General features: G+C 38.0%; 4 protein-coding genes, 3 long non-coding RNA genes and 1 other non-coding gene across 13 annotated transcripts; 6 read left to right on the forward strand and 2 right to left on the reverse strand.

Annotated features, from left to right (window-relative positions):
- The first annotated feature begins 23,442 nt into the window (after positions 1–23,442).
- On the forward strand, positions 23,443–26,317 carry LOC124312573. 2 transcript variants are annotated; one of them, XR_006910566.1, is made up of 5 exons: positions 23,443–24,101; positions 24,162–24,326; positions 24,393–25,270; positions 25,542–26,012; positions 26,084–26,317. It is a non-coding gene; the product is annotated as an uncharacterized LOC124312573 (long non-coding RNA). The 2 variants fall into 2 exon arrangements; XR_006910567.1 differs by having other exon boundaries at positions 26,087–26,317.
- Positions 26,318–28,265: 1,948 nt separating this feature from the next.
- Positions 28,266–30,075, forward strand: LOC124311874. Its single transcript, XM_046776244.1, has 3 exons — positions 28,266–28,341; positions 28,461–29,774; positions 29,834–30,075. The coding sequence occupies exons 1-3, from the start codon at positions 28,266–28,268 to the stop codon at positions 30,073–30,075; spliced, it is 1,632 nt and encodes a 543-aa protein (XP_046632200.1).
- Positions 30,076–35,480: 5,405 nt separating this feature from the next.
- LOC124312353 (prolyl 4-hydroxylase subunit alpha-1-like) lies at positions 35,481–39,905 on the reverse strand. Its single transcript, XM_046776848.1, has 12 exons — positions 39,649–39,905; positions 39,108–39,289; positions 38,879–39,027; positions 38,568–38,795; positions 38,340–38,504; positions 38,081–38,249; positions 37,664–37,859; positions 37,489–37,599; positions 36,291–36,398; positions 36,140–36,193; positions 35,865–36,033; positions 35,481–35,793 (listed from the first exon to the last, which is right to left on the reverse strand). Exons 1-12 carry the CDS (start codon positions 39,679–39,681, stop codon positions 35,750–35,752), a joined length of 1,608 nt encoding a protein of 535 aa, XP_046632804.1. The 5' UTR covers positions 39,682–39,905; the 3' UTR covers positions 35,481–35,749.
- A 2,079-nt stretch (positions 39,906–41,984) lies between these two features.
- On the forward strand, positions 41,985–42,563 carry LOC124312518. Its single transcript, XM_046777051.1, has 2 exons — positions 41,985–42,096; positions 42,185–42,563. The coding sequence occupies exons 1-2, from the start codon at positions 42,085–42,087 to the stop codon at positions 42,476–42,478; spliced, it is 306 nt and encodes a 101-aa protein (XP_046633007.1). The 5' UTR covers positions 41,985–42,084; the 3' UTR covers positions 42,479–42,563.
- A 1,375-nt stretch (positions 42,564–43,938) lies between these two features.
- Positions 43,939–45,455, forward strand: LOC124312544. Of its 3 annotated transcripts, none has more exons than XR_006910538.1 (3): positions 43,939–44,013; positions 44,101–44,320; positions 44,387–45,455. It is a non-coding gene; the product is annotated as an uncharacterized LOC124312544 (long non-coding RNA). The 3 variants fall into 3 exon arrangements; XR_006910537.1 differs by having other exon boundaries at positions 44,007–44,320; positions 44,387–44,644; positions 44,816–45,455; XR_006910536.1 differs by having other exon boundaries at positions 44,007–44,320.
- Positions 45,456–46,011: 556 nt separating this feature from the next.
- On the forward strand, positions 46,012–50,090 carry LOC124312415. 3 transcript variants are annotated; one of them, XM_046776923.1, is made up of 3 exons: positions 46,012–48,891; positions 48,970–49,536; positions 49,602–50,090. In XM_046776923.1, exon 1 carries the CDS (start codon positions 46,395–46,397, stop codon positions 47,433–47,435), a length of 1,041 nt encoding a protein of 346 aa, XP_046632879.1. In that variant the 5' UTR covers positions 46,012–46,394; the 3' UTR covers positions 47,436–48,891; positions 48,970–49,536; positions 49,602–50,090. The 3 variants fall into 3 exon arrangements, with proteins under 3 accessions (XP_046632879.1, XP_046632878.1, XP_046632877.1); XM_046776922.1 differs by having other exon boundaries at positions 46,012–48,729; positions 48,798–49,536; XM_046776921.1 differs by having other exon boundaries at positions 46,012–49,536.
- Positions 50,091–50,640: 550 nt separating this feature from the next.
- Trnaq-cug lies at positions 50,641–50,712 on the reverse strand. Its single transcript has one exon. It is a non-coding gene; the product is annotated as a tRNA-Gln (tRNA).
- Positions 50,713–70,009: 19,297 nt separating this feature from the next.
- On the forward strand, positions 70,010–70,900 carry LOC124312525. Its single transcript, XR_006910510.1, has 2 exons — positions 70,010–70,355; positions 70,421–70,900. It is a non-coding gene; the product is annotated as an uncharacterized LOC124312525 (long non-coding RNA).
- Positions 70,901–72,089: the final 1,189 nt, after the last annotated feature.

Genomic DNA, 72,089 nt, shown 5'->3' on the forward strand with positions numbered 1-72,089 from the left:
ACCTATATTAGAGGAAAGGGGGGCTAGTTGGCAGGTGGGGTAAGTTGGCATTTTGCTAGTTAGACCCCTTACAGACCAAAACAAATCAAGCCTTTTACACCAAATATGAAAGACAACTCCCAGATTGCTCATACAAAATTTCAAAAGTATACGACTTCCCCAACAGGAGTTATAGCAAAAAGAAAAAAAAAGGCAAAAAGTTTTTTTGGGCCTCTCAGCACTTTTCATTTTTCTCATAGTATAAAACTCTAAGAGTGTCAGAAAACCCAGGCAAAAAAGAATTAATGTTTGTCTTATTTTTAAAAGAAACCCGACATTTCTACATTAAAAAGTTATTTAGTTATCAATTTATTTGCTCGAAAAGCACCCTGTGGGGTTAGTTGGCAGAAATTTTGAGGAGCATGTTGGCATACAGATTTCTCGCAAGATGCTCAGTTGCAAATTTTCAAAATTCGACCTAGAAATTTTGGAGCAATGGAGAATCGTCAGGTGCCAACTTACCCCGTAGGTGGGGCAAGTTGGCAGTCTTTTTTTTGCAGTTTTTTCTCAATTTCACAATTTCGTGTAAATGAAAATTGCAAACAAATACGATCAATTCATAGAGAATTGAAATCTGAATCTGATTCATTCATTCAATTTGCAAAACGTGTGGTCAAAAAATTCAAATAAATTCACAAAAAGTGACCCTGCCAACTAGCCCCCCTCTCCCCTACTGATTGCTTTAGAGACATGGGTGATTTTATTAATTCTAAAATAATTCCATCAAACAAATCTATTGTCACTAAAGTAGGCATAATTCCCCAAAAGGCACAAAACTGAAAATACCATGGAACTCCTTGTGCAATGTTCTTGGAAGCAACACCAGCAAAATGTAATGTCTTGAGCGCCATTTGCGTACCCGCTACCCGGTTCTCCAATACTTTTTGCGCAGAGTGCTCCAACGGCGGAACCTCGACAAATGATTTTTAGTTGTTTTTCTAAGGGGAAAAAATAAATACAAATTTCACCTAGCTCAATTTTAGCCTTGTTGTACTTTTCCTTCGAAAAGTCACCGAATTCCACCAACTGGCCAACGGTTATCCCGGGGGGTTGGCAACTCAAAATTTGGGTGTAGGCTACGAGGATTCGGAATCTCAAAGATTCTAAAGATTCTACAGTTTCTGAGAGATTCTGAGAGATTCTACGAGGTTTCTATGAGATTCTTAATCAAGTTTCCCCCAAAATTCCGCTAGGGGCGCTACTAGCACGATACCCTTCGGGATCGTTACACGGTCCCTCCGGTAATTTAAAATTGTACAGCGAAATCAATTTCGCTAGACCCTATAAGACTCTATGGGTGACTTTAAAGCCGATTTTATTTTGAATTTGTTGTCCGAAGACTACTGAGTCAACCGTCGATGTCCGGCTGTAAAATTTTTTGAATGTTGACTCTCTCAGTTTCCGGCCCTTAAAATCGCATCAACCGACAACCCGCTCTTGAACCCGCTAGCGCCCGATAGCTGTCGCTTTCAAAGCGGCCGCGCTTCTCGTGGAGTGCGCCCCAAATGTATCCGTGTCGACTCCGGCGCATCTCAAAGAGGTTTTTATCCAGCGACTCACGGAATTGGGTGCCACCGGCTTATGCGGCGCGATAACGGCTATGATTAGTCTTTCGCTGTTAGTTGCCGAACGAAACTTCTGCGTTCGCTTTACGTAGTTTTGAACTACTAAAACTGGGCAAAGCAATGCACTCGGGCACATTGAAATTGAAAAAGACTGTAGTAGTCCGCTGTGTTGCGCATTCCTTGGTGCTATTCATGTAAGGATTCTGAGATGCGCCTTTCTATTTTGATCTGGGTCAAAGTTGATCCAAGTGCCTTTCTCTTTTGTGACCTGTTGTGACTTACCTATTTTCCTTTCTCTTGACCTATTATTACTCAATTTCCCTAACTTGTTTTGACCTTGTTTTTCAGTATAAAACCCGACGCAGAGTCTCATTCTATAGTTCAGTCTTTTTGACTCACCCGTCGCAGAATGTCACTGTGTAGCTCAGTGTCTCACTACTGGCTCACTCGTCACATCTCTCGGGTTTATTCTTCATTTCATTATTGTTTCGTATTCATGTATTCGCCCGTCTCATGCTAGAGAAGCTTTGCGCTTCGCATGTAGTCACGTAAAGCCAATGTGAACAATACAATTCTTTTCACCTTTAAATTATTCTATAAAAACCTAGGTAGAGGGGAACCGGAAGGCAACATAACACAGAACATAGGCCCGTATGGACCTTCTTCTTACTTAGTCGGCGGGTTTCTTCCGAAGAGTAGACGCCAACAGTACCGCAACTGGGAGAATGCTTAATCAGTTCACTAAGTCAAACTCCCGGTGCTAGTCCCGTGGGTGAACGCTCACACGACGCACCTATTCACCCACGAGCCCTTAATAGGGAAGTATTTAATCAGCAATGGTTTTTCACAATCAAAGATTCACACATGTAAATAAGGTTTAAGATGAGCGAGTCACGAATGGGGTTCACAATAAGAATCTTCTTTTCAATCAGGAAGGAACAGTCGAACTGAACTGAGTTGTCCTTTTCACATCTTTATAAGAGAGAGAAAACGTCATACCTCTTTCCGCTTCGCAACGTCCAAATGGCGTTCGGGTTAAGGACGGCCCGACCTTCCCTACTTTCTCTCTTGGTTGTACGGCCGTCGTCGGCTTTAGAGTTGGGACTTTCAATTGCCCTTGGTGCTGTCGACTTTTCTTTACATATTCTTTAAGTTGACGATTGAGCGGAAACAGCCACACGGCCTATCCATTCAATTCGTTACACTATAATGGAGAATTTGACGCCACTTTCTGAAAAAAACGGATTCATAGCCGATCGATGCTATTTCTGAGACCCTCATTAGTGATGAGAGCCAACGCCACTAATGTCACCATTTTGCTGGCCAACTGGGCCAACGATAGGGTACGATTTTCTCCTAGCGAAACGAAGTAGTTTAGTACTGGATTGTGGTCCCACACAATGTTATATTTGGGTCTTGGGGGGTTAATATTGTAACGTACTAAATAGAGGGTGTATAAAAGGGGGTGTATTACTAAGGCTACATTCAAGTACAATCACTGTAAGGCAGCCGCGGACAGCCAGGGAACAGCCCCGATCAGTCTGACACTCAACGCTTAAATACCCGGCAAGGCCGGCACAGTCATGCAATACGTCCGGTTGAACTACATACCAGTCGTCTCATATAGCGTGGTCATTGACCACGCGATAATATTGTAACACCCTTTTAACAGTCTTGTGACCAACTTTTTTCGTTCCACAACTTTAACTTGTTCCCCAACCGGCATGTCTTCTATCATCCCTAACGCCTTCGATAGCATAGATCTGTGCACATTCACCGTGCTATATGATTTCACACCAATTTGTGAGCTCCGCCGAAACCGAAGTAAGCTCATTAGATCTAGTTCCCCCGCAATGATTTATGTACGCCGAAGCCGAGGCATTGTCCAGATAAATCCGGATTGAAATGCTTGACGACTTAGCCGCAAACGCCTGCACAGAAATTAGCGCTCCCATTAGCTCCAACTCATAATGTATTTTCGTGTAAGCTATTGTCCAAGACCCCCTGATTTTGACCCCAATACAACAAGCTCCACAGCCAGAGAGCGAAGCATCCGTATAAATCTCTAGATCCGGAACATCGGGGAAAAATAACTTGTCGCGATCTACTTTTAAACTAGAAATCCTTTTAAATTGAAAATCTAGCCACGCTCCCTCCGAGAGTACACATTTATTTTTTAAGTCATAGTCAGCCCGTCGCGCTCGACTAATATAAAACCTCTGCATGCTTCTGAAATGCGATTGGGCAAAGGGAATTGCCGGAATGGCCGACGTAAAATTTCCCATAATGCTGGCTAACTCAACGAAATAGAGTCCATCGCGAGCGCTGATTTGCATATGGATTTAACTGCCAATGCTTTAGCAGACGGAGGGGCAAAAGAATATCGACAGGAATCCAACATCAGCCCTAAATATTCTAACTTTTGGGTGGGATCTTTTGGGTTTTCTCCCAGTTGTTGTGTTATCGTGCCCTTCTTTCCGTGACCACTAGATGTCGTGCGGCTCGCAAGCGTTGGGACTTGTAGGCAGCGAGTGGAAAGAAGGGCAGTCTCTTTTCAGCTCGCGGTCGTAAGCCTTGTTTCTCGTCTCTCTATTCCAATACAATTACTTAACCGGAGATCGTTTTCGTAGACTCACTAATCTAACAAAAATTAGTTGGATACCTTTTGTTTGTTTTATTTTTGAAAACGTTTCCTTTCTACACTTTGCCTTTACTACCTTGCTTCTTCTTCCTTGGCTTAATGTTAATCTTCTCGATTCCTTTCTGGATAGATATTAAACGGGCTTTGTACATCTCCCAACTACCAACTCGAAGAGGGGGTTCCTATAATTTAAATCCAGTCAATTAAGAACTTTTTTATAGACCAATTCACTCACACTTTTGAAGGGGATCGGGTTGTGAATCACTGCACAGAAAAATGTGTATGTTGGGGAGCTCTTTTTCTGGTAACTAGATTACTTCCAATCAAGCTCGTTTATGATTTCTCGACAGTAAGTTATCTGTTATCTGAATCATAATGTTGTCAGTGGTTTCTTTCTCTCTCAGATATTTTTGGACAAATTGGTCTTTTAAAGTCGAACCTTTCATTTGTCGTGCTAGAGAAATTTCCTCTGGCGTAAGATAGATCTGAAAGTGAAATACTTAAATATGAGGACGAGTGAATTATCAGCAATAAACTCACATTGCTTTGGAGATAGTTGTTCGTAAGTTGTTGTATAAACCGAATTCGTTGTGACCGTAAGACTTAAGCAAAGAAGTATTGAAGTCAAATTACCGTTGGATAATGATATGTAAATGAGGGTTTTCAACACAGTTGCCAAATTTGCAAAAAGTCTTAAAAAACCATTTTTCCCAGATTCCATGTCTGGTGACCATCCTTTGAAATTTTAAAACATTTCCCTTTTCAATTATTATTAGAGGAAAGTGGGTGAATTGAATAAAGCGTTATTTAGAAATAGGTGCATCTAGAAACTAGGGTTTGAACCCCCTAGTGAGCAATGTTGGTTGCTCATACACCAGCTCTGGCGCCAAATTGGCGTCATATGTAAGATGATCTATAATGTTCATATAATGTGGGGAGCGATTATGTAGCATCAACTGTTTCAACAAATTGCCACAACCAGAGCAAATCATCGCCGGCGCTGTTTGCAGGCTGTTGCGTACGGGTAAACTTGGGCAGCTTAAACTATAGGTCCCTAGCAGGAGTTAAGGGATTGTTACACGTAAAAGAGACTCTTGTTGAGATATCATTACGTGTACCGTTATCGTCTAACACATAGTTGGCTGTTAAAAAATGTGGCAAGTAACATCACGTTGATTTATAAAGTCATCTTCCACCGGGTCTGTCCACAGGATCTATATATCAGAGCTATTTACTTTTAGCAATTGGTAACGGGCAAGCCTGGATTTGCTTTTGAAGACGACTTTCTTTGGGGAAAACTGTACCGCAGATGAGTGTTTTTAAATAATGCAATGCAAGATATCAGACTTACAAATTTTTGTGTGCTGTATTTCACAACCCGATACCATTCAAGAATGTAAGTGAATTGGTCAGTAAAAAAGTTCTTCATGATGACTGGATTTAAATTATAGGAAGCACCTCTTAAAGTTGGTGAATGGGAGTTGCCAAGGAGTTGCACAAAGTCCGTTTACTTGCTATCCAAAAATAAATAAGTGGGTAAAAGCCAAGAAAGAATCCAGGGGGGAACAACGAAAAGTGACGAAAAACAACCAAACAAAAGGTATAACTAACTAATTATTTCATCAATATTGTTAACACTTACCACTAATTAATATCATTGTTACACTTGCACTTAATAGTGAAAAGAAAAAGTAGTTGCAGCAACATCTGGAACATCTGGAAGAATTTTCCATGGAATTTTAAATATTTCTAGATCTCATTGCGAAAAAAATTCTGTCAGACTGGACTACTCGTTGAAATTATAGTACCTATACTTGTAAATTTGAAGTTCAAAATTCAATTGCTTTAACCAAAAGGTTGTCAACTCTAATACCCTTCAGATTTTCTGATATTTTTGAGGGATGTTTCCAACGCTGGAAACCAAGGAAAACTTGAGAAAAGGTCAAAAAGGGTAGGGCCATTATTTGACTTGGGAGAAAGGGTAGGAAAATTAGGAAAGGTAAAAAAGGAAAGGGGCTAGATATTTGGAAAACCCACGGAACATTTCAAATTTTTCTATTCGAAAAGTTGAAAAAAGGGGTGGATCAGGGGTAAAAACCAAAAAAGAGTCAGTAGCAAAACTAGCGCAAGGAGATAGACAAATTGGTATTTTTCTTTAATGACTGAAATATCCAACGATGAGACTGAAGACGTCTATAAACTTCTGCGACATAAAAACATCTGCTTTAAAAGTCACGTTGAAGTGTTTTTGACAAAAAAACTTTAAAAAGGGTTTATGTGCATTACTACCATGTCAATGATAACGGATGTGAGCGTATTAGAAAAGACTGTACAGTCCTATTTCGCGAGTGAGGAACGCTTGAAATTGATGTCCGCTGACGAAAAATTACGCTTGTTTGGTGAATTATGTTGTTTTGATCCATAAAAGTTTTCTTTCATGACCGGCGAGGTATTTTCAATAATTGCGGCCGCTGACAAATGTAAGAAGATTTTGAGTGAAAGAGAGATTACGCTTTCGAAAGCGGCCAGTGGTCGAAAGCGACCTGCGCATCTTCAACAATAACACACGCTGTGGCAGAAATTCAGCAACCAACTATTCAGCCAAGTAGACGTAAAGGTCCAAATAAAATGATTTTGCATTATGTAGACAAGTGGCTGCTGAATACTAGGTACAAACTAAATTACAACCTAGAAGACTGTGAAGTTTGGGAAGATCCCCGCAACATTGTTTGCAAGTTATGCCCATTGGCAAAATCTTTTACAGTCTACACTGGCTCCATGGGCTGTTGGAAGATGACGTCGTTTATTAACCATTTGAAAAAAGCTCATGCGCGTGGTAACGATGGCGCTTCTGCCTTAAGTTCTCTTCAGCCGTTGACATCACATTGTTCAACACCTATCAACGAAAATAAAAAGGCAAGGGAAAGTGCGTATGACTCTGAATCACACGAATCAGACGAGAAAATCCCAACAGAAAAACGGCAGTGAATAGAGAATAGTTTGCTTTAGGACCCGTGTGAATTACCTTTAGAGCCTTTGTAGTCATTACACTGCACGGATTTTCAGACACCGGGGATAGGAGTTCCGAGCCTCTTACCATCTCCGGTAATTCTGACACGGCTTTGGTTAACCTGCCTAAGAATATCTTGACGAGAATAGCAAGACAAATCCGCAAGCAAAGAAATCGAAATCCAAAAGGCTTTCGACACAAAGATGAAGTTATAGAGAATTATGCCCTGATCGCTTATATTATCGGTGGCCGGAGACATTTCAAAATTTTGTACGAAAACTTCAAGCCAGCTTTCCCTTCGCCAAGCTCTTTACACACCAAGTTGCAAAAGTATTATACATTATTTCACGAAGGAAAATGTAATTTGGAAGTATTAAAAAATCATTTGTTGGACAACAATTTGCCGCTTATCGTTTCAATCGCGGAAGACGCTACAAGCGTTGTTGGGAAGCGCGAGTACAGCAAATTATTAAATTCAATTGTGGGATGTAGCGTTCCCATTGAAAGTAATGGGCTGTCAGATTTTCACATGTCTATCGCAAAAACTGCAGCACAAATTAATTCAATATTCAAAAAATTTGAACGTGTGATTTCGGTAATGGTTATTATGGCTCAAACAATCGCCCCGAATGCTACTCCAGTGCTAATTTGTTATTCGGAAAAGACAATAAGTTTACGAGTGACGATGTCAACAACAGACTGATAACTCTTCGGACGGAACTCGAGTCCACGGGGATTAAAGTGCTGGCTTATTCTGCAGACGGGGACACTAGAGAAATGAAAATAATGCGCCAGTCCCTCAAGCTTGGATTTCCTAAAGGCGCTTCAACGCAAAAAAGAGAAGGTAAAAATTCTGAAATGCTAGATCTATCTCCCAAACTTATATTTTATTATCGTTGATTTGCATGTAGATGATCTAAGCTTGGGTCTAAGAATCAGATGGAAATGGTATGCTGCTGGTGTTGTTACATACGCGATACCAGTGCAGGAGGCGATACATATGGGAGCAAAATTACGGACACGTCTTCAGAAAAGAGAACAATTTTTGGTTATAGGGGATAAAGTAGCCTCCTGCACCCATCTTGATCATGCGCAGTTCAGTTTTAAAGAGAAGCCACTTATTAAGAGACTCAGATTTAAATGTTCAAGACAAGTTGAACTATGGCGCTGTGGAGAGGCTTTGCAAGCCTCATATAAATAAGCTTCTTTCCCAATATGTTGCAGGTATGACTTCATAAAAAATTTCATATGATGCATCTATATGATGTGGTATGCGACATTTGGTCTTCGTAAATGGCGCTACTCTTTATCGTCCAGTGCAACTTATAATGTCAACGTAAACTTCATTTAGGCGAACTTCTACCTATGTGCTGAAATTTGTGCATTCTCTTTTATTAATAATTGTACAGCTGGACAAAATGAAGAAACCAGACCTGTTTTTGCCTTGGCTTTTCAGCAGCCAATGCTGCGAGGAATTTTTCCGAGCCGCTCGATCTTGCAACCTTCCAGTCAAGTCAATGCAACTTCACATGGAAGGATTTTTTGAACAGCAATTGCCGAAAACTAGATGCTTTATTGCCTGTGAATACTGACGCACAGAAACGAGGATTGAAATTGCCACGGCAATCCAGGCCGTCTGAATATAATAAAGAATATATATTTTTTATTTTTTAACTGGGCTCAACTCCTAAACGAGTACCGCCCGAATGTATTGACCGAGTCTAAAACAATATTTACAGTATATACAATGTAACATTTTTACTGAACAATCTGTTAAGAATCAAGCAACAGAAGATAACGGGTTGCCGAAACCCGTTGACGCAAGGATACTGACGGATTCTGTTTAGACTTACCTTATGTCTTCTCTACCCTCTATATATGGTGTCCTACTCCTCGTTTTAGTGGTCCTACTCTATCTTGAATTATTGTTCTCCAAACCACTGCAGCCTATGGTTGGTATGTTCTAACAAATTATCGTAATGTATTCTAATTTGTTACAATGTAGTACATTAAATGAAACCCAATACCGTCGTAAGTTTATGTGTCAACACATTATCGCCTCAACAGGTTATGGGCCCAGTGTTACGTATTAAGCTGAATCTGTGAGAACAAATTAAAAAATTTTTTCTTCTTTCCCTTGAATCGTAGTACTAATCATGGGGAACAACGCCCCAGTGAGAAACTGTCTCAAAGACATGGCCCACATTGTGAAACTTGATGGCACCAACCACTTCGACTGGAAATACGAGTTCCTAGGCATTCTAGAACAGCATGGTCTCAAATACTTGATTGAACCAACTGCTGGCGGTGACATCATAGCCCGACCCAATGTGGTAAACTTTTTTTTCTTCTCCTCTCCTATGCATGTACCTATACAGTTACTACAGCAAATTTCACTCTAAAATGCATAGTGACTTATTGATTTAAACACGAAATATGTTGCATTGGTGACCACCTAAAGTTACACCCAAAGCGATATACCACATGTACAGACAATTCTGTCTAGTCAAAGGTCCCACACACACACATTTAACTCATTTTTTTTCTTCCCCTTTGGTACTTTTTCCTCTCTTCCTAAGTAATAACTTCACTTGAGTAAAACTAAATTTAATTTATTCCTCTTTCTCTCTCGCTTTGAAACTCAGTCGTACACCATGCAACATACCTAGTGGCTTAACTCAAATTAGACAAAAATCAAATATCAATCAAATCGACACGTAAACATTGTCGATCAAGACATTTGTCTGCACATTATTCTAATTCCATTCAAGGAACTAAAACAACTATATTATCCTATTCAGGCCAGAAACGTAGACAATGCAATCACCAATCAGGCAGCCATCGACCTGTGGAATCAAAAAGACATCATCATTCGAAATTCAATTTTGATTTCCATCAATTCAAGTCAGAAGCAAAACCTTTACGGGCTGCCAACAGCCAGAGAAATGTGGGTAAAAATCAGCACCCTATTCGCTGCCCAAGCTGATGAGATTGAACAACAACTCATCACTAGAATCTTCAATTAACACAATCCAGGTCTATCCTTATCAAACGCATTAATCGATATAATTCAAACAACTTTCGCTCTATCAAAATCAAATGCAGGAAAGGATATTAGATATCACATCAACTGTATCATGAACGATGCTAACAAACTAAGAGAGATGGGCAGTCCCCTGCAAGACAAATACATCATCAATAGGATGTTGCAAACACTACCTGAGAGTAACCAACATGTCCGTTCAGCATGGACCAATGTCCCTAGGGACGAGAAAACCATCGATAATTTAGCTCAACGACTGATAGCTGAAGAGGGAGTCGTGGCATCCTATGCAGTACAGACCCCAGCACCACCTACCAACTCAGTCGCATTCCAAGCCACAGTTCCCGGTATGATTTTAATTTTGCCCTTTTTCTAAGTCGTTCGACGGCGTCTCTCGAACCGAAGTCAAGTATCCACTCATACTAAAATCAACTCCCTTCTTAACTAATAGAATCCAGGGTTGATAACGCCCATTATGCAACGAATAGAGGAGGCCAAAGAGGCCGAGGACGTGGCGGCTTTAGAGGACGCGGTGGTCGTGGCAATTATGGAGGGCCTAGAGGTGGTGGTGTTAATCAACATGCCCCAAAACAAGAAGGCGCCAATCTAGACTCCCCAGAAAATCTGGAACTGCATTTATTGCGAAATAGATTATTCCCACCACACGGTTGACTGTAGGAAATTGATTTCCGCCCGCACACTCGCAAAAGAACATTTCACTAAGAAAGACTCTGGCTACCCCGCCTCTGCATGTTACTTAGCCAGAAGTGTCTTTGACTGGTTTGTAGACTCAGGGGCGACCTCCCATATGACAGACCAACTGTCACTACTAATGGATTACCAGCCTATTGAACTCGGTTGCTGGATGGTCACGGGAATTGGAGGCACATCTCTCCCTGTACACGGACAGGGAAGTGTAAGAGTCATTACTGAGGTACAACCACACCTATATACTAAGGTCCAGATGATCCATTACTGAATCCTAATTTCTCCTACTTTATTTAGAATGAACTGGAACGAGTTATCTCACCAGTGTTGCATGTACCTGAGTTAGGTACCAATCTATTCTCTATTGGTTCTGCCACAGAAGCGGGCATGAAAGCTGTCTTCACTGGCACTAGTGTAAAAATTTTGAGCCCTGACGGCAACATCTTCGTGAAGGGTGAACGTGCAGCTCGTACTAAGTACCACCTCAAGATCAGATCGAAAGTGAACATTGGCCACGCTGCAGCGGCAACACCAACGGGCGAAAGAGTCTCCCCTGAAATACTACACCAGCGACTAGGCCACGTGAATTTCAAGAATTTAAAACGGATGGCGACACAAGTACTGGTTGACGGGCTCAACATTTTTCAATTTACAAAAGAAGAATGGAAGACATTTACAGAAATAATCTACAAGTGTTTCGGGTGTGCCCAAGGGAAAATGCACAAGACATCCTACAACCATTCCAGCACACATGCGGCCCAGGCCTGTGGGGACCGAGTACACACCAACTACTGTGGTCCGATGTCCAACGCTTCGTTGGGGGGGAGCCCGATGTTTCGCATTATTCAAAGATGAATGGACGGAATGGTTCGACGTCTATTTTATGAAGAATAAGTCAGAAATCCCGGATCATTTCGAATCATTCAGGGTAAAGAAATATGGAGACTCAAACTGGATACAAGATTAAAGTCTTACGATCGGACAATGCTGCAGAATACGTAAGTGCGAGGCAAAGTAACAGATTGACTGAACTAGGAATCATCCATGAAACGAGCGCCCCATACACACCACAACAGAATGGAGTGGCCGAACGGGAGAATAGGACTGTAGTGGAGATGGCAAGATCAATGCTGTATGCGAGCAAAAGCAAGTTACCACCTAGCCTTTGGGCAGAGGCCGTTGCATACGCGACCTACATTTTAAAAAGGATCCCGTCAAGCAAGTCAACTTCATCCCCGTTTGAAAAATGGAATGGAACAAAACCGAATTTATCACACCTTCGAATCTTTGGATCAAGAACCTTCGTCCACGTCCCGGATGATAAAACGAACCAAATTTCAACCCAAATGCATTGAAGGAGTTCTAGTGGGCTTTTGCGAGTCTTTCAAGGCCCACCGTGTATATATCCCAACACAACGAAAGGTAGTAGTTAGTCTGGACGTCATCATTGACGAATTGAGAGGATACGAGGGAGAAATTCCTTATCCGAATGCAATTGACTTACTAATAGACTCTCAAATTCAGATTGACCCTTTCATTGACCAGACAATTGAACCGGCTCGCGCAAATATTAGAACGACAGAGAATGAAGATGAAATCATGACTGAAGGGGACGACCAAGAGAATCCACATGCAGCTGAAGAACCTCCTATTCCTGATGCCCAAACCGATTACATTCCCCCTGGCGGAGCTATTACAACAATGGAGTTAGATGAACAACGTACACCTACCAACGAAGGAAATGATGATGCAACGACTGGAAGAGAACGCATGGAGATTGATGGGCCAGCACAGCAGATTGAAGTACCAACCAACCAACTACAACAGACCCAAACTGATTCAGAAGTAGGACTTCGACGATCGAATCGTATGCTTAACCCTAAATACATCAAGGTAAAAAGTTTCAAAGGGATGTCTGCTGTGGTCGACGACGAAACTGTTGACACAGTCACTGAAGAGGCATTCAAAGAACTTACGCTGGACTACGACATCAACAGAGAATCATTCCAACCAACTAGCGCCTTACTTCTAGAACCATACGTCCCTATTAATTATAATGATGCCTTGACTTGCCCAGAATCTGAGAAGTGGAAAGCTGCGATCCAAGACGAATACGACTCCATCATGGACAAAAAGACGTGGCAGATCGTTCCACTTCCGAAGAACCGGAAGGCCATCAAGGGAAAATGGGTCCTTGATTTCAAACCAGCCCACAAGGGAGCAGCAGCGAGGTACAAATCCCGATTTGTTGCTTGTGGCTACGCACAACTTTACGGATTCGACTACTTTGCAACATATTCTCCGGTCGTAAAACAGTATTCAATTCGTCTCGTCCTGTCCATAGCAGCAGCCAAAGACCTTGAAATGGTCCAGCTGGATATCAAGACCGCATTTCTCTACGGGGACCTCAAAGAAGAGATCTACATGCTACAGCCAGAGGGGTATGCACTGCCGGGCAGAGAAGATGAAGTCTGCAAATTACTCAAGTGCCTCTATGGGTTAAAGCAGTCTTCAAGATGTTGGTTTGAAAAATTCGACGACTTCATCACGAAATATGGCTTCATCCGCTGCAAATCCGACCCTTGTGTCTACTACCGTTTCGGGTTAGATGGAGAATACACAATCCTTATCATCTATTTAGATGATGGCCTCCTGTGCAGCAACAGAACCAGTGCTATCGACGCCATCTTACAGTATCTCCGCACTCACTTTCAAGTTAGAGATCTACCGGCAAGCCGATTCATCGGCCTCGATATCACCCACGATAGGCCGAATCGCTTCCTGTATATTAATCAAAGTGATTTTATTGCAAAGATGCTTAGACGATACAACATGGCAGATTGCCACCCCTCGCCAATTCCCGCCAACAAAGACAACAGATCATCTCCAATGATGACACCGAAATCAGAAGACGACCGCAACAAAATGGCTGCCACCCCAGTAAGAGAAGCCCTTGGATCTTTAATGTATCTGATGGCCATGAGCCGTCCTGATATAGCGCTGGCAGTTAACCAAGTCGCACCTTATGTCTCCAACCCTGGACCAGGACATTGGGAAGCGGTAAAACTAATTTTTTCCTATCTTGCTGGGACCGACAACTTCGGCATCCGTTACGGAGGCAAGATGGCGAACAGAGAGCAGTCACCCCTACAAGGTTTTACCGACGCAAACTTTGCTATGGACCTCATTGCACGGAAATCAACCACCGGGATCTTATTCCAGCTTTTTGGTGGGCCAATCTCATGGGGAAGCAAGAGACAACGCGCTACGGCATTATCGACAACTGATGCTGAGATCTATGCTACCTCAGAGGGATCCAGAGAAGCCATCTGGCTGAAGACAATTTTGGGCGAACTCAAAATCGATGTCGGCCAAATTCCAATCTACTGTGACAGCCTATGTGCGATCAGCATTATAGAAAATCCAGAAAACCATCAACGGGTAAAACATATTCACACCAAATATTTTTTTATCCGTGAGCAGCAGGAGCAGGGAACCCTTATCCTACGCAATGTACCAACTGAAAATCAGTTGGCTGATATGTTCACAAAACCCCTTGGAAAAAAGGACTTTGAAAAATTTCGCAACCTGATCGGAGTGAAAGAAGTAATAGAGTAAGTAAACAAATGGCTTTGAAGGGACAAGACTTGAGAAGAATATATAAAATGTTTTATGTTTAAAAATTATATGCATGCCTGGAAAAGAGACTACTATAATTTTAGACCAGGCCCAATCCTCAAATACCTACATCACTCATTGTTCCTAGCCTCTTTGTTTTCTCCCCTCTTTATGTTTTTTTTTCTCTCCTAAACTTATTAAATCAACCCAGGCACAGACTACAAAGTCAGACCAGGTATAGAATAGACAACTCTCCACCGAACATTTACTAATTATTTTGAACTTATGTCATGTCACTCAAGTACAGTTGTGAAGGAAACTTACCTATTTTCCGTATTAAATAATTTTGTTTTCTTTCTCTCATTGTCAACGGGGCTTAAGACCTCAACTCCTTAATCTTCCGTTAGAACAGGTGTTAAGAATCAAGCAACAGAAGATAACGGGTTGCCGAAACCCGTTGACGCAAGGATACTGACGGATTCTGTTTAGACTTACCTTATGTCTTCTCTACCCTCTATATATGGTGTCCTACTCCTCGTTTTAGTGGTCCTACTCTATCTTGAATTATTGTTCTCCAAACTACTGCAGCCTATGGTTGGTATGTTCTAACAAATTATCCTACTGTATTCTAATTTGTTACAATGTAGTACACTAAAGTGAAACCCAATACCGTCGTAAGTTTATGTGTCAACACATTATCGCCTCAACACAAACACATCGTAAAATGGGGAAATTGGGCCTATTAGCCACCATGGGTCGGGCACGGCCCCTGCCTCCAGTCGGACCTTTATGTGCCTGCCCGGCTTGGTTGGGCCTTCAAGACTGTACTGGACAGTCGCCGGTATAGCCACAGGCCGACGGAAGCCTGAGCGGCAGTCACCGTGTGGTAATTACGTGTAGCTGAAAGCGTATGGATGGGAAACTGGGGCCGTAAGAGAGTGTCGTGACGCTAGTGGCCTATGGTACATCAAGATGTTGTGTAGGCCAAACGCCCACAAGATAAGAGACGCCGCAAGTTGGGGGAAAAGAAGAGAGAGAAGAATAAACTGAAGCTGTTACGAGGTTAAAGCTGCGACGCGCCATTTGCTGCGAGACGACAGCCGACCGGTTGAATGTATAAATGAATGGCTTGCCAGATGGCAGGATTTTTGGGAATTGCCGCCAACTCCGGGGGGCAGGCTACCGAGGCAGTTGAGCACGCTACGCGGAAGATGGTGCGTTGCCGAAAAAAGATAGGACAATGAAATAAAAAGTGGTAGCCACATTCACAAGCGGGAGAGTCGGAAAATTTTAATCGAAATTGGTGTGACTTTAGAGCACAGTGACCTGTGAGAATTTGGGTAAGCTGGAACGATAGGGTACGTCTGAGTAGGGTCCAGGCGGACGACACGTCCGGAAAAAACAGCCTAGTAATTTTGCCGGTGCCTGATTGGGCCCATTCCAGGTTCCAGAGTTTTAGAATTACAGCAAAGGTTTCCCTTTTTGAAATGAGCTTGGATGGGAGCAAGGGCGCGAGTTCCGTAGGCGGGATGTCATTGGGACCCACTGCTAGCAGGCCGTAAGCCATGGTCGGCATCAGGCCAGAGGACGAGCGACTGTCGTGACACACAAAAACTGTAGACGACTCTTTGATGGAAGTAAGCAACTCCAAGTTTAAGGCTTGAAGGCCGGTCAGTTTTGCCATCGGAAAAGCGAACGAGAAAGCAGAAAATTGTGAGACGATCTCCGCTCTGTGGTATAAAAGCTTTGAGCTGGATATCCGTTGCATCGCCTGGTTTACGGCGTACAAAGCTGCTTGGGTCTCGGTGGCCCAAGCTGGAAGAATGCCGCTGTACACTTCTTTGATACCAGCATGATTGATGGTAAGGACGCAAAAACTAAAAGCTTTGGCCCTACGGGTGTGACACGCATACAGGCGCAAGGTCTTGGCGTCAGTGGGGTATAGAGGGAGGTCCTCCTCTTTACTTACAACGTGGCAATAACAGGCCAGCGACCAAGAGGGTTCCTTATAAGAGGAAGAGCGAAGCGACGGTTCGAATTTTGACTGAAGTGAGCCATAAGGGAAATGTTTTAGTAGCCACCTGAACGAGGAGTCTACGAACGGTATCATGGAGTTTGAACGGAACCTCAACGTCGATAATTGCAAGATACGTAGATCAATTATATTTGCGATAACCAGTAAAGCGTCGGTGGGGGCTGATTTGAACGACTTGGTGATGGAAATTGAAATTGACCGCTGAATAGCTCTCAGCTTTCTCACACCGCACTTGGTGTTGAGGAATGATGCCCATACCGAGCACCCATATAAGACAATGGGGTCAACTGTAGCAGCAATAAGGAAGCGCAGACCATGTGCTTCAGCCCCCAAAGTTGCTCGAAGACATTTTTTAAGTGTAAAAAGGGATTTTTTGCTTTTAATACTTTATGCGCGATGAGAGATGTCCACTTCAGTCGATAGTCAAGAATGAAGCCGAGGAATTGGGTTTCAATTGAGGGGAAAATGTTGACATCATAGATCGACAAGCCTAGGCTTAAAGTAGCAAACTCCAACGCTTTGCGAGAAAATAGCATAAAAATTGTTTTGATGGCATTGAGATTCAGTTTGGATTTGACGCACCAGTTAACAATGGCGTTACAGACGAGCTGGAGGTTAGATAATAAAGAATATCAAATCCCAACTCAGCTGCCATCGCTAGATGACATCGAAAAATGTGTCGCGAAGGCAAAATTGGATATTCAGGACGAACTTTCTTCACTCGGTACAAACTTTATTATCGATTTCTTTTTTTCTTGATGTGCGTCTAAATTTCGTTTGGGGTTTTTATTTCAGGCATGATTTCTGAAGAAAGCGATCAATTTTTGTTTTTGACGAGAGGCTGTCCGACAGGCTATTCTCAGGTAGTTTAGAATCGAAGTTGCATGTCGACGCCACAAAAGATAACGATGAAGACATCGATGAAGACAGTAACAACATTTTTCGCACCTCGAAGAATCGAATTTCACTGAATATTCGCACTGGTCGTCGCAAAAAATTTATGACGGACCGTATGGATACACACCTAATAACAATGGGATCCAAGACTCGTAAAAAAGTGTGATTTTTTGGTTTGCTGAATCCGGTGTTCGTCGGCTCAGCAACGACGGGGTGTCTAGAGTGATGCAAACTGCCAACATAGCAGAGCGACAAAAATTGCTCGTTACATTTGTCGGGAAACAATCCGTGCGTCTGGGTGATTATTGCATTTTTAAAAATAATGACAATGATTTTTTTGGGTAATATTCTGTCTTTTGGCGTCGATTGAAGAAAATTCAACCCGAAGAAAAGTAGCTTGGGAGTGGGACGGAAAAGATGAAAAATCGTAGCTTTATGTTTGTGGTGGCATTTTGAACGCTTGGAGGGAGGTGAGTCGGAAGATTGACAGCATGTAACGATTTCTCCCACGGATTTCATTTTTGTAAAAAATAAAATTTACAGCTGCCCTCCACTCGAAATTTTAAAGTCCTCCAAATCTTCTGATATGAGATTATTCTTTCCATCGTCGGTTGTAATTTTCATCTCTCCTTTATTTGAGCACATGCCTGCCCAGAAAGCTTAACTTCAATAATTCAAATAAATTCAAATCTTCAGGCAACGCAAAAGTAGCCATATTCAAATTTCGCGCGGAGATCGATAGTGAAATCTGACAACTTTTTCGACGTAAAAAAATGAGGGAGTAAGGCAAGAAAATGTGGTAAAAAATGGGGTATTATCTTGAAATATTTCCAGTTTTCCCAATTTTTCGAATGGAAAAGGGGAGAAAGGTAAGAACAGGGATAGAATGAGAAATGGACATAGAGAAATTGGAAATTTGTGGACAAAGGTTAGGGAGGGAATAGTGCGGAATTTTAACAAGAATACCACGCTTTTTTGGTTACTTCACTGAGCGTGGTAATAACAATTTTCTAGAAGAATTAGAGTTGACAACCCCTTGGCTTTAACACAATAATATAAACTTGTACTTGAAATTGTCATATCATAATTCGCTTTTCTGTAGCTTAATCATCCATGTATAATAAAAGAACAAGCTTTTGGGGGAGGGGCTTATTCATGTCACGAACATTTTGGGGGAGGAGCTTATTCTTGTCACGGACATTTGGGGGAGGAGCTTATTCATGTCGCAATACGCACGCGCTGTGATTGGTCAGTCGCAAATAACCACCAGATGTCTATAGCGTCTCGGTGATGACGCAATCTTTGATGACGCAACAACCAGTTTTGCATCACCACCAGATGTCTATAGCATCGCCGTGATAGCGAAATCTTCAAGTAAGGTAGGGAATCTACTGACTGGGCAGATTTCCCACGATAAAATCTGATTGATGATTGATGATTTCTGATTGATGATTCTGAAATATCTGATTTTTGGGGGGGAAACAAAGAAATGGTAATCGGAAAATTTTTTTTTTTGACAATTAGTTTTCAATTTTTTTTATACTTCTATAAATATTTTTATAAGACCAAGATAGCTATTTGATAGGGTTTTATTTCTAGTTTAAGATAGTATTTTTATTTTATAAAAAATGTTTTTCTAAGTATTTGATAACTTAGTTTATTTGATCTTGTTGGGGTCCGGGTTAAATGGTACAGCCATCTGTTGCCAGGTAAATGACCAAAAAAGATCGAAAAAAATACATCTTTACTTTTTTGATTGTATCTCCATTTATACTCAATAGAATAAAAAAATTACAGTAATTCTGAAAGAGAAATGAATTTCCTTTTCATTAGTGCGTTTTTCAATAAATTTAATCCATCCGATGCAGAGAAAAAAGGTGTTCCGTTTTGCCCCTGGCTCTGTTCCGTTAAACCCTAAATTTTTTTTCCTTCATTTTTTCCTTTTTACATACCATTAAATAACTATTACATAGTTTGACGAAAAAATATGAAAAAATAAACCAATGTAGAGAAATGCATTGGAATCACTCCTATACTTTTATTTTAACTTAATTCTTCTATTTAAAAAATTGGCAGCATAAAGAAAAAAAGTTTCCCACATAGCCCCGGTCTCCCCTACTTGCCAAAAGCCACAACACGCAGGCCGTTTGCATGCATCATTTTCTCGTAGTCAACCAATCGGATATTCTATAGATAACGAAATAATGAAGCGGATGAAACAATTGCGTGGACATCAATAAGAGGGACAACTTTTTCCAACATTACGTCCAGCAAAGGCACTTCCTGACAAAAATCTTAAAAATAATCCTACGTCTAGCTCTCGCCCTATTATTAATAACAGTTTCCACGGTGACGGCTTTTACAGCCTTCAGATTAGCGAAGACGTGAAACAACGCAAAGAGAAGAAACATTAGCCATGTAAACCTATGTGGAGGAAAGAAATTTCGATAACACTTGGTTTTAAAAAAAAATAAAATAGCAGAAAAACTAATACCAATTCGAAGCATGGAATCTATGGGTTTCTATATTCAAAGCAAAAAAATGTTTAATTCAAACAGAAAAAGGGAGAGTGAGGTATAAGATGCAGCATTATTGTCTCTCCTCCATTATATAGATTATATAAGAGTGGTTCGCATTGGCCATTTATATGCAACTAATATTGATTGAGCATGCATGGAATCGACTTAAAGATCAGAACCCACGAAAGATGGAAAGCTATTTTCACCTTGTGTTAGCATAATCTCAACCACAATCTTATCGCTCGTATAGCGACGGTTGTATAAGTGAAATTTGAACTATAATTTCCATGTTTAAAACCATGCACTGCACTCAGTGACTTAATACCTAATAGCAACAAAATCACAAATTGGTTTATTCATGTTAATAAATCATGACTTTTTGTTCGTTTAGCAGATATTTTTTAGCTAAAAACTTTATGCTACGCCACAAAGTATGATATTAAAATTCTTATCCAAATAGGAAGATAAGGCTGAAGAAGGCTGGAAGATAAAATATCATTGTGGCCATTAACCGAGACAGTTATTAAACACTAACTTTGTCAGAACCGATTCGTCATTAGGGGAGAACCGGGAAATTGGGGTAGTCTGTAAGTTGGCACCAACCGTTTTTCGTCCTCTTGCGACCGAAGGATTGCATTTTAAAAATTACCTGTTATGGTCTTTACTAATACGCATCTTTAAAACAATTACTGAAAGAGTCCAAGTAGTATGGGAACAACAAATAAAATAGTTTTTTGGCCCTTAAATCGTATCGCTTTGTTTTTTTCTTTTGTGGAATTCCCTAGTTAACTTAAAATTTATTAAAAATGAGTTTCTGAAAGGAAATTATTTCCTCTTTTAGAAACCATATTTAATTTTATTGACAAAATTATTGTTTTAAAACGCAATAATAACAAAACCACCTTTTCTCGTGACAAATTGTGTTGCTGGGTTAGCGATAGGAGGGAAAATTTTTCTGAAAATTTTAGTTTATGCCGCCATCACCAGATGTTCTTTAAGCCCATAAATATAACATGGGCCGTTCTACCCCGCAAACATGAGCAAGTTGCCCTGCGAATCGTCCAATTCCCCTTCATTTTCAAAGAGCTTTTGGTATAAAACAAAGCAATTTGCCGTAAACTAAAAATATACTTTTTAAAGCTAATTTGTTCCTCTTTTTTTAAGCATAGCGGGGATAAAAAAATATTGAGATATAAAGAAGTGGGGGCTCAAAACTAAAAAACCGTCAACTAGTGCAACTCTCACCTACTACCATTAAATTACATATCGGAATCGTCGCAAAACTACATTCCAAATAAGATTGCGTAGTATCGCATCGCTATCATCGCTATCTTATTCAAACGCGCGTCAAAACGATAAAGATATGCGCTCATCAAGTGATAGCTTCTGAACAATACAAAAAAGATGTTCCTAAATGTGGATGCATTTTCAGGTTTTTCTGCAGTTCCGTTTCGGTTACCAATCACGCCAGACTGTTCTTTTTATTTAAAAATATCATTTTTTAAATAGAATAAAATAATTTTCTGACTGGACTGAAATGTCCAGAAGTGGCCAAAGTAGTTCGACGTACACGAGAAAGTTGTACTTTGATCCTAAAGCGGACGAGCCGAAGGGAGACGGCTATTGGATAACAGATGAAGAACTACGTGACAAACTTTCGAATCTGGTGGACGTGTCGGAGAACATTGACGAAGTGAGGTATTACAGCAACCCGCTTTACCCGTGGCAGGTGTCCAACAATCACCTCCATCATGCTTTTATCGTATTCCAGACGAAGAAATGGTGGTGGTCCATCGAGAAAAACAATGAAGGCGTCACAATCCAGCGCTCCCAAAACCAGGAAAGTGTTTGTGATATGTACAGGAGGGTGAACCGTACAACCGGGATAACTTCCTCGACAAACATCACATTGGTGAAGAAATCCAGTGGAGGCATGAAATTAAACGAGCTCATCAATTACCTCTGGAGGAAAGATTACTTGAATCAAGAATACGGCGTTCTTTCCTACAACTGTCAACACTTTGCTGATTTAATTTTCAAGCGGATAGCGGAGTCAAAAACTTTACAAGAGCTGGATGTTTATTTTGATTCGGCAGCTGATCAACCGTTGGGAAAAAGTGGGACGGGATTCATCACTGTCGACGAACTTCTCAGCCGTGTTCATGATTTGAGCTCTTCTGATGAGATTCTAGTTAAAATTGAAATTTACAAGGCACCGATTAACTCTTGGCAGGTCATGGATGCATTAATGTATCACCTTTTCGTGATTTTCCAAACGAATAAGGACACATACTGGTCCATCGAGCGATGGCCGACTCGTTTCACGATGCAGCGAGCTAAAAATAAAGGCATTCTATTGACCGAGTGTGAACGAAACCCTCGGCCAGCAAACTGGTTCACTCCGGTCAAGGTTTATCAATCAGCAAATGCCAAAAGGATGCCTTTGAGTGCAGTCATGGACTTTATTTGGAAGAAGGACAAATTAAACGAGTCATATGACTCCTTAAGTAATAACAGCAAACATTTTGCCAGAAGTGTTTATAATCAGTTTCAAGACGGTTGCCAAGTTAAGTGAAACATATACATTTTTTATTTAACCGTAAAAGTGCAACCATGTATAGAGCGTATTGGAATGTTGAAAACAATAAACTAAGTAACCCCATCGCTCGTAATGATTCAACATTATTGGAATCCTAAATTGAATTTACAAATTTTTAAGAGAATGATTTCATCAATTTCATCTTTGTTCTTTGAAGGTAATTTTTTATCCCTCTTCTGCACGACACAGAATTATTTCGAGCGTAACATATACTAATAAATTATTAATGCACCATTAGGCTACGGCTACACATCTGTGCAAATTTCTACTGTATTATAAAACATTACATAGGGCAATTCATACGATTTAAAATGGCGAAAAAACTATAATCGCTTTAGAGAGGGTAAATATAGTTACACTAACAGCGATAGCAATCGCTAACAAACAGGCGATACATTTAGCTAATGGTTCGGTTTATTCACTAATTTAGCTAATAAAGGCGACCCGTTATCGAGGGGTCGGCAACTGATTTGAATCTCGTACCCTGTCTTAAATCACTTTGAATCTAAGCCTAAATCTATGAATCTAAGCAAAATAAAATGTAAAATGTGTTTTTTTTTCAAAATATGTCCTTTTTTTGTGTTTTTGATAATTTTAATTATTATTGTGAATTCAAATATCAATTGATGCATGCGTAAAATTATTTCGAGTTATTTATCGGCAACGCTGTCTGTCCTGTCGATCCAGTTGTTGAAAAATTTGTTTGCTATTTCTAATCAAAGGTTTATGAATGAAAACTAAAGAAAAATGACTGATGCAGAGGATGTTAATGCAATATTCGAAAAATGTGGGTTACAAATGCCTAAACACATAAAAATATTCTTCGAAAATTGGGATATAGAAGCCTCAGGTCTTTTACCCAAGAGCACCCTGTTGGTGAAGAAAAACTTCAAGACTTAGAAGACAATGTGCGATTACAGCCAGATCATAGATTTTCCAGTCCATCTATGATAGACAAATTAAACAAACATGAAGATATCAGCTGCAAAAATAGATTTATTTGGGGAAATTTTTTCTGATGATCCAACACACTACTCTTTTTACCTGGAGAGAAATCATCAATCACATCGGTAGCAGAGCTTTCTGCAACCATACATAAAGAGAACAAAATTCCTAATGTTCAATTCGCTCCAGTCTTCAGAAAACATCCAGCCTTATTAAGACCTCAGCTTGCGCTTACCCAGGGAATGCAAGACAACAACCAAGACATCATAATTCCTTCGAACACCAAAAGAAACAATCTGCTTGGAATGACAACAGACTGGGTGAAAAGATCCAAGTTCAGTTATGCTGTGACAGACTTTACTGTGAGTGAAGAAAAAAATAAATTACGTGCCATCACAAAGATCATGTAAAGGCAGTTAACCAAGATTGTATTGAGCAAAGACGGATATTGGAAGATTTCCAATTTTACAAGACACGTCATGGTAAGTATAAAAACTCCATAAATTGTATTTGAGGTGTATTATACTATTTAAATGTTACAGGATTTCCATAAAGAGCGGAAGCCTGTTGCAGAAAAAACACGAGAAAACATTTCCAACACAGTAGCTATAGTCAGCAGCAGCAGTGATGAGGACAATGACCGAGACAATGACATAGTCAAAAGCAATGGAAATCAGGATGGGGACATTTCAAATAGTGATGCTAAGGTATGGAATGTTAAACAAATTTAACAAATAGTGATTGTCATATCCCATATAATCATGTATTTTCAGGACTGCTTCTCACCAGGAAACCACAGCACTGGCTCACGAAGCTCGAAGTACTTGCAGCACTATTGATTCGTTCATCATCCCCAGCACTTCAACCCTCGATAAGACCACCACTGGGAAGACTGGAAGCGAGGCAAGAAGTAAGGACTCGACTGGAAGTAAGTAAAAAAAAACTACTCCCCGAGCTGTCAAACGAACTGCTACACCAGAAAAGGCTACGGAGACCAGCAACATCATGTCGTCGAACACTGCTGCCACATCAACCTCAGCTATTCCTCCAGAAAAGAAAAAAAACTCGTAAACAGGCTAAACAACTCGCTAAACAGCCAAAGAAATCGAACACAGTTGCTGCCGATCCTTCGGCAGGGTCTTCGACTGAGTTGTATTTTTAAACACCGATGTTTCTATGCCGTCTAGAAGCATTGGTGTAACAAACTGGAACTCAAGAAACAAAAGACGGCAGATAGCATTACAAAAAGCAGCCTGTGTTAGTAAACCACTCAAAATAACGGAATTCTACTACCCTATTTTTCAGAAAATAAGTGAATTGGCTGAGACTCATTTTGACCTTAAAGAATCTCTAAGGATGATGACACAAAATTTACAAAAACTGAAAGAAAAGGACAACAAACGTGATGAGACCATTCTTTCCAGTGGAACTGTTCTTACAAGAATGATCAATGAGTGCCTTCAACAAGAAAGTGCGCCGTCCAGAGGCCGGAGATATAAAGATGAAGTGTTGCTGAAGAACCGGAAAAATTTGTGGTTTTTAGGTGGTAGGAAGATGTACGAAATCATATACGCCGATTTCCGTGGCATTTTCCCATGTCCAAGGACAATTCAAGTGAAACTATTGGAATACGACAACAGTGTAGCCGAAGGTATGTTTCAAATGCAAGTTTCCTTATGAATTTTATTTAGGGGAGAGTGGGGTTGGATGGGACAGGGGTTGGATGAGACAGAGGGGTTTTATGTAAGTTCCTCTAATGACAGGAAAAATTCCTTTTAGCCCCGTATTAATAAGTGTGTGATGCATATACTCACAATTTTTTTTTATTTCCAACCATTACTTCTATGGGATAACCCCTCTGTACCATCCAACCCCTGTCCCATCCAACCCCGCTCTCCCCTAACTCATGTCGTGATTAATAGGAAAGGTAAATCGCGAAGGATTAAGAGATTACCTTGATGCCGAAAATCTACCCTTCGTTGTTGCTATTTTTGAAGATGCAACAGCTTTAAAAGGATGTCGGAAATATTCAGCAAAACAGAACTCTGTCATCGGAAATAGCCTCCCTCTTGGTTCAACCGGCCTTCCAAATGCTGAAGACGCTGTTGTGAACAGCGCAATTGAAATCATAAAAATGATTTCCCAACCGAGGGCTACTGTTGTTTTCGTCGTAATGGCTTAACCATTTGCGGACTCCTTTCCGCCTATGAGAATATGCACTTATAGGGGTGATAACAGGTTTACCTTCAACGACGTCCGTAATCGAATTCACACCATACAATTGGAACTGAAGCAGTTTGGTATTGAAATCCTAACATATGGTGCAGACGGTGACTCGAGAGAATTGAAGATGATGCACGAACACTTAAAGCTAGGATTGGTCCCCAAAACAAGTAATGTACTAATTTGAAAGATACCACGTATGTATATTTATGTCCATTTGTTTCTCTGTTGCGATATTCAGCAGAGGATCTAAATGGTTTGCAGCCGAACATTACAAAGTACGATGCCTGTTCAGGATGTTGTCCATGAAGGAGTGAAATTACGCACAAGATTCCTTAAAATCACCAAAAATGCCAAATTGATAATGCCCATTGGTTCAAACTTTGTGAGTCCCAATCACATCTCCTTTTTTACTAGAAATCATGTCTAAAAAGTAGCACGGTCTCCACAAATCTGACATGAATCTTGAAGACAAGATGAAGTTCAACAGTACAAAATTTATTGAAGAAAGCACGTCCAGGATTCGAACGCTACTTGTTTTACCTGAATGTCCATCTTATCTTCCTACACTGAAAAAGATTTGTCACCAAGGGAAAGAATCTACCGCATCTGGTATGCGGTACTAGCCTTTCGATATTGGCGTTTTTTGCTCAAGTGTCCACTGATGACGTCTTTTATTTCCCTCAATTCATATATGTGTGCAGAAATTCTTGCGCATTCTATGATTCCAATCGTAGTAAAACTTAAGGCTGAAAATAAGCCAGAGTTACTTACAACATGGCTCATGAACAGCCAGAATTGTGAAATGTATTTCAAGGCTCTGAGATCATACGATCTCAGAACGTGTCGATCCACGATGACAAATTTCATTTTGGAAGTTATAGATGAACGAGGTCCAAGGGTAAAAACAATAACAACGGCCTTACTTTATCGAAGAATCATTTGAAAATAATGATATTGTACTAACAAATTGTATGCTTCTATCTTAAATGTAGGTTGACTGCAATATTCGAGCCACTGCCGAGGGTCACCAAGCAGGCGTAATATATCCAAGATATCAAAATATGTTACAAAGAAGTGGAGGATTAACTAATGCTTTAAAATGTGTGACTTTGCCATCAACCGAAGAAATAGAAGAAGCTGTCCAAGCACAGAGCTCGCGTTGATTGAAACACAAAAATTGAAACACCTCAATGAATGGGGACTCTACTGTGGAGGGAAAGATTGTGTCAATTTCGATGCTTCAATTGCATTTTCCGACCGTAACCCTACTCAGAATTCCACTAATACCACTGAGTACGAAGACGACAGTGATGGGTATCAGGAGTTAACGAGTGACGAAGAAGAGTGCCCCGATCAACATGATTTCAATTTTTTAAAAGTATTCATGACGCTGATTTCAAAGACTATTCAAGTAGATTGGTCAATGCTAAAAACGAGAACAAATCCTATCAGTTTCTTCGCATTCCTGATGGGAATGGAAAAATGCGTCTCGTTAAAAAATCTACTGTGGTGTGGTTTTGCGAAACAAGCTTGAAGCGTCTTAGTAACAACAGAAAATATCGAGTAAGAGAGCCAACTCCACATTCACCTAACAGAAAAACAGTAGTCGACACAGTTGAATGTAACGACTTGATGTAGGGAACACTTGATGTAGGGAACACTTGATGTAGGGAATTGGGTAATTTTTTGCTCTGCCCCTGGGAGTGCAGTTCGTGGAGTTAGTTTAACTGAGACTGAGCAGCATCTATTGGGATAATAATATAACTCTACCTATTAGGTAGAGTTATTGGATTCGCCGAATTGGATTTATCAAAGAAGTCCAGCTCTGAGATTTTGCAGTGGAGAAAGAGTAATAAAGTCCAGACCGTCCAGACAAAATTTGGGTATTATGCCATTGGTACCGGCTTAATAGAGAAAAAAAAGTACCGGGGCAATTACCAGGCTTGTGGTCGATTCGCACAGTTTTCATGATTGTAATACATATGTGTGCACTGTAGGGGAGACCAGTGCCGGATTAGCCAATGGGCAACTGTGGGCAAATGCCCAGGGCCCGCGGATTCAAGGGCCCGCCGTGGCCATATTTACGAAAAAAATTTGACCGCCAATTTTTATAAATATGTGAAATTGTAATAAATTTATTTTCGGAAATGTAGGAGGTGAAAAAGAAATGAGAAAACATCTTTAACTCATAACTCATACGTAAAGCCGTCAGTGACTCAATGTGCCAACAGGGCTTTTTCAAAATTCTGATTCTAACCCTACCTCTTAGTTCTACTTCTAACCCTTTACTCCCCGAGGCCGATTTGAGACTTCCGTTGACGAAAACATGTTCGAACTTGATTTTTTAGTACGTCGTCATCAAGTGAATCGCTGTAAGCCTGTAATTGCCTCAGTTTAAGCGTAACTTTACACGAAGAAGCATGTCTGGCAAGGGTGAAAAGAAAAAAGGAGTCGAAGAAAGACTAAGAGTGAAAACAGTTGGTGCTCACATAGAAAGTGGGTGTCAAAAACGTGCAAAGAGGGATAAACATGATCAGTTTGTAAAAACTCTGCCAAAACTGACTAAATTTTACTCTCGTCCCACTTCATCTACACCTACACCTGAACCTATATAGCCTCCAGTTCAACGAGCAACGCCCGAGATTCTGAGAAGTCAGCCGATGATATTGATTTATCAATATCACCTATCGTGGATAGTGATAATGGAGCCGATAGTGATGATTCATATGACGACACGATGTCTCTTCCAAGTGTTTATTCTAATGCTAGTCGCCCGTGTTCCACTCTTGTCAACGTGTCCGACTCGGAATGTGCTTTAGTGAATTTGGATTGTAATCAATCATCTTATCCCGGCTTGTGGCTTCTGCCCTTTTCATCCGAACTAGTTGACTTTTGGATTGAAAAGGGTCCGATTGCTTGTCAAAACAATGACGGTGCTTTCTTGAAATCAAAGCGAGTTTACAACGCCAAAGGCAAAAAGGTAAATCGTAAACTAAATGCCGATTCGTTCAAAAGAAAATTACTAAATGGAGAAATTGTGGCTAGAGATTGGTTAATCTACTCGCCATCGCTAGGATGTGTTAACTGTTTTGTGTGCGTTCTATTTTCTAAAGAAGAAAACCAGTTTTGTAAAGGATTTGCCGACTGGAAACACGCTTCGACTATGCTTGGATGTCACGAAAAAAGTGCTCACCACGTCAAGTGTATCCGCACTTACATCGAACGCAACTCACTTTCAAGAGTACGTCGTGTCGATTGTGAATTAGTTAAACAGTATGAAAAAGAACGAAATTATTGGATTCAAGTTCTTGAACGAATTGTTGCAACGATAAAATTTTTGGCTAATCGAGGACTCGGCTTTCGTGGTGACGATGAAATAATAGGTTCCACTCGCAATGGAAATTACCTTGGAACTTTGGAACTGATAGCTCAATTTGATCCCTTCTTAAATGAGCATATCAAGAAATATGGAAATGCAGGCCATGGGATTCCCTCTTATTTATCGTCGACCATCTGTAATGAGTTTATTTATGTTATGGGACAAAAAGTGTTGAAAATTATCGTAGCAGAAATTCAAGAAAGCAAGTACTTTTCAATAAGTGTCGACTCTACCCCAGACGTAACTCACGTCGATCAGTTAACTTTCACCTTCCGCTACGTGAAACAAGATGGACCAGTTGAGCGATTTGTTAAGTTTATTCCGATTGCTCGTCACACTGGCGAATATCTGGCCGATTGTGTCTTGAAATTTTTAGAGACCTACAAAATTAATGTGATGGACTGTCGAGGACAGTCGTATGACAATGCATCCAATATGTCGGGCCAGTACAACGGGCTGCAGGCTCGCATCAAAGCGGTTAATGAAAAAGCGGAATATGTGCCGTGTGATGGACATTCTCTCAATTTGATTGGATTAAAAGCGGCAGAGTGTTGCTTCGGCGTCGTGGCGTATTTTTGTTTGTACAAAACCTATACGTATTTTTTTCAGCTTCTCCACATCGATGGAATATTTTGTGTAAAGCCCTTGGAGGTCAAGTGGTTCTTAAGAGACTAATTGATGTACGATGGTCAGCTCATGCCGATGCAGTAAGCGCTCTTGATAGTGGCTACAATGAAATCCAATCTGCTTTAAACCTAATAGCAAATGACGAAGAAGAGGAACCAAAAACGATCATCGCGAAGCCAAGTCACTTTCTTCTAAAATGGATAAACTCGAAAATGTTATTTTGACTTCAATTTGGAACCGCATTCTCTCAAGATTCAACATGGTAAGCAAGACTTTACAATCCGAGGACGTAAATTTATCCGATATAGTTTCGCTTATGAATTTCTTGAAAACTTTTGTTCAATCGGTGAGAGACGACTTCGATGATTGTGTTGAGAAGGCTAAAGAAAAAAGACCCCTGGCTGAATACAGTTTTACCACTCAACGAGCGAAGAAGCGAAGTGTTCGTGTAACACGTAATGAAGGACCCTCTGTTGACGCTAATTTAACTGGCGATACAAAATTCCGAGTCGAAGTCTTCTATCCAATCCTTGATTCACTCAACGAGGGTTTATCTACGCGAAGCGTCGCTTACGAGCGAATTAACGACCGTTTCTTTTTTTTACACAATTAAACAACATGAGTAACGCTGATATCAAAAGAAAATGTGAACAGCTCGCAGGATTTTATTGTGGTGATGTAGATCCAACGGATCTTTACGGAGAATGTCTGCAATTTGTCTATTACGTTGAAGACGAAGTGAAAGAAAGACAGAAGAAAGAATCATCTCCTAATATTGAAGGCCGCAAGAAAACCTTGTTTGAGACTCTGTATTCAAGAATCAAATCAAATCGTCTAGAATCATCTTTCCCGAACATCGAGATTGCTCTTCGCATATTTTTGTCCATGATGGTAACCAACTGTAAAGGAGAGCGGTCCTTTTCAAAACTCAAGCGGATCAAAAATGAAAGCCAAGCAAGCACTACCGAAGACCGCCTAAATAATTTAACTTTGGTGAGCATCGAGTCCGACCTACTTAACGATATTGATTTCAATGATATTATCAGTGATTTTGCTAGTATAAAATCTCGATCCGTTCCAATTTAATTAGTGATTGCGGTAATGTTCGTAAATTACTTATTTGAAAAGTGTATTGAATCTGAATGTATGTTCTAAAATAGAATCTTTTCAGCATCCCAGCTAGCATGTCCTTATTGGTAAAATATTTTTTTCCAACAATATTCTTCGATCGATAACCCACATATTGGTATAATATTATATTATTACTTTGTTGCGAAAAGGTGGCTGTTAATTTTTTTTGTTATTTTCCCAATAAATGTCTATTATCAAAGATGAATAAATTAATATAATATTTTTTTATTTTCCCAATAACGGATCAAATAAGGAATACATCGTTTTCTATGAAAAAGCTATAGTTTTTTACATTTACCACACGTTCAAAATCCTAAATGATTGTTTAAGTTGCTTTGAGTCGCCACTCCAGTGCTATAACCACTGCATCAGCAACGGATTCGATTATTATGTCCCGATGTGCCGAGTGCATACTTACACATTGTCATGGTTATAGCCCAGCGTAAGCAAAATCGATTTAATTACATCAGTGCAGGAGTTTATGATTATTGAGACTATTTGTTTCATAAGTCATTTGTTTGCTGAAAGTGGGTTTGAACCAACCTCCATAGAATTACCTATATGGATATATAATAATAGCAGTTTTAACATTTCATCTCCTTAACGTTTAAGATAAATTATATCACGTTAGCGTGGAGGTAGAGTTTTAAATACGAAGTACGTAAGTTAGTTGTTCGAGACTTGTGCAAGATCTGGATTTTAAGACAATTGGATTGTTCATTTAGGTAATTGTATGCAGAGCTAACGAATTGAATACGATATAAAACATTTAGGATTTTGAACGCATGTTAAATGTAAAAGACTATAGCTTTTTCATTAAAAAAAGATTTATTACTTTTTTAATGGTCCGTTATTGGGAAAATAACAAAACGTAATATTGATTTATTCTTCTTTGATTATAGTCATTCATTGGGAAAACAACAAAATAATTTAACAGCCACCTTGACGCAGCAAAGTAATAATCTAATATTATACCAATATGTGGGTTATCGACCGAAGAATATTCTCGGAAAACAATATTTTACCATTAGGAGACTTGACTTATCCCTTTTTTGGCCGTAGGGACATCCGTGGCGAGATCCTCTGGATCTCTCTATTGCCTGTCAGAACAAACCCCTATTGGGAATCCCCTCTTAACACTTGTTTACGTGGTTCTAGAAGTTAAAAACTTTTATTGACTCAAGTCGAAAAACAGTTATTATACCGCTGTTGGTGTAGTGGTTATAGCATTGGATTGGTGTCACAAAGTATGGTGGTTCAAACCCACTCTAGACAAAAACCAAAACAGAATTTTAAATAGAATCCTTTCCAATAACAAGTTGAAGATAAAAAAATATTTCATGCTGGACTATATAACCATAAACACAACAACCAGAATTCCGTCAAAATTTTAAAAGTAGTAAAACTGTTATTTCACCAATAAAAGTAAAATAAGTAAAATAAGTTGAAAAAATATTGTGAGCCAACAAATTTGGGTGCAAAAATATATTGGAAAAATATTTAAAAAAATTATTTTACCAACATCTCAATTGTAGGAATATAATATTTTAGCAATATTTGGGAAATATACTCTGCTAGCTGGGATCTTTTGAATGTCTTGCTTGTTGATATAGAAAATTCTTGAAAAAAGTGGAAAAAGGGCCCACGATATCAATTTTGCCCAGGGCCCGCCAAACCCTTATCCGGCGCTGGGGGAGACCGGGGCTGTGTGGGACAATTTTTTTTCTTTACGCTGCCAATTTTTTAAATAGAAGAATTAAGTTAAAATAAAAGTATATATATAAGTATATAAGTATATATTCCCATGCATTTCTCTACATTAGGCTATTTTTTCATATTTTTTCGTTAAACTATGTAATAGTTATTTAATTAAATGTAAAGAGGAAAAAATGAAGGAAAAAAAATTTTAGGGTTAAACGGAACAGAGCCAGGGGCAAAACAGAACACCATTTTTCTATGCAACTAATGGATTAAATTTATTGAAAGACGCACTAGTGAAAAGTAAATTCATTTCTCTTTCAGAATTACTGTAATTTTATTCAATCTATTAAGTATAAGTGGAGATACAATCAAAATTGTAAAGATGTCTTTTTTTCGATCTTTTTTGGTCGTTTACCTGGCAACAGATGGCTGTACCATTTAACCCGGACCCAAACAACATCAAATAAACTAAATTATCAAATACACATTTTTTATAATATAAAAAAAAATTATCTTAAACTAGAAAGATTGTATTGCCATGTCTCAAAATCTCTTTCTTCCCTTGAACGGAAGAGAGAGAAAGAGAAAAGGTATAGATTTTGGGATATGGCAACACTGGTGAGGGGGAATCGAGGGGAAATAAACGGAAAACTTATAATTCGTGTTTTCAATTTCGATTTCATTACTATAAATGAAACATGAAAAATGTGATCTTATGACCACACATAGAGCTAATGCAGCTCTTTTTTAAAGAAATTTCCCACCCTATAATATTACGTAGTTACTGAATAACAGGCCTCCAAAGTAAACCCGTTCCCTACTGGGCCTTTCGGCCGTACGGATACTTACGCAACGCGATAAAAACCACATATCGCATTGCTGAAAAATTCTCAAAAAAAATCACATGAAACCCCACCCTAATATTAACCTTAGAAAAAATTTTGATTGAATTCTACCGAAAATTTAATTAATGGGAGCGTTTTGAAAAACGCGTTTTCCCTACTGATCCTCTCAGCCGTACGGATACTTTCGGTACCCACTGTAAAACAAAAAGTAAACATTGGTTTAATTAAATCTTATTTAATTATTTTAAACACATTCCCCCGGGAGCTTCTCTGGATCATTTTCCCCCCTGAAATCTCGTGATTTTTCTCTTTTTTTTCTCTAAAATTCATACAGGATTTACTTTTACTACCGGTAGTCAACCCGCAAGAAACTCAAAAACTTCGATCTCGTTATTTTTACCTACTATATAGAAACGTTATTTTGTATACAATTTTTTTTTATATTACATTAAAATTTCATTAGGCCTTACATGAAAAAGTTAGTTTATTATAAAATGTCATCCCAGGTGGCACACAGACTATGTTTCAGACCTGTAACAGGGTTGTTTTAACGGCCTGTTTTAGGTCGGTAATGAGCGCATATAAGTTAGCTGTTACAGTCTTGTAATACAGACTTTGTAAAACATGTCTGTTACAGATATGTTTTTCAAATTATATTTTAGAAAGAATGAAATAAGCTGGTCTGGGGTTTGAACCATCGACCTCAGAATCTACAATCCAGTTCGCTATCCACTACACCATGCTTGTCATATAAAATTTGTATAATATCATGAATACTATTCATGTTCTTGTTTAATTGATATTTTGTCTTAGGATTTCTTTCTAAAACTGCTGATTATTATTCTAAGTCGCATAGTTTAGTATTATGACAATTATTTTTGAAAAATGTAAATATATATTAGTAAATATAAATAAGCCATGTAGTTCAGGTTTGTTCCAGCTCTGTGAATCAGTTTCTTGAAATTAAGAAAATTACAAATGTATCTCAATATAGCCCTTTGAATCTTGGAATAACTGAAGTTAACCCATAATACAAGGAAGAAAGCTAGTATTATGCCGATTTGAAATTATGCAACGATAACTTTAAAAACATTATTTACATGGCTGTTTACAATACAAAACCATACTTTGAAAACAAGTATCAGTTTATCATATTATCAGATATTTTCCTATTGTCTGTCTAGTCTGTGATCCAAAGTTGTTACAAACTTGCTGTACTGCTCTTTTTCAGCTTGGTGACACAAGCTCTGTGAACCAAGGGTAATACAGACTTTTATCTATACCCTGTTGGAGGTAAGTGAGCCATAGATGTAAATATTAATTAAAACAGCCCTGTTTTATGTCCGAGAAGAGCCAGTGATACATGGAGAAACCAAATCTATGTATCCCATATCAAAACCATGGTAGGTACATGTGTGTTTTACATAGATAATACATCCTTGAAAATCAGACCTCATTCAGGTCTGTGACAGATGTGTCTTTAGTATGTTTCCCATTGTATGGGAAACAGAGCTAAAACATAGTCTGTTACAGGGATGTGTGCTACCTGGGTATTGTATGAAAAATTCGGTTTCAAAAAATTTACAAATTACAAATTCTGTGCATTATTTTAAAGGTAGAGTCCATTCTTCCGTCGTACGGAAATATAGCACTGAGAATATCCTGATTTCTGTCCAGAGCTATTCGTCCGTCGGGAAGAAAAAAATATATTGTAAAGAGAGGGGGGAACTCATTTTAAATTCAACTCTTTTCTCATCAAGTAAAATATATATTTAAGTTATTCACCATAAAATAACCCGGGGAAAATTTATAAGCAACAATAATATGAATTTTGTGTGTGTGTGTAAAGTTATCGTTATCGTATTGTATAAAGTAATCGACGGCAGTCACCAACTTTTATTAATTCTTATTCGACGTGTAGGATACTTGTCAAATCCAGTCAACGCTGTCCTTTGAAATTACATATAAACTATTAAAAACCAAAAACCATCCGAATAGCTTAAGAATTCTTATTTTTAGAAACGGCCTCCCTGCGGAAACCGACGGCAACACACAAGACACATCATAAGTGAGAATGAAAATCAGCTAAAGCTAATTTAAAAAAAAAAGATTAAGCACGTAAAATTGATTTTGTTTGGAAAGTATATTCCACAAAAAATCAAACGGTGATCACATGATTAAAGTCATGATATTGTCAAATAACGACGTTGATGCCAAATAGCTAGCCATAATACTGCTCAAGAGAGTTTATCGATTTGACTAAAACTGTATTATAAACCGAAAAGATGTTTAGTATACTACTATATACTTTATTACGAAAATAATAAACAAATTACCCCATTTAGATCCGCTGAGAATGGGACATGAAGCATGTAGTGTGGTCGGATTTCCTTCGCCGTTATCCGGATTGAGATTGTACCAAAATGCAGCTGAACCTTTAACCGGTTTCACTCGTGTTTTGACAATAGGAAACACAGTTGCTCCTCCATTTTCTACTTCGTTCAGCTGTTTGATACGTGGAAAATGTAGAAAAATTTTGCTTATTAACCTTGTGCATCTGTATTTAACCGTACAATCAGCTACTTAGACGTATTTTTAGCACATTACTTACGTAAATAATTAAAGTTGCAAGGTGGTTCCCCGTTTTGGCCTCGATCGTTTTGTTCTGTAAATTTTTTATTATTTTAATAAGAAGCAAACAGATTTTAAATTATAATAAAATATTGGCTGATATTCTATGTAGAAATTAAATGGAATTATACTCGAATATAATCGCAGTGTGGAGAAAAGTGCCCTCCAACGCCGTAACTTAATATATTGGACGCATCTGACACCACATAACCGATTAGGTCTTCCATATGGCGAGAAATCTAGAAATATATATGTGATATCGCGATATATATTAAACATACTTGTGATAACAATACTCATAGAATTTCCATAGTTAGTAGCTACACAAAGTTTCCGCACAGCTGAGAGAAGCTTATGGGAAAACGGGTTTTTTGAAAATTCGCCAAAAATCAAGTTTTCGTCGGACGAAAACGATTTTTGGACAGGGGGTTCTTAGACTTAAGGTTTATAGCATATATTTTTTGGGTATTTTTTCGTTCACGGGAACGTCCCTTTTAAATTGGAGGTAAAAGTTTCCGCACAGTCGAGAGGGCCAGTAGTAAATCGTACTACTTTGGCTCTCTTGTACTGGACGAAAAAGAGGGCTAGGAGAGTTCTTTAGGGCTTAAAAAAAGAGCATTGTTAGCTCTATAACCTCATCTGAAATGTTGACCCCCATGCCATTTAAGAAATCACTTTAATTTCGATGTGAAAATGAAAAGTTTTCATTTCTCAGTTATTTTCCCTGTGATCCCCCCTCCCGTAGTTGCCAGTTTTTCCAAATACCGAGATTTTAAATGTTAGGGGCAGGGGGAGAAAAAAGACAGGCCATCTCTAGGACCTTTTTTTTAGACTTGGTATTTGGAAAACCGGCAACTACGGGAGGGGGGAACAAAGGGAAAATAACTGAGAAATGAAAACTTTTCATTTTCACATCGAAATTAAAGTGATTTCTTAAATGGCATGGGGGTCAACATTTCAGATGAGGTTATAGAGCTAACGATGCTCTTTTTTTAAGCCCTAAAGAACTCTCCTAGCCCTCTCTTCCGTCCAGTACAAGAGAGCCAAAGTAGTACGATTTACTACTGGCCCTCTCGACTGTGCGGAAACTTTTACCTCCAATTTAAAAGGGACGTTCCCGTGAACGAAAAAATACCCAAAAAATATATGCTATAAACCTTAAGTCTAAGAACCCCCTGTCCAAAAATCGTTTTCGTCCGACGAAAACTTGATTTTTGGCGAATTTTCAAAAAACCCGTTTTCCCATAAGCTTCTCTCAGCTGTGCGGAAACTTTGTGTAGCTACTGTATCTGTATATGAGTCTATTGCGATATTATATAATGTACATACCCGTTGAAGAACTGAGTAATTCCCATCTTTCAAAATAGTTGTTTCACCTACTCGACGTTGACTTTGAAATCCTTCTTCAGTTAAAGCATTTATTGTTAAAACTTGTCTCATCTGCATACAATTTTGAAAAGTCGGTATAATAGGTTTTTATGACTAGTACGTAATATATCGTTACTGTAGGCTTGGCGATTTGAGTTATGCTTTCGATGTCTTGATCTGATATTATATCGTGAAACATGACGATGTACGGATTTAGAGAAACGAGTTCTTTTTTAACGGGCTGGAATCTTAGAAAGGCGCTTCCGGAGTTGCCGAAAGAATAACTGCAATGAAGTTGAGATTCCGTTTCTTTGTCCATCAGGTTCTCTCCTCTATAAGTTGAAGAAATTTATATTAATCAGCCTTTTACCGAGCCATTTACATATACTGGAAAAGTTCCAAACTACTAAAAAATAGTATAAGTCTACTTAACTCTAACTAAGCTAAATTGTTCTTTTTAGTTGTCAAAACGCCGCAATCGCCGCTATATAGGCTATACTATCGCTCTTTTTCCTTATAATAACGCAATTTAAAATGAAAAATCATTTAATACCTGCAAAGTGCGTTATAATCTTCACTATGATCTTCTTGTCCTGTTGACTCCTGTGTATAATCTCGGCGAGACTCAATTGCGTCAAAAATATTACTCAGTTCTGTTTGTCCTCGGGGCGACATTAATTGAAGCAATTGTTGAGTGAGTTCCGAAGCCACATTAAGTTGACCTATGCATGTATATTATAAAATAAAATTTGCTGCAATGCATAAATGGCTGTAGCTATGCTAAACATATTATAGCTGCAATAACACCGCACCTTGCTTGTAGGAAGCAAAAACATGGTATTGTAGTATTTGTTCCTGTCTCACAGTTTTGTATCGTTCTTCGTGGTGTCTTTGTAAAGATTCTTTTAACCAGCTTACAGCGTAATCATATTGTCCAATCATGTAAGCTTGCTGACCTAACTGCCAACAATCTTGCGCTATATGAAATTAACCCGAATTTAAATAACAGATAAAAACAACCACTTTAAACAAAGGCATACCAGTCAAATGGCTACTGGAATTTATCTTCCATCCCGATGAAAGGATTCTTCCATCAGCCATGTCAAGAGTGTCCAGTTGATACGTCATTTGCAGCCGAAGGAGACCATACGCAGCTCCCGTGACATCTTCATCAGTTGGCAGTAGTTTTCTTGCAAACAGCACATTCAGAAGGAAATCGTCGTTGTTCTTTCTTTCATGGGTGCTGCTCTCCAAAAAACTAGCGTTTTCTTTTTAATTTACAATTATTAAAAAATATATTACTATGATTAGTGATGTTCTGACGTAAACCAATCGAAATGTTTAGACCTACTTGAATTCATATTAGCGATTAGCTCGTTGATTTTATTCCATTCTGCCAGTCTTCCAACAAGTATATATTCGTTGATCGGGTTAGTCAAGAATTTATTCACATCGTTCTCGATTATGTCACGACGGATCTTATTATACTCTTCAAGATAACTATATATACAATTCCAAAATTATCGGATAATTTTTCAGATTAGCCTAATTTTTTAATATGTGAATACTAGGTACCCTACCTTTTCAGGTGATCACCAGCATGGTCCATTAGGATGTAATCAGTTAAGAAAATATTCAAATCCACGTCGCTGACCACATTAGCCAATCGTTTGACGTCGATGTTGTATGAAGTGAATAGATGGCATTTGATTAACGAAATATGAAATCCATTAAATATTACCCAGAAGAATGGCAATGCTTTCTAATAAAAATGTAACGTATCAGTACTGCAGCTAATATCAAAACATCAATTTGCATGCGCATAGGCATAGTATTATTTTGAATTCGTTTGATGTGCAACGAACCACCAGTGCACACGCACAATACAAGGATTTGAATTATGCAGTTGCATCGCAATTGTCAAATTTTCATTAATGTGGCCAAGTATAGTAGGATAGTATTTTAAAATCTGATATAATAGCAAACGATTAATAAATAATTGGATCAAAGTTAAATTAATTTTTCAATTTGCATCGTATATTTTATGATTATTGATATAAAAAAATATCTATATTGGCCTATTGATAATATTATTTAAAAAAAAATTAAAAACAAAATTACCAAGATTTGTTGCATGTTGAAGTGGCCTGCCATAATTTTGAATTGGACAAATTTGTTTTGATAAGCAAATTTTATATGAATGATTCAAATTTGGCAACGGACTCGCAAGCACAATAAGACTTTAAATTAAGTAGTAGTGTCTAACTGTCTATAAATTTGCTACTTACATATGCTGAAATAGAAAAACCGAAATCAAGAGAACTAGCCTATATTCTGTGTGGTTCTTGTAATAATAAGAAAATAGAAGTGAATGGGAGCTATACGTGACATCATATAGCATACTAATACTGCTCCAGCATGGGAAAAATAAGGGAGCTCTCGAGCTCCGCCCATGTATGCCCATATATCTAGCTACATGCTTATAAAGAAAAACAAAAGGTGCTGTGGGAAAAACCCAGCTCGCAGCTTTGGTTAACCCAGCAGCAGCACTGGAATAGTAAGAAACGAAATATTTATAAAGAAAAACCAGAACTGTCGTGGAAAAACCCAGCTAACTGCTTTATTAGATGGTAAAACAAGGGAAGTAGGCCTATAGGAAATCCCATAGGCTAATAGAGTAATAGGTTGTGCACAACAAATTTAATTCTAAACCAAACAAGGGAGAATTTTACGTAAATTTGAGATTTTGCGAAAGTTGTCGATTTTGCCAGGTGTACGAATTTTTGGAATTTGTTGGAATTTTGAAGTCATTTTCGAAAAATTTGATCAAGTGTACGAAGAACGAGAACTTCTTCGAGTCGACAACCCCTTGAGGTTTTGATAGTTTTTTTTGCTAATAATTGAGGTGAGAATTTAGGTTAATTTCTCCTGCTATAGTAAACTAGTTTGTCCAGAGTAATAACTGCTTTCTACATCCTTATATATATTTGGCTAGAATGTTATAAGAAAGAAGGGCTAAAAGAAGCCAAACGATTTGTTTGTTTTTCTTCCTTATGTATAATTGTATGCATTAGTTCGGATAATTTATTGTCAAAATAAAATTGACGAATTTTCTGCGTTCCCATCAAGTGAATTACAATATTGCATCACACATGGGAACACACATTTTTAGAAATTTAAACCTTTGGAGGAAATATATCTTATTATTTCAAAGTTTAAATTACGCAAATATACAATTTCACACCGGTCAAAATTTTACAAGAAAAATTTGGTTAAGAGTGCGCTTTCCAAATTCCACTGACCGTCATGGCAAAGACCGTTTACTCCTTTAGTTGAAATACGTAATGATTTTCCTCATGGTAATTTTAAAAAAATATATTGATTATATTTAAACGAGGAGATGCCGATCTGGGCTGGGCTGCCCTGGCGACGGATACCTCTTGGTGTTTGTATTTATATGATCCCTTGCTTCGCGGAGCCCAAGTTTCCGATACAATTCTCATTTTAAGCCGAAACCTTGGCCGAAACTGCTGACGCAAAAGAGACCCTTATTAGGTGCCAAGAGGAAAAATTGATGATTCGTGTTTATTCAATACAAAAATTACAGAAACATCGCGGGCGGTTGCCGTTTCCTTTAAAAATGTTTCACACATCCAACATTAAAAAATTGATTCTAATTGACTTTGCAGTGATAGTTGCGGATAGTTCTACAATTGTACACAACTAATTTCTCTATTAATTTATAATATATAGGTTTAATTATATTTTTGTGCGTTTCTTGAAATTATTTTTAAATTAATCATATATATTCAATATTTTTTTCTAAATCGCAAACTGAGTTTCAATTCGACTTTTAGATGGCAACGGACAAATTGCTAATTCAAAAATGAAGAGGTCAGAAACAATTTCACGACGGTCATGCGTGATGGATTGTGATATAAAAAGAGATAGGAATCACGATTACAGCGAAAGATGAAAAAACGAAGAAAATTTGAAAAAAAAAAAATTACAAGCAGCCGAGCTGCCGAGCAGGATATTCCTTTATTAATAAGAAATAAAAGAATAAGTTTGTCAATAAAAAAGAGGGATTTTACGCCAATGATGCATAGTTGCTGATGAGAGTGAAAAGCCATCAAAATCTACTTCGCGTTACGCTAGGCCAATATATTCTCGCGCCGGACATGACTAGGGGAAAACCAACTTATGACTGTTTGAAAACTGAGTCTCTGACCCCATAAAGAGAAAATCAGGACTAAGAAATCATGATGATTTCAGGTATGAAAGCTGGTAGTATAGGAGATGCAAACAAATGATAAAATCAACCTCGAATAAATTAAATGTTAAATGGCAGGTTAAGGCAAGAACACGTGAACAACTCAACTGTTTTTAGGAAAGGGAAGCTGGAAAAAATAAAGGAAATTTCCAACATTTCGAAATTCTGCCCAAAGCAATTTAATTTTGTGGCTATAAAGCTCGACCAAATCGACAATAGAGAATCATTCGACAGTATACATATTCAAACAAAGAACAACAAAGTAACATCACTACTCTATAGACATGAAATCCAAGGTAAGCCTAAAATACAAATTATATTTATACATATACAGTATGTAATTTGAATACAGTAATATTGAATACACTGTATTTATCTTTGTAGATTATTCTGTTGATGTTTGCAATGGTAATGCTGGCCGTCGTGGCAAAAGAAATCAATCCATTCTCAATTTATGGGAAGAAATCACTTGGTCTCGTACATGGGCACTTCAAGCGTGAGGCTGTTCAAACCGTTGCTGGCCGTCCCGCTGGACTTGAAACCCATCCCACTCACGGAACGGCAACAGACCAGGAAGAAGAACTGATTCACAAACTCTTTAAACGTGAGGCTGTTCCATGTCAAGGCCCTCTCCTTCCCATCGCTGGACTTGGAGGCTGCCACGGATCAGGAAAATAATAAAAATTTTAAAGCATTTTAGCAATGGCTTGACAAAAATATATCAATTTCCACAGTTGCCGAAATAAATAATGATTAACAGTTATATCAATTTATTTTTATAATTAATATAAAGTATAAAAGAATTAGGAAAAAGTGGAAAACCAACTGATCTATATAATATACATGTTTGAACTTTGAAAACCCATTTTTTTAGCTTGAATAGGCCCCTACTCCAAGCTCCACTCCAAAGGAGTCAAGCCCAAATTTATTTGCTGTTGAAATCAATAATATGCTACATTAGAACATAAAACATAAGACAACGAAGCTGGAAAGAGAAGATAATAAACAAATACAATAAATTGCATTTATTTGGGCGGCTGGGACCTCTTAGCCTCTGCTGTGTGGCCCGACGAACTTATCCGGCATAGTAGGAACTTCAAGACCGCACATTGGCGGCTGTCGGTAATCGCGTTGCTGAGAGAATAGTCGTCAGGGAATGAGGAAATGGGGTGGATTAAACTTCATTATACACATCCGCAACTTGGAGACGGTTTGAGCTTGAGGTTATGTAGATGTGAAACGATTGAGTAAGAAGTTGACTGTGAAAAGTTATGTAATAGGATATAGGATACGAAAGGTCTAGATGGGCAGGGAAATTTACGGGTTTTGCTGTGGGGAAAAAATTTAGTGGTGGCCCCTTAGAATCCTATAGAATCGCTTTAACGTGGAAACCCACTCCTATCACCAGCTTGCCATCAGCGGCCCCACACCCGTTGATTAATTAGGCTCTTGACCTGAGTTTTGGACTGCTCATCCGGTTCTTTTCCAGCAGTCGCACACAGCCGGACTTATTCCATATTGAGGATCGCCAAACAGTCGCCAAAGGTGCGCAAAGTAACGAGATGGGATTACATCAGTTGGGAAATCATTTATTGTTGCGCAATAAGCGACGAAAGATGGGCGAAGACAGGCGAAGAGACTAATACCAGCTAATACCGACTAGCTTCTTTTTTCTCGCACGAGAGTCTCTTAACAATTACAAGACACAGTGGAGTACTAGGTGTAATATAACATGAACGCAGCAGGAATCGCAATTAAAATCAATTAAGTCTTAATATTGTATACGCCCTGTCTTAAACTGTTAGTACCTACATTTCTGATATTTCTCACTAAGATGTACGTCATCAGGATTTGTCTTTAACTTAAACTTACCCCACCCACTTTGCCCGTTGTTTTATCGATTCTTCTATGTAATCCGTCTACCATAGTGGTAGGCGTTTTATTTCACACCCAACCTGCAGCAGCACCCTCAGGTGTTTTGGGCGGTTTTGGGGTTCTTTCTGTGGTTTGTTCCCTAATAGAAATGTTTGGAACAATATGTGTGCGTGTTAACTGATTGGTAGGCTAATTAATAGCTGGAATAGAGCCGTTGAAACCATTATGTCAATGTGGAGCAGCGAAAATGCGACGTTGATTCGACCGGCATTTTATAAATGGGTGTGAACAACACAAGTGAATTCTCCTCAACGTCAACCCAGAGAATTTTTACTGAGGTGGTCATAAACTTTATCCTAATTTTTTAAAGTTTACTGTATATACACGCCACTGCAGGAAAAATGCTGTTCAAATATTTTTGACAGATCTACATTTACAGTGATTCTATCAGCAGTGCTGACTACAATTCCAACTCTTATACTTCCACAACAACCTGCACCACATCCACAACCTCGTTAACTGTGTCCTGTCTCCTGTCCCGGACGTCTTCGTCGTCGTGCGATCTCGAAAAGTCCAGGTTCTTACACAACGAGAACGAAGAAAACCGATAAACGGCAGAATTTCCCTGTCGCCTTCACCAGTCCAGTATGAATGAGTTTCTATTTGTTACATTCATTCTATATAATTGACTGACATCGCCTTTTATATTAGACACTCTTTTCAAGAAATGAGAAACAATCCGGTCGACCTGATCTAAAAGGCACAGAAGCTGAAATCCCCGCATTAGTAATCGAATCAAGTTTTGTTGAAACAAAAACAATCCTTCCGCCCCAAACGTCCACCTTGACCTTCGTAACGGCCGTAACGGCACTTCGACGGTAACACAGTGCTTACACCAACATTCGGCTCAAGTAGATGTCCAGATGCACACTAGATGGTAGTTCAGTGCACATGCATCAGCCAGCGCAGGTGTGTTGTCCCGTTTGAGACGACATTTGGCATGCTGCTAAGTTGAATTTTTTTGAAAATCTTTTCTTCAAACTTGGAAAAAGTATAATGTATGGACTACTGATGTATGAAATGCAGCCTTTTGCCAACGAATCACGTGAAACAAACGATGCATTTAAATTTTTTTGTTAGGTAATGCAAATTAAATGCACCTCAAGATCTCTGGGACTCCGGGCGGAAATGGATGAGCAGCTCCGCTTTAGCGTCTAGCGCGGACCGGGGCGGCCTTGGCCTTGGCGACTTCGGGTGTGTCCTGGATCTGGGCGGGCGCTACCAAATCGGCGATGGGAGCGACGGGCAAGTCGTTGGATCGAACGCGGCATTGTATCCGTAAAACTGCATGAGCTTGGGCGGCAACAGCCAACACTAACTATACGACCTCCTTCAGACTTGTTTCGGATACTGTAAACAGTCTCCGTTTTACTAATTTACATTAATAAGACGCAGTTGAATGTTACTGGTGGAATGAAAACATAAACGCAATATAGAAATTCATTTTTTTTAAGTAATTAATTCCCAATATTTTGTGCCCTTCTTTCAGTACTTGTTATAAAGTACATTTGTTTCTAAACATCATTGAAAAATACCAGAGAAAAAAGTTTGACTTCCCGTCATAGCAGAATCTATTGATTTTTTTAGTTATAAAAATTGAAAATAAATTTGCGAATTTCTTGTGTGCATTTAGGCGAAATATCTTGGTTTGTAAAGAAGAGTAAACATGCCGAGCAATAGAAGTAGAAGCAAAACTGCAGAAGTCCCCTCCTTTGACGAACTTACATGAAAAAAATTGAACCCACCTATTCTTGTTTAAAAAGCCAGCGCTTATTTCTTCTCATAAAATAGCCAAGAGTTTTGCATTTTCATGGTAAGTTTGCCCTGTATCCGGTCGTTCACAACTTCCCATCTTTCCCTAATCCCCTTCTTAAAAAAAAAAACTATAAGGGAAAGGCAAATCGATCTATAGTCATCCTCTCAATAATGAATTATGGAAATAGAATAAAAATTAAATGCTAAGCACAACAACAAGTATTATCACCAGGCGTGAAATAGAAATGAAAATATAATACAAAAGGCTGGAGAATTTTTGCCTCGCTGGTGTCGTCTGTTAGCTTTCACTTACACATCTACCGGTACATGTGTGTCACGTGCAAACATATGAGATATAATTTAGGTTATATTCATACATTTGATTTCTACATCGTGGTGTGGAAAAAAAAACAGACAATCAATCAATTGGTGATAAATGCTCTGCATTATATTCCTTTATTCATTACTATAAAATCTGAAATTCAAGAGATCTAAACAAACAAGCGTTGTGAACATCAGTTATTCGAAGAACACTTGACGCTCAAATGGCCAAGATAGAGGCTATAAAGGGAGCTTGGAAGCCGAAATCAACTTTATCATGCTGACTATTCACATGCTGATTATTTTTCGGAAAGGAAATTTAAAAAAAGGAACGTTAAACGGTTAAAGTAAACACAGGCGTGAGTAGCTCACAGAACGTGATCTAAGCTTGGACCAATGCAAAAATATGTTCCACCATGTTCCAAAATTAGCACGGATGCTGCGATTTTATTTCAGACTTCTACAATTTTAAGCAGTTCTGTTTTGTTGGCCAATCACGCCAGACCAACATTTTCTTTAACGGTGCTTCTATATACAAAAATTGTTTTGAAATTTAAAAGAATACAAGCTGACTGGGACTGAAATGTCCAGAAGTACTAGTAGCAATGGTGCTGACACGTACACGAAAAAGTTGTACTTTGATCCTAAAGCGGACGAGCCGAAGGGAGACGGCTATTGGATAACAGATGAAGAACTACGTGACAAACTTTCGAATCTGGTGGACGTGTCGGAGAATATTGACGAAGTGATGCATTACAGCAATCCGCTTTACTCGTGGCAAGTGTCCAACGCTATGTTCCATCACGCTTTCATCGTATTCCAAACGGAGAATTGGTGGTGGTCCATCGAGAAAAACAACGAAGGCGTCACAATCCAGCGCTCCAAAAAGCTGGAAAGTGTTCGTGATATGTACAGGAGGGTGAAGCGTACAACGGGGATAACTTCCTTGACAGACATAATTTTGGTAAAGAAATCCAGCGGATGCACGAAAATAAAGGAGCTCATCAATTACCTCTGGAGGAAAGATTACTTGAATCAAGAATACGGTGTTCTTTCCTACAACTGCCAGCACTTTGCCGATTTAATTTTCAAGCGGATAGCGGAGTCGAAAAATTTACAGTTGGATGTTTACTTTGACTCGGCAGCTGATCAACCATCGGGAACAAGTGGGGCGGGATTCATCACTGTCGACGAACTTCTCAGCCGCGTTCATGATTTGAGCTCTCCTGATGAGATTCTAGTTAAAATTGAAATTTACAAGGCACCAATAAACTCTTGGCAGATGATGGATATTTTAATGTATCACCTTTTCATAGTTTTCCAAACGAATGAGGGCACATACTGGTCTATTGAGCGGTGGCCAACTCGTTTTACGATGCAGCGAGCTAAAAATAAAGTTGTTCTAGTGAGTGAGTGCGAACGAAACACTCGGCCAGGAAACTGGTTTACTCCGGTTAGGATATACCAATCGGCACATGCCAAAAGGATGCCGCTGAGTGCAGTCATGGACTTTATTTGGAAAAAGGATAAATTAAATGATGTTTACGACCCCATAAGTAACAACAGCAAACATTTTGCTACAAGTGTTTATAATCAGTTTCAAGACGGATCCCGAATTAAGTAAAACTATATTTAATCATATTTAAGTGTGACGATGTATATTAATACCGCGTTCAGAATGAAAAATACAACAAACCACAAGATATCTGGGTTACGCTCTAATGTAGCATATAACCCTCAATTGAATTGAAGAAAATAATCTCTTCGTTCTTTCAATATAAGGTTCGCTTCTCCGCTGTCTCCTTCAGAATTGTTTGGCGTCTTTGAAGCATACGGTATAACACCCGCATAACACTTATATTTATATAACTATACGTTTATTATTCAACATTGCAGATACAGTACATCATGCGCTGTTAAATTATTGATGGGACAAGACGAAATTTCTTGACATTAAAATCCCTTAAAATCAAAATTCGTTTTTTTTTCTTATAGCCAAAAAGTTAGGCTATAATTTCGTTCAATGAGTCTATCATACAGGGCTAATCGCCCAATCCATAATTTTGGTGATGGGAATTGGGAACTCGGTTGGAAAGGCAAAGGAATATTCACCAAATTACAATTTCTGACAGAACATTTTAATATTCCACATTTTCCTGTAATTTAAGCAACACAGAACCCGGACAGAAACCATTCACAGCGGATATACGTATGCTTGTATATAGCTGCATATGTGAATCTATTTCCGTACAGAGCTATAAGTGTATCATACCTATGATGTTCGTCTTGTAGGGCGGGTTTCCCGAGTGCTATGGGTAAAATATGAGATTCGCGTAAAACTTATTTTTACACAATTTTTGGCCTTGAAATTCTATACCTCGTCAATGACCGACAAGTTGCAACTTTTTACCATTATACGCTTCTCCGGGCTTTCCTTGTATATTTGATCGGACAGCACAGAACTATTAGGGTATATTAAAAGTAGCCTACTTTTGTCTATAGTAATCAGTAGGTGTATTTTATTGGCATTTCCATCAATCAAACAAATACATATTTGGCTGTTATGGATATTGGGTCGACATGTTTGCGTTTCAATGGATCAGAGACAATTAACTGTTTTAGAGACATACTTTGCTTAATTGCGATGCATACATTGTTAATATTTCTATGGTTACCTGAGCCTAACACAAGCAGTTAGGGTACCGGTGCGCTGTTTGTTTCCATTCCTTCATTCCAGCAATCATTCTTACTAGTCAATATGGGCATCTTCTTTATTAAACCAGCCGTGCTCTCCATTATGGTTTTAGTAGTGCGTTAACAGGTACGACTTCTTCGCGAGAGACTTACTGCAATATCGCAAGCCGCGGATTATATCAACGCAACGCTCAACGCGTCAAACGCTGGCCGAAAAAATAGCAGTAATTTTAGTTTCAATTTAACGTGTATTAATACGGATGGAAACCTTCAATTCATCAAATATTTTTAGGCAATGGCGTACGTTTCTAATTCAAATTGACGAAGATCTCGTTCAATTTTCAGCTGCTGGACTGTTTAAAGTTGTGATACACCTTGTTCCGACTGTAAGTTTTTTTTTGCATTTATTTTAAGTGTTGATGATATTTATTTTTCTTTCATCATAATTTCGAATTTGATTAAAGTTGGCAGGTGCTACAGTGACGTACATAATCATCCTCCTTCAAACTAATTCAGACAAGAAAACAAAACAAAAACAAGTTTATTAAATATCGATGAAGGACGAGCGGTTATAATGTATTTCGGCTCATTTCCATCACACCCGAATTTCCAATTGGAGCATATTCAAATGTTTTCCAAAATTTTGGCTTGCTAAGATGCGTCCTTACATAAATACGCATTAAATTTTTTCATTTCTGCTGGTTGTTGGCGACGAAATCAGTGAAAGTATTTCTTTAAATTTGACCATGGTTCTCGAGACCACTCGAGACTAATTTAAATGCGCTTATTCCATATTGAGGATCGCCAAGGTGCGCAGCAAACTAACGAGATGGAATCAGTTGCGAAATCATTGATTGCGCAATGAGCGCGACGAAAGACGGGCGAAGATGATGAAGGTAGTTCTTTTCAAGGAAGTAAATTCAGACCAACGCCCTGATTGCTAACGTATATATAAGCCTGCAATCAATTGCAGAATTGTGTGTTGTGCTAACCAAGTTTCCATTCTTAACACAAACAATATGCGTTTCCTCGTAAGTTGCTTTGTATATTTTGTAAATTATTCAATTTAATCTGAAATGTTTTGGCGCTATAACAGGTCGTTTTCACTTTGCTTATTGTCGCCTCCGCATCGGCAGCACCCGCTTCCGCTGGTAGTCTGACTCATTTACTGGGAATGGAATCCGCCTACAAACCTCTTCAAGTTGCATACCGGTGGTACGACTTCACCAATCCTAGATCGCCTCTCCGATTCTTTCATTCTGCGGAATCCGCGGAATCACGGGAACTGTACTTCGACGGACAAAAGCTGATAACAAAAGAAGAGAAAATGAAGTACGTCCTTGCCCTCCTTCACGGCCTTCGTCCCAATCCGATTTTCTAGGCTACTCCGGCACGCCCAGCATAACCTTATTCTCATAAAAGTGAATAAGGCTTGGAATAAGGTTAATAAGCAAATCAGAACAGCCTCTTTGTTCCCATCTCAGATCCATTTCCCGTTTCTGTGTGTTAATGCAGAGCTGTCAAATGATGGAAACCATTCATGTCTTATTGTCTTGAAATGAAAATAAAAATCCCATTTACATCATTTTTGTAAACTGAAACGTCAGATAATTAATTTTTATCCCCCAGGATGTGCTAATAATTTCCCTTGGTCAAAATTTTTCCGTCTTTATTCCGAAAAAAAAAAAATTAATCAGCGACGACACAATAAGACCACAAGTAAGACAAAATAATTTTAAAATGAAGACATTTTTTTGAATAGGCTAGTTTTTTCTTTAGTACCGGTATTATTTATGTTTATATTTTCTTGTTGGAATAATCATTTATTTTTTTAAATGGAAACATTATTGATCATAAATTGAATGGTGCGTGTCGGAAGGTGTCTCTACAATTTTAAATGGAATTGTTGCCAACATTTTGCCGCGGCTGTTCCATTTAATTAGAGATTTTTCTTTTCTTGCCTAATGGACAGGAAAAGCTATCGATGACACTTTGTCTGCTCCCCCGTTTTCAAAATCTTTAAAAATTAATTAAAAATTCCACAGATAACCAAATAATTCGCCTTTAAAATGAAATTAGGTTCCAAGTAGATTTTTAAAATCCACAGATATTCCAAGAAAGATAAAAAAAGAATGAGGTCTCACCGAGATTTGAACTCGGATTGCCAGATTCAGAGTCTGGAGTGCTAACCATTACACCATGAAACCTTATACATAACAATAGTATATTAGAATCAAATCGTTGAAGGTCATATGGTTAAGCTGAAAGTCCCCCAAATTAAGTATTTTGATTTACTATTCAATAACAAATATCAAATTACGTAAGACGAAATCATTTTCTTTCTTTCCCGCTATTTTTTACGTGCTTAACAGCAATTGTATTGTGGGGCCGAAGGCGGAAACCGGTCGGATGCGAATATTTGTCAGCTTTGTGTATTTTTTAGTTGTTTAAATTCATGTCATGTAATAAATCCGAATAAATCACACCATCAACAAAAGGAATTGAAGGACTCGCCCAGCATTTTAATCATAACGGTTTAGTTTAAACTTAACTTCTCTCTTCAAAACCTATTATTTTTTTTGTGTGTCTCTCATCTCGATCCACCCAATCAATAAAATTAAAGAAAGAAAAGAAACATATATTGTATGCAAGCAGCAATCGATCGCGATTCAATCGATCGCGATTGAATGTTTCCAATGCTGTGAAGTAGGCCTATAATAACGAGATTGACCGATTTCTCTAGCCATAATTTACCGCTCAATCTTGGGGATATAGTTTGTAGGAAACATGGGACGGTTTTCTTTATATTCGTCGCGTTACTCCGCATTGTTTATGTTGCAATTGATTATTTTTTATGAATGAACATGCACTAAGTATCTGGACGCCATATAAATTATTGCTTGCATTTTTTAAATATTTTTGAAAATCATTCCGGTACTTGGTAATGCTCAAATCTAAACTCAGACGCACAGCCCGATGAATATGCTATGTGAACTATGCAAAATATAAAGATCATGGCGTTGAATGAAATTGAACGCACCAACTTTAATTGCGTCTAATTGCCACAGGAGATTTTGTGTTACTACGACGACAGGAAAAGGTTATAACAAAAGAATCAGAAACGAAAATACAGCCAATTTTGTAATAATTGTTACCTATAGGCCTTCAGTTGGGCAAAAGAAGACACATTTTTTCGAGAGTGGAATAACCTTCTGTTTGGGTTTTAAAAAAATCGTTTCCATGGCGATTCAGCTCTATAATAGGCTACGGAAAAAAAACATAAAAAAACAACAACAAACCATCTACAAATATTTTCGCTGCTTTTTTAAAAGTAAAAATCAATGCAGTTATTTAAAACATGTAAAAAGGCCTCCACTATTGCTGAACCCATCAATAGCAGCCACGAAGCAGCAACGCGATGAGGCGATTACCATTCGTCTTCTTCATGTTCATTGGCCGGTTCAACGCAGAACTAGTCGTTGTTGGGCCGAGTGAAGCGTTACCTCAACAGGAATCGAATCCCCTAAACCGAAAACATCTTCTTTCTTCGCTTAATCGCAACTCCAGTAAAAAGTTTATAATGTAGTCTATGCTGGTTTAATTACTTATTTTTTTAAATTTTTTTGTGACATGTGAATAAGCTTCCAGGAATTTTCGACTTGAATATAAATTCGACTGGTCATGCCGTCCAGTCTGCAGAACCCGTTTCTCTTCGCTACAATTTCACGTAATTAGGGGAGAGGGGGGTTAGTTGTCAGGTGCATTCTTCCGGAATTTGTTTGAATTTTTTGAGTACACTACTGGTAAAATGAATGAATTAGATTCAGATTTCAATTCTTAATGAATTGATCGTATTTGTTTACAACGTTCATTTACACGAAATTGTGAAATTGAGAAAAACTGCAAAAAAAAGTCTGCCAACTTGCCCCATCTACGGGTAAGTTGGCTGCTGACGATTCTGCATTTCAAAATTTCTAGTTCGAATTTTGAAAACTTGCAACTCAGCATCTGGTGAGAAATCCTTATGACAACATGCCCCTCAAAATTTCTGACAACTAACCCCATAGGGTGCTTTTCGAACAAACAAATGGATAACTAAATAACTTTTTAATGTATAAATGTCGGATTTCTTTTAAATAAGACAAACATTAATTCTATTTGGCTAATGGGTTTTCTGACACACTTAGAGTTTTATACTATGAGAAAAATAAAAAGTGCTGAGAGGCAAAAAAAAAAAAACTTTTTGCCGTCTTTTTTTTTTCTTTTTGCTATAACTCCTGTTGGGGAAATCGTATACTTTTGAAATTTTGTACGAGCAATCTGGGAGTTGTCTTTCATATTTGGTGTAAAAGGCTTGATTTGTTTTGGTCTGTAAGGGGCCTAATTAGCAAAATGCCAACTTACCGCACTTGCCAACTAGCCCCCCTCTCCCCCTATAGTGGTTATTATGTTCTTAATTTGGCAAGGAATCATACTGCGATGCATTTGTTTTCATCTTTAATTACTCTCTATAGATATTCATACATACCCATGACTGGACCTAATATGGTCGTAGATGATTTGCCAAATCAGCGAGGAGGATTAACTTTCTTACGTCAACGGGTACTCTACTTTAACACACAAATATAGCATGAATAATTTTTATTAGCTAATAAAGCAATCTCACGTTTGAACCATTCTTAATTGTCATTTTAGGAAGCTGAGTTGTATCTCGGGCCTTAGTGGTAACATCAGAGCGATTTAAAGATGCAGATGTTTCATCTCCGTGGATGTCAAGTCCCTACAGTATCCTCATCCCGATTCCCAATTCTTCTACTAACATTGGCGCTTTGGTCCAACCCATGAGCACCGAAGTAGCGTATACTTTATACATATATACAGTACCTACTCTCGAAATTGGTAGGGGAAACCGGACCCATATTGGAAGTTCCGGTTTTTCCCCATATCTCCCATCCCCTTACACGAAAGAGAATTTTTTTTTGCAAAAACACATGGAACACATGGGTAGTTTCCGCACACCGATGATTTTTTTCAGTTACGTACCTTTAAAATTATAAAATTAATTGAGGTTTGAATTTTTTCATGTTTTATTAGTTATTACCAGGCTGGGGTAATATTGGACAGACGCCTGCACCATGTTAGACAGGATATTAAAAGAGGGATAGGATGAATACAAAATTATGAAAAAATCAGGAAATGTAGATGGTAATGTAGTTAAACCCCAAACACATTTTGGAAATTATATCTTTAAAGCTGAAAAAAACATTTCTTATAGGGAAAGAATTACTACTTTTACATGGGGCGAGATAGGGAAAATATGTAGGTCGCGCTGAAGTCTCTCGTTAAGATAGGACAATTTCCCTTTCCCAAATTACCCCGAGAGACCGTCCTCCACTAAAATGTGAATATCGTCTAAACTATCATACTTATAAATAAAAATTCAGGTGAATACTGTAGGGAAATGACTAGCCTATGTTTTTATGTAAGCAGATTTTCTTTAACCCGTCAAACTTGGGCACAATTGCACCGTTAGTGGGGAAAAAACTTGCGCATTTTTCCCGTGTTTTTTTATTTCTTGAATATCTCAGGAAATAACCATGAAATTTTCATGCAACTTATAACAGTTAATGCTTACACTACAAGAATAAACTGTAGAAAATTTGGATTTAAAAAATCATTTCTACTATTTTTACCGACTCTGTCTAACGTGGTTCAGTGTCCAATATGGATCTGGTCTCCCATACAGTGTACCAATAGGGTCCTTGCATGAATAAGGGATTCATTTTAAATAAATATCATTAGAATAAATTTTTAACGCTGATTCTCATGGTATTTGTTTTTTATTTTTTAAAAAATAATTCACCCCCCCCCGTAATATCACTTCAAAGTTGAGATTAGCTCCCCCCACTTTAAAACGGACCCATCCTTTTTCGTGCTGCCTATATCACTATATCCCCTCTTTTGCCCTTAGAGCCGAAAGGTGTAATGCGCAGTTGAGCGCTGACCAAAAGAGTGCATGTCGTTTACTGTATGTATCGTCTGTAACCCCGCCCCCTTCATGCTCTTCTCCTATTAATAGCCATGATTGTTTTGTCCCGCCATTTTGGAACTACTTCAATGGCCGACACGTTCAACTATTCCAATATGGCCGCGCGGGAATACATATATAAAGGGTGTACGACGTTCAGGCCCGGTCATTCAGGCCCGCGTCTTTCAGGCCCACTTTTATTGGGCCTATCAAATCTCCAATTTGATGTAACAAATAAAACTGTACATTTGGCAATGCCTCCACGTGACGTCTGGCTGAGAACGAACGCCTGAACTGAACTAGTGAGCGGCAAACTAGAGGCGCAAGTGAACCGGCCGAAAAACCGTTTTTTACTATGTTTTTCCCCAAAGAGAGAGCCACTGACGGCCACTGACGAGGAGAAAGCTAGGAAGTATGCACTTGCGTACCTCAGTAAACATCAAATTCAGATTCCTTCTAAAAATGCTCCTTCAAGTGATCCCATTCGTATCAAATATGATCGAGCCTTTCAACTCGCGTTCAGTGAGGAATTTGAACGTTCCTTCACGCCGATTGAATATTTATTCGCGTTCGTCTAGAAATTCTTTATAACTTCCATTTCTGAAATTCAGAAACGCTTTGGTTTTAAGGACCATGAGTTCCAAATTCTTCCGCTAGTGAAACCGAAGAATGCTCGTAATCTTTGTCCTGCATCCTTGTCTTCCCTATTCAAACGTTTTCCTTTGCTCAATGACCATTGTAATGTTGTTGAGGCAGATAAAGAATGGAGATCTAATGTCAATATGCCCATTGATTACTTTGAAATTGATTCTAGTCAATCTACTTTTGCATTCTACAACATGGATGTAGAATTTTATTGGAATCGTGTATCTGCTGGATTTGCTGCAAAAACTTCCCAGTGGGGAGCCACAATTCCCGATCTTGAAAGTCTGTATTTCCCTCCTACTTTCTTTGCCGTTTAGCATTGCCTCTGCGGAGAGAATTTTTAGTTTCATGAAAGAAATGAAACTCACAAAAACTCCCTTGCGTTCGCCTTACATGAAAAATCTGTAAGTGCGTTGTTGAAGGCAAATAATTGGTTGAAAAATGAAGGATTAACTGCTGGGAAAATGGAAATTTACCGGAAAATCTAATAAATTTAGCAAAAAAGGTTAAAACCAATACAGCAATCCAAGATTCTGAATCCGATTGAGTGATATGTTATTTAATATTTTTGCCGCGCGTTGCAGTGTGAAGGGGTGCCGTGAACAGCAGATTTTTATTTGGCTCGCCCATTGTGGTTTGCGCATAGGCTTTTCGGGTAAATCGTGTCCGAGGGAAGAAAAGGGAGAAAAGGAGAGTCTGGTCTCCTCTTTTTTTCATTCTTTCCTTTCCTCCATTTTTTGACAAATTAAACTTAAAAAGCTTCCGGAGTTAATGGAAGTGGAAGATCGGTGGTCGAACATTTCAAAATTGTTAGATTACACTCATTTTCAAGCTATTGTCTTTTTAAATTTAAAAAAATTCCAATTATTTCGAAATTGCTTGGTTGACATTCGATCCTCGGTCCTGCGACATGTCAAGCCGGGATGCTGACCATTATACCACCGGTGATATGTTAGAAGTCGGGGAAACATGGGTCCTTATAGTTTTGCTAAGACACTGACCAATGTAACGCAGCATGTGACCGCATGATAAAGCAGTGACTGGTGCAATTGTCTTTATAAAATTTCAATTTAATGGTATTTTCTTTCTCGCTTTGTCCGAGACTCGAACGACGGTCCTTTGACAATACAGCCGGAGGTTCTGACCATTAGACCACCGTTATTATGTTAGCCGAGGGAGAAACATCGGGCATAATGGTATGGACTCGATAACGTCGTCAACTTATTAGTTTGGTCTCATTTCCACTCAACCAAACCACTTTTTGAAATGACATTGCAATTCACCGTATTCTTATTTGAATTCTCTTCATATTTGTCCAGGCCGACTTCTAGGACTTTCTAAAGAGACATCCGAAGCTATGTTTGTGGATGTGTAAGTGTTGTATGTAGTAGCGTGTAAACTGTATACGTGTAGTGGTAGTGCCCAGGTGTGGGAGCAACATTGCCGGAGCAACACTCGAGCAGAGGTTTTAACCCCGACATCAAGAACAAGACTGGTTCAGCGTATCGCAGAGGCAAATATTTATATGAAAGTTACAAGGTCAAGTAAGGTAGAAATCTCGGTGGGTTTAAGGTGTGAAGAAGGGTAAACTTGGATTTTCAAGGTTTTACGAGGTTAACCTTCGGTTGAAGGCCGTGGGAATTTGGATCCCTCTTGCTCCGTTTATTGGGGATCAGCGGATTCTCACAATAGGATGTACGTCGCCCATCTATCAGCCGAGTGAGGTATCTTAACCCGATGTCCATAGGATTTTGTATGTCTATACTAATGTCGCGCTGTAAGACATCCAAATGGGTACGGCTTACAGCCGTCTTCAAATGTCACTCTATAGGAGATCTTTTTGTGGACAGCCCATGGATATCACCATGAGTAAATTTTTAGGCATACTTTTTGTGTCCAGACTACATCCTCATTCCCGTTTTCTTTAGACTGAATTTGGACTTGTTTTGGACTTATTCCGAACCATTATTCGCCTCCCCAATGAAGTAACGAATAAAGAAGAAAACTGAATTCAAGAAACTTGTTTATTAAATGAATTAATTGACACAACTACATCATCTCTGAAATCTAAATTGATTGCCGACAGCATAGCTTAGGAATGGGTTGAGTGATGTAGTGTTACATAATTATTAAGATGGCTGCGCATCATAAAACTGTGCAAATTGACTTAATGACAATTATTCTATGTTGCCAGATGCATATCAAGTCAAAGGTCTGAAAAACAAAAAGGTTTATGACAGATTTCTAGGTTTTCAATTATGGAACACGAATAATTTTATCACCTGTCTATCTGAAAATCGACGAGAGAAAACATGTAGAAAAAAACTCATTTGCTCAGAATCAGAAATATAGTCGATCAGGTTTGAGGTAAATTTTCCGAAAAACTAGTTAACGAGATTTTAATTCTTAATTCAATCCGATTCTGCACTCACAGTATAGGGGAGAGCTGTACTAGTTGTCGCTTTTTTTGTTTTTGAGCTACCACTTATTTATTTCACTATTTACTTCCACTTATTTACTTTACTTAAAAAAAAAAAAAATAGGAAAAATTCAGCTATAAAAAGCGTATTTTATTTTCTGACAATTTGCTTTGTTTGAAACCAAAAGCGCTTTAGAAATGAAGGAGGGTAGGTCGAGTCGGGGGGCAACATGGTCATGTACGCGGGGTAGGATGTCCCATGTTATTCTTACGGGCTAAAAGAACACCTGGCGATGGCGTCATCAACTAAATTTTCCGAAAAATTTTCCCTCCCATCTCTAACCTAGCCACACAAGTTGCCCCGAGAAAAGGTTTCTTTGTTATTATTGCGTTTTCCAGCAATAATAATGTTAATAAAAATAAATAAAAATTGGTTTCTGAAAAATAATAGAATTTACTTTCAGAAACTATTTCTTCATAAATTTTAAGTTAACTAGAGAAGTCCACAAAATAAAAAATAAAAAACGAAATGGACGACACGAATTAAGGGCAAAAAAATTATTTTAGTTGTTGTTTCCATACCACATGGACTATTTCCGTAATTTTTTTTAAAGATGAGCATCATTAAAAACTATAACTGGGAATTTTTAAAATGCAATCCTTCGGTCGCAAGATGACGAAAAACGCTGGGTGCCAAGTTACCCACTACCTCAATTGCCCCGTTCTCCCCTACTGAAAAAGAGATCATAAATTAAAACGTAGCAACGGGACAATGGCACAACAGTGACTAGAGTATAATTAGAATACTTACATCGTGGGTCGACGTCGGACGAGCAACTAAGATGATTGGGCACATCATATAATAAATATGGGCCAAAGACCAATTGTATGAACTCACCATTGTTGAATGCTGGCTTAAGCTGGTATGCAGTTCGATAGATTCCCCGCTGTCTGAAGTTTTCTCATAATTATTTTCCATAATGTTGACTGACGAGTAAAAGCCTGGACTTTCAACTTGACTTTGTGTTGATTGTGTCAAACTAGACTGGACCACTGTACAAATATAAGAAAATAATAGACATTTGAAACAGAAAAATGAAAAGTGTTCTCCTACTTGAGCGATTAAAAGTTTCAGTTAGTCGATTTGGCAAAGGTGAGACACTTGAAGGACTCATGCATTCGAAGTGTAATGCGCAGCCGGGCGCTGACCAAAGGAGTACATATCGTTTACTGTATGTATCTTCTGTAACCCCGCCCCCTTCATGCTCTTCTCCTTTTTAATAGCCTCTCATTGTCGCCCGCCACTTTGGAATATATTTCCCACCAGTTTGAATAACCTCTCATGATTGTCTCCCGCCATTTTGGAATTACTTCAATGGCTGACACGTTCAACCATTCCAAAATGGCCGCGAGGGAATACATATATAAACTCCCGTCGCACCCTCCAAGAGTTAGACTAGTCATCTCACTCTTCAACTGCTTGTGGTTCCAGTTGTAAGTTCAATCTCGATTATACTTCTCTTGTATACTGTGCTGTGTAACCAATAAACTAGTTTGGCCTAAAAACCCGAGAGTTATTCTTCAAAGTAAGCGCGCCTTTTCGAGCCCCTAAAAAGTGCCTTACAGAAGTCACCTCTGTACTAGAAATTGATTAGGTGTGGGGGAGTATAAAGCACGAATTTTCTTGATCCTTTTCCCTCTTTCTAAGCGATTTCCATCGGATTCAGAAGTGGTGTTGATGTCTAAATTATATGCCCTAGACACCTTGTTTCGTGCTTGACTGTATGTGTCTGAATGTAGAATTGAAATTGGTATGCACAAATTAATTCAATGACCAGTCGCCAAACAACAAATGTTTACCGAATAGTTCTCTGTACACACATCTGTAGTTTTACCAAGTCGAGTTAGGCTTCTCTCTCTTTGCAAAAGCTACATCTTCAGGTTTGGCGGGATAATAGCAAATATTGGTGTCGTGCAGCCAGAAGTCAGGTATAACTGTAACACAAAGCCCACCTTGGGTCTCCAGATAAACGATTTAGAATTTACCATCATTCTAAACATGAAAAAATAAATACAAAACTCTTAAATCCATCTATCAAATGCAAAAAATGCGTTAAATTTAAACTTACTGTATTTTTTATGCCACTATTTGGAAAAACAGGACAACAATTCTTAAAAATACACTGAACACGATTGCTGGTTAGCGAGCAGCGTGGTTAGTCGTTGAAGTCAGTTGAAACAATGGCGACTGCAGAGATAAACTCTTTGCCTCTTTGAAAAACTGGTGTGTCATGAGCATGTTTTCAGATCAAAAGTTTTAACACTACTTGACAACGTAATAATTAATATTAGCAGTAAAAATTATTAAAAGTTAAAGTCCTTCAAAGTCGTCCTCATCTATCCTGTGGAAAGTTAATTTGGACATCTCACAGACGTCATGTCACGTCTGTCTGTTAAGCGTCTGATTTCTAGTCACAAATGGATGTCCGTGACGTAGATATATAGTACATCTATACGAAGATAGCATAAGGCCGTAGTAAATTGATTATCCATGTGATATCCAATTTAGGTTGTAGCTAGATAAGATTCGATTTAGACATGAAGACATCCATATGATATACGATGGATGTGAGTGTGCTACTAGGGTGGGTGGTTTGATGTGATTTTTCGGTGAATTTTACAACAACGCGTTATGTTTTATTTTTAACGTTTCTTAAGTATCCATACTGCCGAGATAATTTGTAGGGAGCAAGTGTAAAAGAGAATCAAGTGAGATAAGTGCGGGAAATTTGTTGTTATAAAATAAGATAAATAATTTACGGGATAAAACAGTTTTGAGGGAAATTACCATGGAAAATTGCATAATACATCCCATGCTTAAAAAATATTTTTGGACGGAACAACAATCAAATCCTTGTCCAATACAGAACTGGGATACGTCATTAGCCACTCCCATCATCCCATCCAATTGTTTCCCATGAAAATCACAACATCATTTTCCACAAATGCGACGAAAGACCCCGTTTTCTAAAGACCAAGAGGGGGAAAATTGTGATATTGTAAAGAAAAATCAGTCAGTCTTGAAATTTACCCTGCACAATATTAATCATACGCGACTAGGTGGGATCATTCATGAAGGTGGGGAGTGTTGTTGTTTTATTTGAATCTATTAAATCAATTTAATGATTGAGACATAAGATATGAGCACTGAGAAGCCCCGCCCTACCGAAATCACATAATAACCATTTGGGAATGGTAAAATTGCCTTTAAAGGTCGGTATCCGATGCATTAATTGGAAAACATTTATTATATAAAAATGAAAATTAGTCATGGTAGAAATTCGAATATTTTTAAATGTAATAGCTTATCTTAAATAAACTATTTTACGATTCTTGAATTTAAAAGAACACTTCTTAAGCCTAGCTGGTTTCAAATTTTGATTTGCCATTAGGGCATTTTTAGAGCTGCTGGACGTCACACCAAGTTTGCTTATTAGGGTGGATATAGCGTAATTGTAACGAATTCAATGCAAAGCTTAAGGAATTCTCTCATTCTTTTGTAGTAATTCCTAGATTTGTAGAACTGATTTTAAAGAAATAGGCATATATTCTCAGAATAAATGTTGAATCTGCGTAAAATAAAACATTGTATTGCACCCGTCTGCATATAAGGCAATATGTTTGACATAATTCCGCTTCTGTCTCATCTCTAGACAAAAGTTATGCTTGTGTCTAAAGTTACCAAGTCTGAAGGGAGAACTTGCGATTCCCAGTATCGCATGCCACATGAAACGATTGGCCTATCAAATAAAAAATATTCCAACAACATAATTTAGAAATTTGAATAACGAAGCGCATCAAGCGCATGAAAACCACTTTACTGAAGGAAGGATAGTCGACTATCTTTTTTTTATAAGTCAACTGAATGGAACGAAATGAGTAAAATTCTCGAATTGTTGAGTAAAAGTGTCTCCTGCTATTACGATGTACGGCCGTGTAAGATAATTTTATGCAGACTGGCATGAAAAATTTAAATAGATTGTTACACTCATTTTGTAATAAAAACTAAAAGGTCTCCTTTTAGAACCTTTACCTTTAGGCATTTCATTGATGGGGATATGGGTTCATCCAGCCACTGCCGCACACAAATTGCGTTTGGTTGTGTATGCGGCGGCGGAATCAGCTTTATTTAATATCTGAATAACTTAATTATGATAAAAGATGCAGGCAAACGAATTTTACAGTCTGATACATTGGTATCTTAGCTATTTTTGTAGACAAATAGAAAAATTTTAGAACAAATACATCCCTAGGAATAATAAATTTACGGAGGAACTGTCCACCATAAGGTCCCTTGTAAACAGCTATCCGTGACTTTATCCGTGTATTTATTTTATTATACAAATTTTTCTAAGTTTAACGTTTTTGATTGCATTATTTTACAGCAAATATTAATATTTAAAGGAGGGTTTGTAATACACATTAATATTACTACAAAGAACAAAATTCATGAAAAAATGTCGTGATGCAATTTGTCCCCGGTTGAAATTATTATTAAGCTCTACTATATATTAATGCTGTTCATTAAAGAGTATTCAAACACAAACGCCTATAAAAAGACGGCTTAGAAACTAGGCCTATACTATAAATATACTCCTAGAGATACGGATGGAATTGAGCCGTCATCCCACCCGCTATGAGTTTTTTTTGCTAAATCTGTTATAGCTACACGTGAGAACTAATAAGAAGAATTAAAGTGGCAAAAGCGAAAACTCAATTCGACTAAAAAAACTATAAATGAGACACATATTCCATTTATCAAAAGAGAAAAAGCGCTTGTCAGATTTTTTAGACTAATTTGAGGTTTTCCGGTTTTCTTGATATTATTCTTCGATAAACATTCCTTCGCTTCAGGGTTGAATGTTGCTACCCATGTTTCCAATAGACCAGTTTCCTGCATCCTTAATATGCTGATAATATAACAGCAACTGGTGTTAATTATTTGACTAGTTACGTATAGATAGAACATAATTTGATACCCTCGATTAATAGTTTCTGTATAAAAGCTATTTTTTGGCAAGAAGAAATGAAGATGGCCCGGCCAAAAGTTTTCTGAAGCCATAGTAAAGTGGCAAAATCCTGTCTGCTCTCGATCCATGACAATAATTTTCTGGATGACCGGTTTTCCCTGTTTGACAAAACAGAAATAAACAACAAGTTCGTTTTTATTATTTGTGAACAGAACAACATTTTGAATCATGCAAACCTACAGAACTTAAAAACCAAAATTACATACCAGAAGTGTAGGTAGAGAAGCACATGGGAAATCACATTAATACAATTACCATTCAAAACAAGTTTTATTTTGCAATATTGCACGCGAAAACCCCCCAAAAAGTAGCCAAGTAGTGCACTACTTCCCTACCTATGTTTGAGGTAGGTACTGTATAATTTGATATTTTTCAAAATATGTGAATGTCAACTTAAGTTCCTAGACCCAGAGTTTTAATAGTGCTAACATAATCTCTTTGCCAAGGTTCCAGATTCTTCTTTTAAGTGAACCATAAGAAATTTTTCGAGACTTCTGGAGGTTTTTTCCGGGTTTTCAAAAATTTATTACAAATTGTTACGGATTTTTTTCATTTTCTCGGTCAAGGACTTCTCCGGTCAAGAAAACAACCAAAAAACTAGTCAGGAACCCATTGCTCTTTAACAACTTACGTGAATGTAAACATAGTTTCCAGATCGAACTTTATCAAGACAAAGTTCTGTTCTGTTGCAACGAAGGTTTGGGTCTTCTCTCAATGAATCTCCAAGTTTCGTGAAAATGCTGAAATTGTTTTGCTATTCACCAGAAGAAACAAATGTTAATACAAAAATGGGTGAAATACAAATTTAAAAATCAACCAAAAACTACTTGCCCTAAGCAATAAATCTGCTCCAAGATTTCTATTGACTGTGATTTTTAGACCAGGGACATTTGGAATATCGTACACCGAATTGATTATAGGTTTATTATTTGGTGAAGTTATGAACGCGATGAGTGTTGAGCTGTAGGCTTGAACAAGAACGAAACATCCCAGACACCACGCCGCAGCAGCTAAACGAATCGCTAGTTTTCTATTTCCGCAATATGCACCTTATTAGAATAAATGCCATCCGATAACTTCACATCATTTCTTATTTTTTGATAAGTCCGAATCGTAACATTAATTGTGTACCTTGGGAAAGAAGAACGCCGATGACGTAGTCGATTATTTGAAAACTGTCTCTGAAATTCATTCGCGATGGCTTACATCTCATTCGTTTATTCATGGCGATAATACACTTGCTCAAACCTAAAAGACTTGCCATGACTGTTGGTACTGATAGACAAATGTACACCCACACCTTAAATTGTTTGGTGAAAATTTGTATTAATTTAGTAAGGTGGTATTAGATGTTATAAATAGATTCTTTTCTTACCTCGGTTCTCATGGGCTGAATCAAAGCGCCAATGTTAGTAGAAGCATTAGGGATTGGTATAAGGATACTAAAAGAACCGGACAACCACGGAGATGAAAAATCTGCATTTTTAAATCGCTCTACTGATCCGACTAAAGCCCCGAGATACAATTCAGCCTCCTGAAATGGAAAATGTAGAATATGTTGGATGTAAATTTTTTATTTTGTAATTTTAATGATGTTAAATGAGAGTTAACTCCTTGACGTAAGAAAGTCATTCCTCCTCGTTGATTTGGCAAATCATCTACGATCATATTAGGTCCAGTCATTGGGATGTATGAATATCTACATGAAAGATGCATTATAAGGAATATGATTCTCTGCCAAATAAAATATAAAATTGGCGCAATTATACGTGAAATTGTAGCGAAGAGAAAGCCAATCAAGGGAAAGAGGAACGGGTCCCGCAGTCTGGACGACATTGCCAGTCGAATTTCTTTTCACTTCGTTCACCCGGAAGCTTTACACGTTCCAAAAAACTAAAATAAGTAATTCAACAAGCATTGAATGGCTTTATCAAACATGTCTTACTGGACTAGCGATTAAGCGAAGATGCTTCTCGTTAAGTGAATTCATTTCCTGCTTAGGCAAAGCATCACGAAGCAACACGTCACCGACTTTTTTTGCATTGGTACTGCAAAGAAAAGTAAAAAGAACGAATGGCAATAATCGCATCATCGTTACTTCGTGACTGCCATGGTGTTCAGCGATATTGGAAGCTTTTATATGTTTGTAAGTTATTGATTTTTAATTTTTCAAATACCAAAGAAATCTGAAATATGATGTTTTTTTATTTTACAACCCTATTGCCATGGATACGAATTAAATTTTTTCGCCCACCTTTTCTGTTATTTCAAAAGATTGTACATCTTCCTTTTGCCAAGTGAAACTACACAATTGATAATTATTAGCAATTTCATGTCGTTGTGGAACAGGAAATCACTGTGGCAATCATAGAGTTACATATTCGATGTATACTTTATGATATCGATTGCGCAAATCACATACCATATTTGTCTTGCTGTGAGTTTTAGTTGAGATTTGACCACTACTGAGACAATAAAAAATCTAAAATAATTTGTGGTGCCCAGATATATAAGTGCATAATTATTCTTCAAATAGGATGAATTGAACCAAAATAATTTAGAAACATCAAATAATGTCATACCTATTATTTTTCTAAAATTCAGCTTTATCTTTATTTCTCTTTCAACTTTATCAAGTTTGAGTGGGGAATTATATGGCTAGAGAACTTGGCCAATCTTGTTATTACTCAAAAGCTTATTTCTGAGATGGGAGAAGAAATTAATGTTGAAACATATCCGTTGTCACGGAGACACGGGCAAAGTGAAAAAATCAAATATATAGTGATCGATCGCTTGCTGGGTAAGCGGACGTCACTAAAACTCTAGGTTCGTGCTCGGGGATCTAAAACTCGGGGAATGGACTCGGGCGTCGCCATTTTCTCCGAGTTTTATTGAATTTCGAATCTTATTCACAAGAAAAAGCAAGGGAAATTTCTCATCTCGGCTATTAAATTATTTTATTAAACAATTAAAAATAACTATAACAGATAGAAAATCCCGGATTTCACCATTTGAGTTCCGCAAAATTAAAAAAAAAAATAGTTTATTTGGGGGACTGGCTGCAATGCCTCAGTCAATATTTCCCAAAAAATTAAAACCCCCAAACGGCATGAGTTGTGGACTAATTGTTAATACAAAAAAATGCAATGTATATTTGTATTATAATGATGTGTAATATAGCTGCTTGAACCCACGAGACAACTTAGAGAACAGCGAAAACAAACAAAATAATAAATATGTTAAATATAATTCATGAGTTCATTAAAGTTGTACAAACAACTTATCATTATTTTTCTCTTTATTCAAATTTATTTTTAATTCGCGTAGGAGATAGTGGGTGAACACATAAAATTAATGGGAAAAAGTCAAACTTGATTTTCTATTTCGTTGTACACCCACTATAAATATTAACTTTATAAAGCTCATCGTTTTAATTTTTAAAGCTTTCCGCGTCGTTCTAGTTTTACCCGTTACAAGTTATAACCCTATAAAGAAACCTAATTTACATATAACTATACGGAGCTTTCCAAAACTTATGGCTCGTTAAAAAACCTTATATTTCCGTGAATGAAAAAATCTAAAAAAAATGGCTTTATCCTATCCCTAATGGCTACGTAAAAAAAAATTGGTAGCATTCCGACAAAAATTGTTTTTTTTTGGGAAGCTGAGAAATACGCCTTTTTCCATAAGGTTCTCTTGCGCGTTCCAAAACGTTAGGTACGCTCTGCACAAATTTTAATCTAAAGGTGAGAAATCATACAAAAGAAGGGGGTAATTTGGTTGGTAGAATCCAAATAGATGATAAACCGATTCAAACCAAAATACCAATAAACTAATATACAGTGGGTACCGAAAGTATCCGTACGGCTGAGAGGATCAGTAGGGAAAACGCGTTTTTCGAAACGCTCCCAAAAATAGAATTCTCGGTGGAATTCAATAAATTTTTTTTCAAAGGTTAATAATATTAGGGCGGGGTATCATGTGATTTTTTTTGGGAATTTTTCAACAACGCGATATGTGGTTTTTATCGCGTTGCGGAATTATCCGTACGGCCAAGAGGCCTAGTAGGGAATGGGCTTACTTTGGAGGCCTGTCATTCGGTATCTACGTAATATTATAGGGTGGGAAAGTTCTTAAAAAAGAGCTGCATTAGCTCGATGTGTGGTCATAAGATCACATTTTTCAAGTTTCATTTATAGTAATGAAATCGTAATTGAAAACACGAATTATAAGTTTTCCGTTTTCTCCCCTTCGATTCCCCCTCGCCAGTGTTGCCATATCTCAAAATCTCTTTCTTCCCTTGGACGGAAGAGGGAGAAAGAGAATGGTTAAATATTTTAGGATATGGCAACACTGGTGATGGGGAATCGAAGGGAAAAAATCCCTTAGAAGCTATTATGTAAGCTTTTAACATTTAACTTGGAATGTATACACAGTAAAAAATTATAACCTAAATTGCCGATTAGCGGTACCCTCCACTGTCTCTTTTTTCGGTAGTAAAAATATCCGAATCTGGATTCCTGTCTTTTGGGGATAATTTGTCGGATAATCGGCAAGGTTTTTTTTAAGTGCGGTGAAATGGATCTCAGGGGCCTCCTTACTGCTTGTGAAGCAGCTATTATCCCCCAAAAGGTAGTCAACTCTGGGATTCGTAAAATGGACGACAGACTCTCGGCGTTTTTTTAAACATGGGCAAACACCCGGCCTGCTGTAGGCTCGCCTGAACCAAACGACTCATTCTGCTTGTCGTGGCCTTCTCCGACGTAGCAATCCGCGCTTATTAAAGATCTATCAAAGGAGGCCGCTGTCCATAATTTTAAGTTGGGTTCATATTAAACTTCTTCCATCTCCTGGGCCGCTTAAATCACGCCTTAATTATTGGCTAAAATGAATCATGAATCCGGTTATTTGGTTATTTGGGAGGCATTTGTATTTCCAAAGACTGGAAACTGTCAAACGTTCATAATTTTAGGTTTTTTGTCACGTATTACATAAGAGAATTACTGGAACATACAGAAATAATGAATCCCTAGTCTAATACTAGGATATCTGTCCGCCATGATCGTGTTAATGATTGCGGGCGCCACGGACAGATTATGCTTAAAGTCCCTATTGAAAAAATTACTTACTGGAAAACAGTTTGATCGAATGCGTTCATATTTGATATTGTAACGTGAGATATAATCAGTTATTAACGTTTTATCACGGGGTTTTATTATAAATTTCATTTCTATTACCTGTTTTATTATGGGTGAAAAAAAAAATGCAACTAAATTTTTGAAGTATATTTCAAAAACTTAATTTGATTGGAAAATTTATTTTGTTCAATAATCTACACTGTCTGAAAGAAGTTGAGGATAATATATCTGAAGTCCTCGTTAGCAACTTGATTATCAAACATTTAATTGGATTTGACTAATAAATGGTCTAGTGGTTAGATTTTCGGGCCACAGATCAATTCGTCATAAGTAATGGCGCGGACACATTTTTTCCCCAAGTAGGCTGCGTAAATTAAAGTAGAGGAGAGTGGGGCTAAAAGGCTTGGGGGCAGGTCGCTCTTTCCTAATTATTTAGCACTATATTTAATTTTAAAAATTGAGTTTTTTACCATGTGTGCATCATTATCATACGCACTAATATTGGAAATTTCAAGAATGTATGACAAGCCGTTCTGAAGATGTGAAGTAAAAACACTTTTTGACTTTTCTTATTTAAGATTTTTCGAAAAGCTTTTTGATATAATTTCTTTTGGAATAACGAAAGAACTATTTAAAAATACTAGTGAAATAGAGAATTTTATCGTTTATCGACTATATGCAAAGGCGTAAACAGAAAATTAAATTATAGTGGCTTAAAATATATTTTTTGTAAACCACCTTGTTGGGGCTATTTCTGCCTTTCACCGTAGGGCTAGTTGGCTTATGGAAAATTGCCATTGCTATGAATAACTTAATTTTTGAATTAGCTCAAATTACGTATGGATATTAAAAACTAACCAAGGGAATTATATCAAATCCACCCTGACAAAATAAATCGTTGTTATTATGATTTATTTGATCAAATCGAGGTTTCATCAACCCCGGTGTAGGCTGTTCTCCCATTAGAATTACAGTGAAAGCCAACTAGTCCCGTTGAAGGGGCATGTTGCGTCATTTTTCTTTTGGTTTTATAACTTTAATAACGCTAGAATTGTAACTAATGAAATTTTCAAAAAATATGTTCAAGATAAAAGAATTTTTGGTCTTTTTTTAAGACCAAAAGATATAAAAAAAAGATGGAAATGGGAGGGAAAATAGAACAGTTTGTGTCAACCCTTACTACTACTCTTCCCTAGTTTGTAATATTTTATGCCAATTATTCAAAAAAGGGACTTGTATATTTTTCGTAAACCAAAGCGAGATCGTCCCCACGTTGCACTAACGCTACTTCTCTATCATGATGTATAGCGATTTATTTATTTCAAATAAACCACGGGTTTTAACCCCGTATCTGGTGGAACGCATATTTTTGGGTATATTTCATATTATGAAAAAAATCATTTAGTTTAATGGAATGATTGTTATGTTTTATCAAGTCTCACAACAAAACGATACACTTATATATTAGAAATGGAAAAAAAAACATTCATTTCAACAGAGTCACTCGGAGTCGCAGCTAGATTGCAATTTGTCTTTGCAGACTGCAGAGATAAAAACACGGATCACACCTGCAAGCCTTCTGTCTGTCTGTAGAAAACCCCCTGCTAAGCTTTTCTCGCTCATATCCGGTTATATATCCGTAAGTCTCTATGTAAAAATCTGTATGTATAAACGACCATGCACTAATGTTTTCGAGCGTTCTAATATCATGGCAAGTGTCTTCAGTGTCTGTTGTTGTTGTTCTAAAACTCTGCACGCAATTATTGGAGCCAGAGCGTCACTGTTTCTGTTCGTGCTTACCAGATGTTGAATGACACGTCGACGAAAAACGAATAGCCACGTAGAGCTCTAACGAAATCCCGCTGCAAAATACAATTCTCATTTTAGTATTTGACGTGAATAAAAAGGGAATTAAATTGATTGTGGCCATACCAGTCGAGCACCGCATCGCTGGCAGCAGCTTCTACTATACGTCTACACCACTACTAGTTACGTAATGGTCATCCTCCTTCAAACTAATTGAGACAAGAAAACAAAACAAAAACAAGTTTATTAAATATCGATGAAGGACGAGCGGCTATAATGTATTTGGATCATTTCCGAAACACCCGAGTTTTCAATTAGAGCATATTTAAAAGTTTTCCAACTTTTTGCTTGCAAAGATGTGTTCTTACATAAGCATTTAATATTTTCATTTCCGCCGGTTGGCGACAAAATCAGTGAAAATATTTCTTTAAATTTGACCATGGTTCTCGAGACCGCTCGAGACTAATTTAAATGCGCTTATTCCATATTGAGGATCGCCAAGGTGCGCAGCAAACTAACGAGATGGAATCAGTTGCGAAATCATTGATTGCGCAATGAGCGCGACGAAAGACGGGCGAAGATGATGAAGGTAGTTCTTTTCAAGGAAGTAAATTCAGACCAACGCCCTGATTGCTAACGTATATATAAGCCTGCAATCAATTGCAGAATTGTGTGTTGTGCTAACCAAGTTTCCATTCTTAACACAAACAATATGCGTTTCCTCGTAAGTTGCTTTGTATATTTTGTAAATTATTCAATTTAATCTGAAATGTTTTGGCGCTATAACAGGTCGTTTTCACTTTGCTTATTGTCGCCTCCGCATCGGCAGCACCCGCTTCCGCTGGTAGTCTGACTCATTTACTGGGAATAGAATCCGCCTACAAACCTCTTCAAGTTGCATACCGGCGGTACGACTTCACCAGCAATCCTAGATCGCCTCTCAAATTCTTTCATTCTGCGGAATCCGCGGAATCACGGGAACTGTACTTCGACTGACAAAAACTGATAACAAAAGAAGAAAAAATGAAGTACGTCCTTGCCCTCCTTCACGGCCTTCGTCCCAATCCGATTTTCTAGGCTACTCCGGCACGCCCAGCATAACCTTTTTCTCATAAAAGTGAATAAGGTTGATAAGCAAATCAGAACAGCCTCTTTGTTCCCATCTCAGATCCATTTCCCGTTTCTGTGTGTTAATGCAGAGCTGTCAAATGATGGAAAACATTCATGTCTTGTCTTGAAATGCAAATAAAAATCCCATTTGGCCATTTACATCATTTTTGTAAACTGAAACGTCAGATAATTAAGCTTTATCCCTCAAGATGTGCTAATAATTTCCCTTTGCAAAATAATAAGACAATATAATAATAATAAATAAATAATAATAATAATAAATTATAATAAATAATAAATAATAAGACAAAATAATTTCAAAATGAAGACCTGATGAAAACAATTTGTTTGATTAGTTTTTTTCTTTAGCACCGGTATTATTTATGTTTATATTTTTTCTTGTTATGATTATCTTTTATTTTTTAAAATGGAAACATTATTGATCATAATTTGAATGTTGCGTGTCGGAAGGTGTCTCTACAATTTTAAATGGAATTGTTGCCAACATTTTGCCGCGGCTGTTCCATTTAATTATAGATTTTTCTTTTCTAGCCTAATGGACAAGAAAAGCTATCGATGACACTTTGTCTGCTCCCCCGTTTTCAAAATCTTTAAAAATTAATTAAAAATTCCACAGATAACCAAATAATTCGCCTTTAAAATGAAATTAGGTTCCAAGTAGATTTTTTAAACCCACAGATATTCCAAGAAAGATATAAAGAATGAAGTCTCACCGAGATTTGAATTCGGACTTCCATATTCAGAGTCTGTAGTGCTAACATTTACACCATGAAACTTTAAGAAAAATAGTTTATTAGAATCAAATCACTGAAGGTCATATGGTTAAGCTGAAAGTCCCACAAATTAAATATTTTAATTTACTATTCGATAACAAACATCAAATTACGTAAGACGAAATCATTTTCTTTCTTTTCCACTATTTTGTACGTGCTTAACAGCAATTGTATTGTGGGGCCGAAGGCGAAAACCGCCAGTTGGATGCGAATATTCGTCAACTTTGTATATTTTTTAGTTGTTTAAATTCATGTCATGTAATAAATCTAAAAAAATCACACCATCAGCAAAAGAAATTGAAGGACTCGCCCAGCATTGTAATCATAGTTATTAAGTTTAAACTTAACTCCTCTCTTCAAAAACTATTATTTTTTGTGTGTCTCATCTCGATCCACTCAATCAATAAAAATTCAAGAAAGAAAAGAAACATATAATGTATGCAAGCAACAAACGATCGCGATTGAATGTTTCGCGATTGAATGTTTACTGTGAAATAGGCATAGTAACGAGATTGACCGATTTCTCTAGCCATAATTTACCGCTCAATCCTGGG

This window comes from Daphnia pulicaria, chromosome 8, assembly GCF_021234035.1.
Source record: "Daphnia pulicaria isolate SC F1-1A chromosome 8, SC_F0-13Bv2, whole genome shotgun sequence".
Lineage (NCBI taxonomy): Eukaryota > Metazoa > Arthropoda > Branchiopoda > Diplostraca > Daphniidae > Daphnia > Daphnia pulicaria.

What these genes read in the sequence shown, in the direction of transcription:
- LOC124311874 (XM_046776244.1), top strand. Translation starts at nt 28,266, where the DNA reads ATGTCTGGCAAGGGTGAAAAGAAAAAAGGAGTCGAAGAAAGACTAAGA. An exon ending in AGTTGGTGCTCACATAGAAA is followed by an intron (nt 28,342 to 28,460) that starts GTGGGTGTCAAA and finishes GAACCTATATAG; the next exon opens with CCTCCAGTTCAACGAGCAAC. An exon ending in TGGATTAAAAGCGGCAGAGT is followed by an intron (nt 29,775 to 29,833) that starts GTTGCTTCGGCG and finishes TATTTTTTTCAG; the next exon opens with CTTCTCCACATCGATGGAAT.
- LOC124312353 (XM_046776848.1), bottom strand. Translation starts at nt 39,681, where the DNA reads ATGGCAGGCCACTTCAACATGCAACAAATCTTG. An exon ending in GCTGGTGATCACCTGAAAAG is followed by an intron (nt 39,028 to 39,107) that starts GTAGGGTACCTA and finishes TTGTATATATAG; the next exon opens with TTATCTTGAAGAGTATAATA. An exon ending in TCTCAGCGGATCTAAATGGG is followed by an intron (nt 35,794 to 35,864) that starts GTAATTTGTTTA and finishes TTTATAATACAG; the next exon opens with TTTTAGTCAAATCGATAAAC.
- LOC124312415 (XM_046776921.1), top strand. Translation starts at nt 46,395, where the DNA reads ATGTCCAGAAGTACTAGTAGCAATGGTGCTGACACGTACACGAAAAAG.